Source organism: Cannabis sativa, chromosome 9 (assembly GCF_029168945.1).
Source record: "Cannabis sativa cultivar Pink pepper isolate KNU-18-1 chromosome 9, ASM2916894v1, whole genome shotgun sequence".
Lineage (NCBI taxonomy): Eukaryota > Viridiplantae > Streptophyta > Magnoliopsida > Rosales > Cannabaceae > Cannabis > Cannabis sativa.
In genome coordinates this window covers 26,095,439-26,167,527 of record NC_083609.1, presented here as the reverse complement: position 1 = coordinate 26,167,527, position 72,089 = coordinate 26,095,439, and the positions used below count along the sequence as shown (strand labels likewise).

Below are 72,089 nucleotides of genomic sequence, written 5' to 3'. Positions count from 1 at the left end.
TGGGGTTGCTCCACAAATTGTTAATCCCATCATATTGGCAGATGATCGAGCGAGGGCTATAAGGGAGTATGCAGCCCCCATGTTTAATGAGCTCAATCCAGGCATTGTGAGGCCTGAAATACAAGCACCGCAGTTTGAGCTCAAGCCAGTGATGTTTCAAATGCTCCAAACCGTGGGGCAATTCAGCGGGATGCCAACTGAAGATCCTCACCTCCATCTCCGTTCATTCTTGGAGGTGAGTGATTCTTTCAAGATCCAAGGAGTGAGTGAAGAGGTGTTAAGGTTGAAGCTATTCCCATTCTCACTACGAGACCGAGCTAGATCATGGCTCAACACTTTGCCGCCTGATTCTGTGACCAATTGGAATGACCTTGCTGAGAAGTTTCTGAGGAAATACTTTCCTCCTACTAGAAATGCAAAATTCAGAAGTGAGATCATGTCTTTTCAGCAACTTGAAGATGAGTCCACAAGTGATGCGTGGGAGAGGTTTAAGGAACTTTTGCGAAAGTGTCCACATCATGGCATTCCACATTGTATTCAGATGGAGACTTTTTATAATGGCTTGAATGCAGCTTCTCGAATGGTGTTAGATGCATCGGCCAATGGTGCTATTTTGTCGAAGTCTTACAATGAAGCATTTGAGATTTTGGAGACCATTGCAAGTAACAACTACCAATGGTCCAACACTAGAGCTCCAACAAGTAGAAAAGTGGCGGGAGTCCTTGAGGTGGATGCAATAACAGCTTTGACAGCTCAAATGGCTTCCATGACGAATGTTTTGAAGAATTTGAGTATTGGGAACGCTAAAAATATTCAACCGAAATGCTGCCATTCAAAGTGATGAAGTCTCATGTGTGTTTTGTGGAGAAGGGCATGTGTTTGAGAAGTGTCCATCTAATCCGGAGTCCGTTTGTTACATGGGAAATCAGAATTTTAACAGAAACAATGGGGCATTCTCAAACTCTTACAATCAATCTTGGAAGAATCATCCTAATTTGTCTTGGGGAGGTCAAGGAGCAAGCTCAAGTACCGCACCAGCCCAAGGAAGACAAGCATATCCACCGGGTTTTTCACAACAACCCCGACATTCACAACATGCTCAAAATGCCCAACCAAGTTCTTTGGAAAGTCTAATGCGGGATTATATGGCCAAAAATGATGCGGTGATACAAAGTCAAGCTGCCTCTCTTCGAAACTTAGAGTTGCAACTTGGACATTTGGCCAATGAATTGAAAGCTAGGCCGCAAGGTTCTTTGCCTAGTGACACGGAGAATCCAAGGAGGGATGGGAAGGAGCAATGCAAATCCATTCACTTGAGGAGTGGCAAGCATCTGAAAAATTCCGAGGAGGAAATAAAGGGTAGTGGGGAGCCCACTTCAATCCAAAACGACGAAAAATTGAGTAAAAAAACTGCCCAGAAAATTGCTGATACCAGACCAGTTGATACAGCATCGGGTCAGCAATCTGACAGTCAGCAATCCGCACCAGTATGTACTAAACCACCCCTTCCATTTCCTCAAAGATTTCGGAAACAGCAGCAAGATGGGCAATTCAAGAAGTTTTTAGATGTGTTGAAACAGCTCCATATCAATATTCCCTTGGTGGAAGCATTGGAGCAAATGCCGAACTATGTCAAGTTCTTAAAAGACATTTTGACGAAGAAAAGGAGGTTGGGGGAGTTTGAAACTGTAGCTCTTACCGAAGGATGCAGCGCCATGTTGAAAAGTAAGATTCCACCGAAGTTGAAGGATCCGGGTAGTTTTACAATCCCTTGTTCTATTGGGGGGCGGGATGTTGGAAGAGCTTTATGTGATTTGGGTGCAAGCATCAACCTCATGCCTATGTCGATCTTTAAGAAGTTGGGTATTGGTGAAGCACGTCCTACAACTGTTACATTACAACTTGCTGATAGGTCCATGGCCCATCCAGAAGGAAAAATAGAAGATGTTCTAGTACAGGTTGACAAGTTCATTTTTCCAGCTGATTTCATCATCCTAGACTATGAAGCTGATAGAGATGTGCCTATTATCTTGGGTCGACCATTCCTTGCTACCGGGAGAACTCTGATTGATGTGCAAAATGGGGAGCTCACAATGAGGGTGAATGATCAAAAAGTCACCTTTAATGTGTTCAATGCTATGAGATTTCCGGATGAGATAGAAGAGTGCTCCCGCATAAGTGTAATTGACTCGCTAGTGGCTGAAAAATTTCACAAGGAAGCTTGGAGGGATGAGAAATTTATAAGTTCTTTTGATGAGCTTGAAGACTTGAGTGAAGATGAAGACAACCAAGTTGCCTGGGTGGAGCCATTGCAACCTATTCCTAACTTCAAGAAGCCCTTTGAATCTTTGGAGTTGAAGGAAAGTAATTTTAAGCCTCCAAAACCCTCCATTCAAGAACCACCGAAGTTGGAGTTGAAACCCTTGCCAAGCCATCTGAAGTATGCCTATTTGGGGGAGAATGACACGCTACCAGTTATTATAGCATCAAACTTGGTAGTTGAAGATGAAGGTGCTTTGCTAGAGGTGTTGAAAAAGCATAAGAAAGCAATCGGGTGGACTATGGCGGACATAAGGGGTATTAGTCCAACGATTTGCACGCACAAGATACTTTTAGAAGCTGGTTGTAGTAATTCTGTTGAGCATCAGCGAAGATTGAATCCCGTCATGAAAGAAGTGGTGCGAAAAGAAGTGATCAAGTGGCTAGATTATGGTATTGTGTACCCAATTTCGGATAGCTCATGGGTTAGTCCTGTTCAATGTGTGCCCAAGAAAGGAGGAGTCACGGTGGTGGCTAATGCAAACAATGAGTTGATTCCTACTCGAACCGTGACCGGTTGGAGGGTGTGTATGGACTACCGGAAGCTAAACAATGCTACTCGGAAGGATCATTTCCCGCTGCCATTTATTGACCAAATGTTGGATCGTTTGGCGGGAAAAGAGTTTTATTGCTTTCTTGACGGATATTCGGGTTATAATCAGATTTCTATAGCACCGGAAGATCAAGAGAAAACCACCTTCACTTGTCCATATGGTACCTTTGCCTTTAGGAGGATGCCATTTGGATTGTGCAATGCTCCCGTGACTTTCCAAAGTTGTATGATGGCTATTTTCTCGGATATGGCTGAGAGTATTTTGGAGATATTCATGGATGACTTCTCTATCTACGGGGATTCATTTGGGGTGTGTTTGGAGAATTTGGAAAGAGTGTTAGCAAGATGTGAAGAAACCAACTTGGTGCTTAATTGGGAGAAATGCCACTTCATGGTTCAAGAGGGTATTGTGTTGGGTCACAAAGTGTCTAGCAAGGGGATAGAAGTTGACAAGGCAAAGCTAGAAGTGATTGAGAAGTTACCAGCCCCTACCACGGTGAAAGGTATTAGAAGCTCTCTTGGACACGCGGGTTTCTATAGGCGTTTCATTAAAGACTTTTCTAAGGTGTCCAAACCCTTGTGTAACTTGCTGGAACAAAATAGACCATTTGAGTTTACCGCTGAATGTAATGAAGCATTTTTGAAGTTGAAGACAGCTCTTGTTACGGCCCCCGTGATTGTAGCACCCGATTGGTCATTGCCCTTTGAACTCATGTGTGATGCAAGTGATTTTGCCGTTGGGGCTGTTCTTGGGCAGCGGAAGAATAAGATCTTTCATTCCATTTATTATGCAAGCAAAACTCTTGTTGATGCCCAAATTAACTACACCACTACTGAGAAAGAGTTGCTAGCGGTGGTTTTTGCCTTTGAGAAATTCAGATCGTATCTTGTGGGAACCAAGGTGGTTGTGTATACTGACCACTCGGCAATCAAGTATTTGATAACCAAGAAAGATTCTAAACCGAGGCTTATTCGTTGGGTTTTGTTGCTACAAGAGTTTGACTTGGAAATTCGAGACAGAAAAGGGACAGAAAACAAAGTGGCAGATCATCTCTCTAGGTTGGAAACTAACAATCACAGCAGCCACTTAGAGGGAGAATTACAAATTCAAGACTCATTCCCAGATGAGCAACTGCTAGTGGTAGAGCAAACACGGGTACCATGGTATGCAGACATTGTCAATTACTTAGTTGGAGGTGCCTATCCACCTGATTTTACCAAGCAGCAGCTCAAAAAGTTCCTTCATGATAGCAAGTTTTATTTTTGGGATGAGCCATACTTGTACAAGCAGTGCCCCGATCGTATTATGCGGAGATGTGTGCCAATGGGTGAAGTTAGAAGCATCTTGGAGCATTGTCATTCAGCTCCTTATGGTGGCCATTTTGGTGGACAACGCACGGCGGCCAAGGTTTTTCAATCCGGGTATTATTGGCCTTCTATTTTTAAAGATGCTCATGCTTTTGTTCAACAATGTGATCGCTGCCAGCGAGTTGGAAATATCTCCGCCAGGAATGAAATGCCTCTTAATTGTATCTTGGAGGTGGAGTTGTTTGACGTGTGGGGTATCGACTTTATGGGACCTTTCCCACAATCCTTTGGGAATCTCTACATTCTAGTGGCGGTGGATTATGTGTCAAAGTGGGTGGAGGCAATTGCTAGTCCCAAGAATGATGCTCGAGTGGTTATGAAGTTCCTTCATAAACATGTTTTTACAAGGTTTGGGACTCCTAGAGCTTTGATAAGTGATGAGGGAACACACTTTGTGAACAAAGTGTTGGCTGCCCTCTTGGCAAAATATAGTGTAAAACACAAAATTGCTACCGCCTATCACCCACAGACTAACGGGCAAGCTGAAATATCTAATCGGGAAATTAAAAGCATATTGGAGAAGGTTGTAAACCCCAACAGAAAAGATTGGTCCCAACGCCTCGATGATGCACTTTGGGCGTATAGGACAGCATATAAAACTCCTCTAGGCATGTCTCCATATCGCCTAGTTTATGGGAAAGCATGCCATCTTCCCGTGGAGTTAGAACACAAGGCGTTTTGGGCACTAAAACATCTCAATATGGATATTTCGGCGAGTGGAGAAGCAAGAAAGTTACAGCTGAACGAGTTGGATGAATTGCGTTTGTTTTCCTATGAGAATGCTAAATTGTATAAGGAGAAGACAAAGAGATGGCATGATGATAGAATCAAGGAAAGAGTTTTTGCAAAAGGACAAGAAGTGTTACTCTTTAATTCAAGGCTCAAACTCTTTCCTGGAAAATTAAAGTCCCGTTGGTCTGGCCCGTTTACTGTGCAAGAAGTGACTCCTTTTGGTGCGATTACAGTGAAAGATCAACAATCCGGGAGGGAATTTAAAGTGAACGGGCAGCGGTTGAAGCACTATTGGAGAGGCGAGGTCAACCGAGAGAAGACCTCGATTTCTTTGAAAGATGCTTGATCATTGTAATTTGGGGTGCCTAAAAAAAAAAAAAAAGAAAAGAAAAGCAAAAGAAAAAAAAAATATAAAAAAAAAAAAGAAATTATATCTATATATATTATAATTAGCTATAAATAATTGTCATGGTGAAATTGAAAATTTTCTTTTCTTTGTGCAGAGAATCAAGTGAAAAAGGCTATGGAATGAAGAAATTTTGATTTGGGCAAAAGCACTAAGTTTGGGGTGTCAGGTTGCTGTTCAGTTGCTATAGCAACAGCTTAGCAAGAAGTGTTTTGGTTTTAGGCTGATCAAATGAACTGGGGTTTGAAAAAATAAAGTGAATGGTCTGTCAGAAAAAACATGGGATTGTCATGTTGTTCATGATTCAATCATTGGATAGGTCTATTATTGTTCAGACAAATTATTTGAAGTTGTACTTTAGTGTTGAATTGAGTGAGCCCAAGTCATTTTTGGAGATACAAAGACCCCACTTCACATTATTTAAATCAGTTTTGGGCCAAATTCTTTGGTCAACTGGCCCCCAGCTAGTTTGACCAGCCCAATACCTTGGTCAGCCCACCCTCAACCCTACCTCATTCAAGATCATCTTCTTCATTTCTCTTTGACAGCCGAACCAGCCAAGATCATCTTTTTCCTTCACCCAACCCGCACCATCACTGCCCGAGCCTAGCCTCCAGTCACTCGACCCAGCCGAGCCACTTCCAAGTTCGAAACTTCGAACTGCACCACGACCTCACCATCACATCGCACCATCAGCACCACTTCGCCCACTTGACTGAGCCACAACCCACCAACCCACCAGAAACCAACCCGTGAACCCAACCTTCGAACCACCCCATCGCCCAGCTCCAAGCCTTTCGAACCACACCATCACACTGCCCGCACCTAGTTCCAGTCGCACTTTCCACCCAAATCTCGCACCAGTTTGACTTCAAGCTCGAACCAACAATACGACAACACGCCAAGCTCGCACCAGCCACTGCGCACCAAACCTCCATTCGACCCATCACCAGTGAACTTCACTTAAAGCACACGACTCGAGTCTCCTACACGCATCAGAATCACCACCACCTGCAACAACCGAACGATACATTGCACACAAACGACATCCCTGGTTTGTCAAGAGTGCTGTTTTTAACTTTTAATTTGTATTTGAACAAATTCCTGGCTGCCGAGTGAGTATTGGTGGATGTTTGTTTTGGATAAACTTGCATTTGGCTTTGCTGCAGTAGTTCAATTGGTGGTGTAGTGCTTTGATGTGAAAGTTGATATTTTGAAATGGTGTAGTTCAAAATTGAGGGTGTGGTTTGCAATCTTTCTGGAGTGACAGGATAAATTGTTGTGATTTTGAACCAGAGGTTGTTTGTTGTGATCATTTGGGTGTTATGGAGTTTGTTGTAGTGTTGGACAGATTGGTGGGTGCCATAAACTTGAATATTGATTTGGTGATTTAATTTGAAAGTTATTTTGGGTTGTAGTGCATAATTGGTAGCTGTAGTGGACTGCAAATATGTTGTGAATTGCATAATTGGAAGTTATTTTGTGATTTAAGTGTGGTAGCAGGGTAATAATTTTGGTTTGGGTGGTTTGAATGGAAATTTGGTGGAATTGTTGAAGATTCTTGGGTTGAGAAAAATTGGTGAATTTGAGAAAAAAAAAACTGTGATTGTGAACAGATTGATGCAGGGAAGAGGGTTCATTGGGTGCACAAGAGGTTAATTTGGTTACATTGATAGTTGACATTGGGGTTGTAATTTGGAACTTTTCGGTGTGACTTTGAATTTCTAATTGTCTCTGCCGTGGGTTTATGATGGTGATAATTAGTGAGATGGTGGTGAATTGGAATTTGTTGTAGTGTTGGGAATATTGCAAGTTGAACAGATTAGTGTTGGATAAGTTGGGCATTGAGTGAGTTGCACAGAGGAAGTTATCATGGCCAAGTATTACATGGAATGTGTGTAATGTGTCAAAACCTGACTTAGTGTGGTGTGATCAAAGAGAAGTGATTTTTTTGAACAAGATTGGGTTGGGGACAGTGAAGCACATTGTAAGAGTTCTTGTTGTGTTGAGGGGCAGCCGTGAGTAAGACAGCAAAGAAAAAAATTCATTGTGTTGGGATAGTGTGCAAGTGAAAAGAAAAGAAAATGCCCAAAGTTAAGAAGACCGCCAACAAGAATAAAAAGAAATCACTGCATGAAATTCCTAAGTTTCATTGCCCGGCAGCTGAGACAAAGTATCACGAGAAGGTGGACAATCGGGAATTTTATATGGAGCGTGGATTAGTAGCCGATATTGAGGATATCGATGAGTTGCCCGAATGGGTCAGTGCAACGATTCATAAGCGAGATTGGGGACTTTTTGTCCAACAAAGAGAGCAGGCGGTCATGGAAGTTGTCAAGGAATTTTACGCCAACTTCCTATCCCAAGAATGGCCCACTGTAGTGGTGGTGCGTGAAGTCCCAGTCTCATTTTCAGCTGCAGCAATCAACGACCTGTTTGGGTTAAACTCTGTCGAGTGCCAATACTCCGCGCAAAAAGGGCAGGTGAGCGACGAGACTGTGGGTGACATGATGCCGATGCTCGCTAAGCCAGGATCTGAATGGAGTTTTGATAATTATGGCAATCTTCGATTTCGGCCCACTGATTTGGAGCACGAGTTGAAATGTTGGTATACATTCGTGCAAACTGCTCTCTGCCCTACTTCACATGATTCGACCGTCAGCAGAGACCGCGCCTGGATGCTCTATTGCATTAAAATGGGCTGGGATGTTGACGTCGGGGTTGTCCTTGCCCAAGAGATTGCTTATTGTGCACACAGGGGGAAGGGGAAGTTATTCCTCCCTGCCACCATCACTGCTCTTTGCCGCAAGGCAGGTGTACCCATATGGAAGGAAGAAGGCGCCCTGAATCCTCGGGGGCCTATAAATTTTGGTCCACCTCGAGCCCCGAAAACAACGCCTACCCCAGCGACGTCCTCAGCCACGGAGCCTCCCGTAGATCGCTTCGCTCGCTTTGAGCAAGTGCAACAACAAATGTGTGGCCGATTGCACGCGATGTGGGATTATGAGCAGAAGCGTGACGCCGTCATGGAACGTGCATTCAAGAGGACTACGCCTCGTTTTGATCCCAAGTTCCCGGACTTCCCTCAGCATGTTCTAGACCCGTGGGGAGGCCCATCAGCGTCGAACACAGAGGAGCCCCACGAGGACTCCGAGTAGAGGGAGTTTTTCTCATACCTAAGCTATTTTTTTTTTTTTATGTTTTTCTGTGTTGTGTTGTTTGTTTCTTTTTAATTGTATTGTGCTAGTTGTGTGTTGTTTTTGTGCTTGGAACTTTTATTCTATGTTGTTTTTTTTGTGGTTGTTAGTTTGACATTGAGAGTTTTTCTGAGTTTTTCTGTGGCCTAGTGTTCTGCTCGATGATGATACTTTCCATCCATTCCATTATCGTTGCTGCCTAATTTTACTTGTTGCCTTATCATGCTGCATTGTTGGATATTATGGATGTTTCCCGTAGTCTCTCCTCATTAGTTTATACTTGTATTCATTCCACCATGCTTTGCCTTTCTCATACGATTATTTCACATGTAATGTTAGCATCTAGAATTGGTTAGTGCATCTCCTTAAAGCGAAATCCTAGTTAGATTTGTCCCTTAGAAATGATTTAGGCCTTCCTTGGACGTTTGAGCCTTTCTAACCCTCCCTATCAATCAATTTTTCCCTAGTCACCCAAGTTTGAGCCGTTAGCCTCGTTTTGTTGTGCAATCCGATCACACATATCACATCCATCTTATTTTGCATTTCCACATATGTCCTAACTTAATTGCTCACTTGTCAAGAGCCAAGTTTCACATTAAGTTTGGGGTGAGTGCGGTGAGTGTAACTTGTGGCGAGCTAATTCAAGATTATACTTTTAGCCACATTGGGGACAATGTTGGGTTGTAAGTTTGGGGTGGGGGAATTAGCTCACAAGGTATATTAGTATGCATTTTTAATAACTTTCTCTTGCTATACATATAAGTACAATATAGTACTAAATTCCTTTCTAGTTCAACAAAAAAAAAAACAAAAAAAAATCAGCAAAGAAAAAAAAAAGTATATATATATATTTGCAACTAAGTTTGGGGTGTTTCACCCATTTGAATTAAATAAAAAAAAAAAGAGAATAAACATAGCAAGAGAAGTTAATTTTAATATCAAGTACTTGTGAGTATTGAATTAGGGGAGTGAGTTAAAAAAAAAAATATATCATTAGGAAGAGGCTCGGTTTTTGACAAGTGAAGTGGTTAGGTGTTGAGCTAGCTAAAATACATCCTTTACCATACCCTTACCCAAGCCTAACATTACAAGCCTAATAAAGTCCTATTGATCAAGGGGATAAGTTTAGACTACATTAGTGGAGAGGAGTGCACTAATCCAACTTATGGAGCTTAAATGAAAAAAACAAAAAAAAAAAAGTTTAAGGTAATTGCAGAAAGTTCAAAGTTTAGATGGGATATACTTGTATAAATTGGTGATTAGGTAACTTTTGGGAAATATTAATGTTATCCAATGACAAAAACGTTAAAGGGGCAGCATATAAAGTTATGGCAAGCAATTTCATATTCCATTTAATTCCATTTTTTCTGAGAGCATCAATGTTCGCTAGGTCAACCGTAATTTCTATGAAATCTCTCATTTGTCTTGTATGTTGAGTTTTTGTGTAAAAATTTGTTGTTATGTTTTATTTTGTTTATTTTTTGTTGTCATTGCTCGAGGACGAGCAAGATTCTAAGTTTGGGGTGTTGATAACTCTAAGATTTAGAGTTATTTCATATCTTTAAGCTTGAATTTAATGTGAATTGTGGAGCAATTAATGTTTATATTGTGTAATTGTGTCTAGTTTGTTGTGTCTTTGTAATAAATGGAAGTGTGTGTGTGTGTTAGTAAGTGTTAAATAGACTTATGTTATTGTTTTTATGTGTATTAAGCAGAAAAAATACAAGAATAGGTATTTGAAAATGTTTGGGACAAGGAGAAAAAGGAGCAGGAAAATGATTATTGCTGACTGGCATTGCTGTAGCAATCATCGCGTAGCAATTTGTCAGCTCAGTAAGTTTATTTTGGCAGATAGTCCAGCTGGCTTTAATGAAAAGAAAAACGAGCTGAGGTGGCGGAATTTGGCTATTGACTCAACAAACATGTGGAAAATGAAGGACAAGTGGGTGATGATTGGGATTTCCAATTAGGGTAAACTTTGGTACCCTAATTGGGGGGCAAAAAGGAAAAGAAGAGAATAGAAGAGGAGGCTGGCTGCACTTGAATAAGGGTACGAAAAACTTACAGCAGAAAAAAAAAAGTTTCTAAGTAAAAAGAAGGAAGAGAGTACAAAGAAGAAGAAGATTGAGAAGAAGGAGAAGAAGGCAACATTCAAAGAAGGATTTGAGCTCAACACTCATCTCTCTTGCTCTCCACTTCGTTTTGTATCATTTTCTTCTCTTTAAGCTTTTCTTTAACTTCATGAACAATACATTTTCTGGTTTTGAGTTTCTAATTTCAGCTATGAACTAAACTTTTTGAGATTTGGGTGGTTATAAACCCTTGTATGGACTAGTGTTTTGGCTTTGCAATGATGAAGTAATCTTGTCTTTGTTCAATTAGATGTGATGAAATGTTGAATGAATGTTAATTCTTGGCCATTTTTAACATTTAGCAAGCTAGATCTTACTTGGAAAAGCAAGACCTAGTTGAACTCCTCTAATTGATGCATGATTTTTACCTTTTCTTTTAGGTATTAATTAGTAGTAAAATAGGAATATTTTGCTACCATGTATAACTAAGGATTTGATGTTTTATTGGGCTATTTGTGATCTAAACTGATGTAGGAATGCATTGTGAGATTATGAATGGTTATTCGCAAGTTTTGGAAAAAGCTTGCTGGTTTTTGTTGAAATTTGTTAACTCTGTCAGGATTGCTGATTCATTGCTGGGTCATTGCTGGGTCATTGTTGTATCAACTGGGACATACAAGTGGAAATTAATCACCCAAGTCTAATTTCCAAATCTGAAATTACCACCATTTTAATCACTTTTAGTTTCTTATTTTTAGTTTATTTAGTTTAAAAAATTAGTTCTCAAGTTTAGATTCAAGGCTATAAATTTTTCTTGTGAATTGATGTGTGATTTTATTTTATTTTTATTTGAAATTCTTGGAATTACTTTTAGTTGATTTAACATTATTTAGTAAAAAGTCCCTGTGGAGACGAACTTTGATTACTTATCATTGTATTACTTGTTTGTGATTGTGTACACTTGCGCAATTATAAAGCAATATAATTTTCACAAAAGAAATCACGCTAACGGAGCTAACAACGGGTCCATCAACATTGGAATGATGAATGTACCGCTATCTGGAGCTGGAGCGCCACCTGTGGACGTCATTAACGGTGGAGTAGGGAGAAGCAATATCAGACCTCTCAACCTATTCCCGGAAACGACTGACCCTCAAGTTGGGGACGCATCCACGCCACCAGCAACCATGCACTTTCCCCCCGTTACTCCGGCAGTTGTATCCAAGGGAATGATCCAGCTCACCACTGATCAATATGCTGCGATTCAGGATCAACTGCGGGCACTACAGGCCGAAGTAGACGGACAAAATCGAGCCCGACGCCCTCCTCGAGTTCCTGCTATTCGCACCGATAACCCTCAGGTAACAACTTCTAGACGTCATACTAACCGTGTACGCAGGGAACGAAGAATTAACCCTGAAGGTCTGGACCTGAACCATCCAATGTCAAGGGATCAATCCGCAAGGTTTCCAAACCAGAGTGCAAAAATCGATGAAGATCCTGAGCGCCGTAATCCTCGCAGCCGACCATCAAGAGACAACGACGCAGAATCAGCCTCTTCGTCGTCGCATGGTTGCACTCCAAGCAGGTACACAAGGTCCGGCTCTGTACAGACACAACAGGGAGGACGTTATCAGGTACACTGAGGTGATCTGCGTGATCATCTCAACGCAGTTTTCAGGGCACGCTCTCGCGGCGCACATGATACTGAGACACTCTGTGATCCCCATGCGGGCGATCAGGGTGCCAACACCTATAATAACCCGCCTACCGCGCCGATCGCGACCAATGGGATTAATGTCCCAGCAAATCTTGCCGCAGTAGTTGCGAGCCCCGCAGTTGCAGCGACCACGTCTCCTGCGACAGGAGGGATTGACCAAAGCATGCTTCTGCAGGCTTTGAAAATGCTCGAGCAGCAACGAAAGCCAATATATAAGTTGCATGGCACCTCGCCTTTTACTACAGAAGTGCGACAGGCTCAACTTCGAAAAGGGTTTCGTCTATCCGAGTCCCTCAAATATAAAGGTACTTCTAACCCGATAGACTATCTAGAAAAATTTAATACTATAATGGAAGTAGACCAGGTACCGCAGCTCGCAAAGTGCCGCATTCTTGCGGCAACACTCGAGGAAAATGCCCATGATTGGTTCACCCAATTACCTGAGGCATCGATATCGACGTGGGAAACCTTCGTCGACCTATTCCTCACACATTTCCATGCCACAATGACGTATAGGCCACCTTATACGACTTTGGCCAATATCAAACAAGAACCTGGTGAGTCTTTACAAGACTATTTCAAACGCTTTAACGCAGAAGTAACAAAGGTCGAGAAGGCCCCCGAGTCTTCGCTTGTTTGCATGTTGATAACAGGTATCTTGCCGAGGACCGACTTTTGGAAGGAACTACAAGCTCGAAGGCCCGAGTCCTTGGTGGAGTTTTTTGCCATGGCCGAACCTCACAAAAGAATCGAGAATTCTCTAGCGGAGTTAGAGAAAGGGAAGGACAAGCGCCGGTCACCCATACCGCGATCACGATCTCGCAGTCCACGAGGGAAAAACTCCAGGGGCCGAAGCTCGAGAAGACACAGCCCACGAAGACAGCGAAGTCCGAAGCTGGCCAAGTCTCCTCCAAAGAAGGAATCCTCGCCAAAAAGGAAAGGTGGACCTCGCTTCATCAATTATACTGAACTCGCAGTCCCTCGAAACCATATCTACGCAATTGAAGAAAGAAACGGAGTCTTTAAGAAGCCGCCCCCCATCAGGGGAAATCGCGACAGGAGGGACCCTAAAAAATTCTTTAAGTACCACAAGGACATTGGTCACACTACTTTAGAATGTTGGGTCTTGCAGGATGAAATCAAAGAGCTAATCCGGAGAGGGAAATTCGACAAGTACAAGAAGAGCGAGGAAAGTCGTCCCCAAGCGGATGACAAAGGAGAAAACCAGAATGCAAGTGGCTCCAGAACCCCTTGCAATATCCTGACTATAATTGGAGGACCTCACATCGCAGGGGACTCTCGCAAGTCACAAGAGCGATATGCCAGAGAAGCCAAGGAGAAGCCGCTCACCAATGTGAACAATCTTAGTGAGCGGCCCGAGAAGCTGTTTAAGAAGGAATGCGACGACATCACCTTTATGGAGAGTGATGCGAGATGGGTCCATCACCCGCATTCTGATGCACTGGTGATAGTCGCCAATATTGGTGGGGACAATGTCCATCGCATATTGGTTGACAATGGGAGTTCAGTGAATCTGCTGAATTTCCAAGCCTTCAAACAAATGGGGTTGCAGGAGAAGGATTTGCGACCTATGACATCGAGCGTTTATGGTTTTTCGGGAGATGTCATAGCAATTAAAGGAATGATCAAACTCCCAATCACTTTGGGAACTGCCCCAGTGACAGCCAAGTCAATGGCAGATTTCGCAGTAATCGACCAGTACTCAGCGTATAACGCCGTAATTGGTCGACCAATCCTGAAGGAGATGAAGATCATAACTTCGATCTATCATCTGACAATGAAGTTCCCTACTCCCGCTGGAGTAGGTTCGGTGCGGGGAGTCCAATCCGAATCACGAGAATGTTATAATGCAGCCGTTAAACTCGCAGAAAAAAGGACGGTAAATGTTATCTACCTTTTGGAGGCACCACCTCCTCGCCAGGAGATCCTCAGAATCGAGGAAGTGTCGCACATAGGCGAACCAGACTTGGATCCAAGAATCCTCGATCACACCGCCGCAGCCCAAGCCGCGGAAGACACAATTGAGGTACCTATAGATCTTGTAGATAATAACAAGGTTTTAAAAATTGGTTCTAAATTAAATTTACAGCTGCGAGAACAATTAACAACCTTTTTAAAGCAAAATCTTGATGTCTTTGCTTGGAAACATTCAGATATGGTCGGGATATCTCTGCAAGTCATGTGTCATCACTTAAACATTAACCCCGAAGTGCGAGGTGTCCGACAAAAGCGCCGTAAAATGGACCCCGCGAGGTACCAAGCGCTAAAAGAAGAAGTCGACCGCCTCCTTGCCTGCGGCTTTATACAGGAGTCGTTTTACCCCAACTAGTTAGCAAACCCCGTACTTGTGCCAAAGCCTAATGGCTCATGGCGCACATGTGTTGACTTTACAGATCTAAACAAAGCCTGTCCCAAAGACAGCTTTCCCCTTCCTAGCATTGACCAGCTTGTCGATGCCACTGCAGGTCATGAACTCTTGAGTTTCATGGATGCATACTCGGGATATAATCAAATCCCGATGTATGAACCAGACCAGGAGCATACCTCGTTCATTACTGATCGAGGATTACACTGTTACAAAGTAATGCCTTTTGGTTTAATAAACGCAGGTGCGACTTATCAAAGGCTAGTAAATATGATGTTCGCAGATCTCATTGGAAAGACCATGGAGGTATATGTTGACAATATGCTCGTAAAATCACAACATGCGAAGGATCATATTGCCCACTTACATGCCATGTTCGATATATTGCGACGATATAGGATGCGTTTAAATCCACTGAAATGCGTCTTTGGAGTTGGCTCTAGGAAATTCCTTGGTTTCATGGTTAATCAGCAAGGAATAGAAGCCAATCCTGCGAAGATCAGGGCATTGGTGGAAATGCCATCACCGACCAAGCCAAAGGAGGTTCAAAGCCTCACAGGTAAAGTCGCAGCTTTAAACCGCTTTATATCCAGATCTTCTGATAAGTGCAAGGAGTTTTTTCAGATTTTGAAAGGCAACAAAAAGTTCCATTGGAACAAAAAATGCGAGCAGGCCTTTCAAGCTTTAAAAACGCACTTGGGGCAGCCTATGATCTTGTCAAAGCCATTGTCCGGAGAAATCTTATCCATCTATTTGGTCGTCTCAGAATATGCGATTAGTTCGGTACTAATACGCGAGGACCAAGGACGCCAATACCCAGTGTATTACGTCAGTAAGCGATTACTGGATGCCGAGACGCGTTATCCCCAAATGGAGAAATTGGCTTTCGCCTTGGTAATATCCTCAAGAAAATTGCGACCTTATTTCCAGGCTCACAGCATTGAAGTTTTGACGAACTTCCCCTTAAGACAAGTTCTAGCGCAACCAGAAACATCGGGGAGATTGTTAAAATGGGCGATGGAGTTAAGTCAGTTCGACATCAAGTATAAACTGAGAACTGCGATCAAGAGGCAAGCCTTGGCAGATTTTATACTTGAATTCCCCAGCACCAAGGTGGCAGTCATAGAGGACAGAAGCGACATTGCTATAGCAAGCAGAGAGACATGGACATTGTACGTCGATGGAGCCTCAAATAGCGAAGGTTCTGGTAAGTGGGATCTTGTTAATCAGTCCCAATAATTTTAAGGTACACGCTGCTTTACGTTTTGAGTTTTCTGCATCTAACAATGAAGCCGAGTATGAGGCTTTAATCGCAGGATTGAAACTTGCCCTCGAGATGAAAGTCGAGTATCTTCAGGCTTTTAGCGAATCCCAAATCGTGGTATGCCAGGTGAATGGAGAATACCTAGTAAGAGGCGGGAGATTGGTTAAATACTTAGCCATTGTTCGCGAAATAATGCAGAAGTTCAAAAATATAGTCGTGTCTCGAGTACCACGTGCTCAAAATGCACACGCAGACGCATTGGCCCGTTTGGCCTCAACTAGAGAAGCCGAATTGCTCGATGTGATTCTGGTAGACATATTGGCTCACCCAATTATAAATCAAGAAGTGATCATGGAGATAGACACCGTTCAGGAGATTACCTGGATGACTCCTATCCTCGCATATCTAGAAAAGGGGCTCTTACCCGATGATAAAATAGAAGCACGAAAGTTGCGACAGCGAGCCGCCCGTTATGTAATATATGACCAAAGGTTATATCGCAGGAGTTTTAGTCAACCTCTTCTCAAATGTATCAGCGGAGAGGATTGTGGTTACATACTTCGTGAAGTACACGGGGGGATTTGTGGCAATCATACCGGAGGTAACTCCCTTGCGTTAAAAATCATGCGGCAAGGGTATTACTGGCCAACATTGCGACAAGATGCTCTCGCGTTTGCAAAGAAGTGTGACAGGTGTCAATGAATAGCCACTTATACCCACCAGCCTCCGAGTAACCTCCATTCTATCACAAGTCCATGGCCCTTTGCAATATGGGGAATTGATCTAATCGGCGAGTTACCCAAAGGAAAAGGTGGAGTCAAATATGCGGTAGTCGCAGTTGATTACTTCACGAAGTGGGCCGAAGCCAAAGCACTCGCAACCATCACAGCAACAAAATTGCGCGAGTTTGTCTATACCTCCATCATTTGTCGCTTTGGCATTCTGCATAAACTCATTTCAGACAATGGAAAACAGTTTGACTGCAAAGAGATGCGACAACTATGCGACGATTTGGGAATTAAAAAGGCTTTCTCCGCAGTTGCCTACCCGCAGAGTAATGGACAAACTGAAGCCATTAATAAAATAATCAAGCACACCATAAAAGGGAAACTAGAAGATCGCAAAGGAGCTTGGCCAGATGAGTTACTGCAAGTCCTATGGTCTTATAATACAACTCCTCGATCTACAACTGGCGAAACACCCTTCTCACTTTCTTATGGGTGCGAGGCCATGTTGCCAGTTGAGATTGGGGCAGGTTCCCTACGCAGAGATATTTTCAACATCTCGCAGAACAACAAGAAACAGCTATTCTGCCTTGATCTTTTGGAGGAAAAGCGTGACCAAGCGCACTTAAAAAATGCGGCTTACCAGCAGCGAACTGCAAGATACTTTAACTCCAAAGTGAAAGTAAAAGCCCTGCGAGCAGGAGACTTGGTCCTTAGAAGAGTAATGCCAAATACTAAAAACTCGTCGCATGGGGTCTTTGGGGATAATTGGGAAGGACCATACCTCATTGCAGAAAAAATTGGTGATGCCACATACCGACTCGCAACACTCGATGGAACTGCGATTCCACGAGCATGGAATGGCGAGAGTTTAAAATTATATTATCAATAGTACTCGCATTATTCGATTATGTTCACTCTTGTACTTATACTTAGATATTTTTCATGAAAAATCCTAAGTATAGGGGGGTATATATGCCCAAATGTACTATTGATTATATAAATGAAATTGATTCATCTAAATTTTCAAAATTTTATCAGACTTGTAAGTATTTCTACTTATTACACCAAGCTGTAATTAAAGTCGCGCATATATATATATAACGCGAGTACCCGTGTACTGCAAAAATGTTAAAGGATAATTATCCCCGCGAGGATATAAATTTGTCCAAAATAAAAGGAAATTTGTCTAAGTACAAAAGCGCGAGTACCCCTGTACCGTATATAAAGAAAAAGAGAGAAGTAAAATTAAAAAGCATAACATAGAGGAAAATTAGACATCTGGAGCAACAGGAGCAGTCTCATCCGCGACTTTGCTGATGACCTCGTTCTCGACTTCTTCAGCATCCGCACCCTCGACCTCATCAGGAAGGTTCCCTCCACCACCTTGGGTCTGAGTAGGCGACATGGCACGAAAAGCCTCGGCCATCTCAGCGGCTTCTGCTCCGAGGAGAGAGAAGTCAAAGTCTGGAACTTTGGAAAGAGTGGTGTAAATGTAATCAGACACTGCCTGATCATATTGTTTCTTCCCATTCTCTTTCTCAGCCTCCAAATCGCGAGTCATCTCCTCGATCGTCGCCCGCGAGTTCTTGACCTCGAGCTCCGCCTGCTCCTTAGCCTTGCTAAGTTCTTCAAGCTCCTTCTCCTTCCTAGCCGCTTCTTGCTTCAGCCTTTTTATGTTCTCCTGAAAGTGGGCATTTTGCCTCTTCAGCGAGTCGGCTTCCTTCGAAGGAGCGGCAGCAGCTTTTATGAACAGGGTCATCGACTGCGCGGCCAACTCAGCAGAGCGCGTAACAAGCTCCTCAGAAGGGATCTCGGCCAGGAACTTCTCCTGCATGGCTAAGAAGTCGCGAGCTCGAACAGGTGGATCGATTACGACCTTCTTCCCCTTGTCCTGTGCGGTCTTGGCCAGCTTCTTGGAAGAGTCTGTGGCAAGGGTAGCCATCGCATCGCTCTTCCTCTTTTGGGCGACAACGGGCGAGGTCGTCGTTGCTCCACCCTTCGGCTTGATCTTAAGGACAGGTGCGGACTTCAAAAAAGTCATATCTGCGAAGATAAATGAAAGATAAGTATAAATAAAACTCCATCTACTAGTTTATAACAAGAGATAAATTACCTGAGATTGGTCGAGAAGTTTGCTTGGAGAGGCGTTTGTCTATCCGCTCTTGTTGCCTCTCGGATGGTTCTTTGTATACTGGCTCCCTTTGAAGACTTGCGTTCTCAGGAATCAGCTGGTGTTCTCGCAACTTCGCAGTTGTACACAGTAATCGCCAGTCGCGATCTTGTACCGGAAGGCTCCCGAGGATTTCAGCTGTCTCTCTGCGAGTCGCGTCAAGTGCCGGTCGAACTGGTCTATCTGCGAGAGCGAGAAAGAGCGAGTAAGCAAAGGATCTCAAAAGTAATTCAGAAAATGTCTAAGTTAAAAAATCACGCGACATACTAGGTCTGCGATTAAAGTCAGTTCTAATCCCAGGGACTTTAAAGACATAAAACCACTTCGATTTCCAGTCCCCCATGTTCGATACCATTCCTTCTACTCCATTGATCTCAGAAGTCGCCCATTTGCTAAAACAGTAGAAGCCATTATGAAGACCTACGCTTTTTATGTCGTAGAAATAGCTGAACTCTTCTACTGAGGGGGCCCTATGAACATATTCCATGTACATCGCATAGAAGGCTAGGGCAGTGCGATAACTGTTTGGAGTTAGCTGAAAAGGTGATACATCGTATCGCCTGAGAATAGCTGCGATGAAGGGATGGAAGGGGACCGATACCCCACATCGGAGAATGGGTATTGAGACTACCACATCCTCTGTGGGAATAATCGCAGGGTTGGAAAACGGAAGATGCGCCCTCTGGGACGGTTTAGGTCGCTGAAACGCAAGTCGCAGTAAATTTAACCTCACAAAAGTAGTGAAATCTGATTTGGAAACCCTCGAAATCAAATCTTCACGCGCGAAGGGCTCATTCAGCTGAGTATCGTCGACCGAGTCTGTCCCGCTCCCTTCCGCCTCCTCTTCATCCTCGCCTGACTCGCGAATTGGGGTCGTCCAGTCATCATCCATCTCCTCAACCTCGACGTCAAGAGCATGCCTCGAGTGTATAAGGTAGTTGCGGGCCGACACCGTGGACTCGCTGTCTCGAATGTCGATGGTCCCAGGTTCGGCGAGTTCCTGCACCATCCTTTCGATGTCTGCAGAAGACATCGGGCCTAGCTCTATTGGTGCGGCCTCCTCTTCTGAAATCGAGGTTGGGAGAAAGCTGTCCTCCTCCTGGTCAACTTCACCATCGAATGCACGGCCTCCAGAGCCGAGCTGTTGGCTATCCGACAAGTCGCTCATCTGAAAGATAGAAGATCTTTTCAGCGTGATGGATGTGTGAAAAGCAAAATAAGTGATCTCACCCGCATTAAACTATAAAGTCGCACTTGATAGAATGATCAACATCCTTGCGAATACTGACCGCCCCATCAATATGTGAGCAGAGATAATGCTAAAAATATGAGTAAGTCACGCATCCTGGGCCAAGCGATATACCTCCAGAAACGGCTGGGAGAATCCCAGTGACTCAAGGGATATGCGTTTTCAAGCATGACCCTGAAGTTACTGGGGTACTCCCACCGTTCCGAGACTACCTATCAGCCAAGGAGTACGATCATTTGAGCATCATCACATATTGCAAATGGCTGGGTGTATCACAGTATCTCAAGGGGCATATAATCGCATATATGACCATTAGAATACTAAGACACACCCACCATTCGGAATAGCGATTGATACCCTCGCAATTCAACCCACAGCATATAAAAATCCTAAAAGATCTAGCCATCAATCAAAAGAAGGTAAATCTTGTCAATACGCGAGTATTCGAAGTGTTCATCTGAATATCCGCGAGTATTCGAGTTGTTCATCTGAATACCCGCGAGTATTCAAGACGTGAAATAGTGCCTATTCAAGTATATCGTATGCGGTTATGTCAATTTACAGGTCACATTCTATGAAATTACCCAGGTTTTTACCTAAAACACATAGCCTCATGCATATCACAAACATTCATCCTTACACAACCCTCATGCACACTAAAAACCCAGAAAATATAGTCCCCACTCAAACAGAAAACGAAGCATGGTGAAGATTCAAAAAACTAACCTTTTACTTTGATAAATCTGTTTCCACGAATTGCCCTTGACAGTAATGTAGAATCGAGAAGAATCCACGAATAAAGACGAAAATCTGAAGCAATTTACGAAGATTTTTCGTGCTGTTTTCTCTGAGAGTGAAAGAACAAGGAAGTTAAGGGAGTTGAAGGAAAGTGAGGGAAAATGGGGATTTTTGGTTCGAATCAGGGGGTTTAAATACCCAAATCCCTCATTCATTGGGATCATGACACGTGGCAGTGGAATGCCTAGAGTCGCCTAATCCAACGGCCAGGGATAACCACGCCTACACAGAAACCGAAGAGTTTTGTGACGTGGCACCATAAATGCAATAAAAATAATGATTATAGCCGTCATTTTTTGAAACCCTCGAAGGGACGACCAAAGGTCACCTCCTTGTGACAACCTTTCACCTGTCTCTCGAATATAGTTTCCCTTGTGACCGCACCTGTCACGTCGCGAAACTAGGGGCATGTGTTATAGTGAGATTTCTCTCACCTAGAAACTCGAGACCAGACTCCTATTTAAAGGACACGTGTATTCAGATTTCCAATGAAAGCTGAAATGTCCATGAGAGACTTCTCGAAGTTTAGACCTCGCCCAGGATAAAACCTGCGAGAACGACCTAAGTCGGATCGCATAACCATAATTCGCATTATGCAGGGTGGATCCAACTCGCATGTGTCAGGACATATGCGAGTATCCTCTCTATACTTCTGCGAAAGCATAGAGACCAACTCTCTACAATGCGATTTGGTCCCAACGACCCAATAGCCTTGATAAACCGATATAGACTCGCATGTCTAGGTTCTACCAGCTCGACATGCGATGTCTACAAGAGGCGATTATCTAAGGGCGCAGACGTTCCAGAAGTACTGATGACCCTGCGAGCTCAACAACGGAACATGAACAGTCAACTCGCAGATGCGGAAGACGCATACGTTGATGAACTTGATAACTGCCATTCATTTATTAATGTTAACGGTGCTTAATTTTATTATTGCAATTCAATGTGTAAATAATGGATGAACAATGAATGTAATCCTTGTGTAACCAATTGGACACCTGCTTTGTATATAAAGAGGTGATCCACCATGAAATGGCACCTACGAATCCTTTGCTACAGTGGACTAAGCAGATCACAATCTGACTGAACCACTATAATTCTCTGTCTTGTTGCTATTTTCCAGTTTTGTTGATTGTTTTCCCATTCCCAGTCGAGTACTCGCCGTTCTAGGTTGAATACTCGCACTTGTCGGTTCTCTTAAAATTCTCTTTCATATTAGTAAAACAATATAATTTGGTGTTGTGAAATTCACTCGACAACAACTTACATCTTGGGAACATGATAGTATAATTGAGTGGGAGAGCTAATCATCGATATAGAATATATAGCTTCTATAAGTATTTAGTAGTGAAACGATAATTTCCTTCGAGCTTGGCTCAATAGAGATAAATGATTAAGGCCTCATTTTAGTAATTATATTAGTTTACTGAAATATCATTTATAGGTGGTTAAGTGTTTTAAGGATAAAATACATTGAAGGGTAGAACGCTAAATTTGTCCCTATTCGATGTAGATCAACTATAAAGGATCTTTGACTATTTGGATTGTAACGATGGATAATTCACAATGTATCTATATCTTGATACATATAGAGCATTCTATATAATTCATAGTGTGATTCCGAATCTATAGTGGCACAAGGATGAATTATTAAGTTAGAGAATTTATTTTGTAAATTCTAGATCTGCTTATTGGAAGTTTGATTATATGGGCCCATGGTCCCCACATTAGTTGAGATAATACTGCTTGCACACTCAGTTTATTGGTTTTAATTAATCAATTATAATTCTAAAATTAGACTATGTCTTATTTATGACTTTTTACTAAGAAAGGGCTTTATTGTGAAGAAAAAAGCTTTTGGAGTTTATTTGTTAATTAAGAGACTTTGTTAAGTCTAATTAATAAATAAGATAAATGGCAATTTTATTTGATAATTAATTATAAGTATTAAATAAATATTTTTGACATTTATAGGATTAAAATTGAAAAATATGGTATTACTGAAAGAAGAATAAGTGGTTGAAATAAAGTTGAAAAATTGTAACTAGTGAGGCCCATTAGTATAGCCGGCCACGTAGTGTGATTTTTGCCCATTATTTTATTCTTTTTTAATCCATGTAATTAAATCTTAAACCCTAGTTGAAATACTATAAAAGGAACATGATGCTCTCATTTTACTCCAACTTACTTCAACCAAACTAAAGCTACTTTTCATTCTCTGACCACTACTAGATGAGAAACTCCTTTCTATAGTGATTTCACACCTTATTCATTGTTCTTCATCAATTCGAGTCATAGTGATAGTGTATCATGCCCACATAGCAAGTCAAGTACTCAATCATAGTGCAGAAGACAGTGGTAACCAACCCGAAGGAGAGAAAGAGATACAAGCTCATATCTTGTTATTATTATGCGAGAGAAAGGAACAAGGGCTAGATATATGAGCGGAAGGAGTCATATTATTTCGCTGCCATCAATATAAGGTTTTCTAAACTCTTATGTGTTTCATTTCATCGTATTATAAAATTTATATTTAGAGTGTTAATGAAACATACATTTTAGTAAATCTAGATCCTAGTAAAATAAATTTCAACACACATAAGGGTTTCAGTGACATCTTTGGGGTGGATATGTTATCTTGCATTCACTTTTCTTTTTTTTTCGAAGTCAATTTCTGACCTTACTTGTCACTTGAAATATGCTATGGAAAACAAGCAGAAGAAAGTCGTTGAACTTGCAAAGAAGTTGTCATCTTCTGAGCAAAAAACTTCTAATGCAGAGACCAGGTATACTGACTTGGAGAACATAGTCAATGAGCTTGAAACTAGCATCTCATATCTCCAAGGTGTATCAAATAATTCAAAGGACCGAGAAAAGAGCTTGACAAAAGAGCTTGCGGACGTGAAAAGAAAAATCTTTCAAAGTAGATAGTCCTTTTGCAAGTCCCTTGACGAAAAGACCTTGAGTGTTGTTGGACTGGAAGGTCAAGTTTGTCGCCTTGAGGGCCAAGTGGCTTCCCTAGAGGCAAAGGCATCATTTGATATCGTCCTTTACGAGGGCTACTATTTTGATGCCATGTACAAGTCTTGGTCGGCTAATGGTGGGGCTTCTGGCTTTAACTGTCAGCCTTTTCAAAGGACAAGATCGAGTACTTCTCGAGCCAATGTGAGCGGCGTGAAAATGATGAAGCTCTTCGCGATATCGATTTTGACTTGAATGGTGATGTTCCGAATGTCAGGGCTGTTACAAGGAATGAAGGCTACAACCCTGATCATTTAGACTTTGTTGTACTTGAAGATGCACCAAGAGAAAATGTAGCACAAATTGAGAAATCAGAAATCAATACATCGCAAATCAAGGAATTGATCATCTGCATTATGTGGGTAAAGTGGACCGAAAGAAATAAAGTACTCCATGACAGTAAGAGGCATGATGAGTCCTACTTATTTCATTTTGCTACATCAATGCCTACTACTGAAAGACCAATTGAAGGTATTTCTTGAAAGCCACCAGATCTTCATGGCTTTAAATTATGTATTAATGTAGTAGTGAATATGGAATCCAATGTTTTAGGTATAAGGTGTTGGATTAAAAAATCCTATGTGGGCACATATGTATAATGTATATGCTATTATAAAGTGTGATACAAAATTAAGTGACCAATTATGTTATGGGTATCAAAAGGGTATTAAATTGTCATAGAAATAATGTGTAGATACCATAAGTTAATTTATAATTTGTTGAGGGGGCAAATTATAAATACCCAAGAGTTATTCTAAGATGACTCTATAAATAGGTAGTGGTCCCCAAGAAACACAGGGTTTCTGTATTCCCTCCTTCCTCATCAGAGAAAATACTTTAGAAAATAGTGTATTCTTAGAAGATCAAAACCTTCTCTGCAATCTCCAACAATGGCTTTAGGTTAGTGCTTCCGCTAATATTTTATCATCTTCTTCTTCTTTAATTTAGCAAAGGCTTTATAGATTTATGATTTAGAGTTTTCTATATTAAAGCACTTTTAGGAATATGTTTAGATCTGTGATTTATATATTTCTTAAGTATTTTATAAACCCTAACAAGTGGTACCAGAGCCACTTTTGTTAAAATAATTGAAGATCTGGTGATTTTATTTATGAAATTTGGGAATTTTAAAAATTAAAATTTTGATCTACTTATATATATATAATTTGTGTATGGTGTGATTCTTGGTTCTGTCCATGAAATTATTGTATTAATTCGGATGATGAGATTCGTATTATTCATGAAGTTTCGGTTTCAGTATATATAATATCCCGTGTATATATATATATTGTTTTCGTTTTTCTTTTTTTTTCAAACCTCTGTTAATATACTAGGTGAATGTTACGTGGTGAGCCACGTATTGTTAGTTTTATTTAAGGTTTTAATTTTTCTTTGTTCGCCTAAAACCCCACTTCTCAAATCAAAACAATAATATCCAGAATAATCAATGTTCTCTTCTTTAAATAACACAAGAAATTTCTTAAAGCGGCTTATAGAGAGAAAGGAAAGGCATCCTTAATCCTCACACAAAACATAATTCATACACTTTCCCAATTTTCCCACAAGAGTAAAATAGTAATAGTAAAATAGTAATAAGTGATGTATATGGTTGTGAATTGAACTTTTTCACAAGCTGAACCCGTTCAAAAAACACCTGGATCAGCCCCAGTTCTTCTACTACACCACATTAATATCCCAATAACTATACACAGCAATCTAACCAAAAACTACAACCTTTGTTGTATGTAATAATAGTAATAGTATATTATACTAATGTACCCCATTGCAAAGACTATAAATAGCAGGATCTAGTTCTAGTACTACTGGTTTCCCATTCCCATTCCCATTTTAGTATATCATGGGATCACCATTATAATTATTATTATGAATTCTCTAATTACAAATGTTGTTGTTGGTCTGATCAAACTGCACCAAACTCTCTAACTCCCCACATGAGGCTGCTATAAGCCCTGAGAACAATGCTAAAGGCTTTCTTGGTCTTGACTTGAACTCCGGATGAAACTGAACTCTAACATATTATGGATGGTTCCTAAGCTCAACAATCTACCAACACAAACACACACACATATATATAGTTAATTGAAACTCATTCATTATAGTTATATCCATGATGAGATGAAACTAAGTTGTTAGTTACCTCCATTCTTCGACCTGTTATATCTTTTCCTGTAAAGCACAAGCCAGTAGCCACCCTTCTCAAGACGCCCAACCATTTCAGGATGAACCTACAAAACAAAACAAAACAAAACAATTCAATATAGCCATAAAACTTTAATTACTTACTTACTACTGTTTCTTAATTTGGTGCATACCTCATATCTGTGCAGGTGTCTCTCTCATCAATATAGATTTTATTCCTATATCTAATAATAAGGACCATAAAGCCATTAATTATTCATTATGAAGACACAACTACCTCATTTGCTATTGCTTTGAAATTATAGAAAGAAACACTTAGAGTTTAGCTGATTTGCAGTCCATAACTTGAAAATATGTTTTCTTGACCCAACACGCATTGTCCCACCCATGTGTGTTTTTGACCCCTGATATTATTCATTCAAAATCAAAAAGTGAAATGAAGAGATCAGATCAGATGATTTCAGCATTTAAGAAAAATGCTTTTAATAACTTCCATGCAGAGCATCAGAATTCTGGTTATGAATGATGAACATAATATTAGTAATAATGTAAACAAAAATACAAGTGAACATGTTTTAATTAGTCACCTTTTTAGCTGTTGCATCCTCTAAATCAGTGGTTGCAACCCAATCAACAAAAACCTTCTTCCGTAGGCCAACAGATATATTTCTTGTGTGTAAGGCAATTATTGCTAAAATGAACAAAAAAGATGATGCTAAAACATTGAAACAAACATTTGAAGGTTCAGAACTTGGAAGATGGCTTCATGAGCCTTCTGATCCTAATTTATGAGTAGAACAAAATAATACCATCATTTGAAGTTGCACAGGAAGTACATGGTACATAAGAAGAAATTAGAAAGAAAGAAAAAAAACCCACTAACCCTTAGGAGCAGAGGAATATGCCAAATGTTTGAAACGTCATACAGAAAATAGTCGCCCTTACCAAACAATATAGGTTCAAAGGCAGCCATTGTCTTGGAAGAAATTTCAGGATGATTTTGATCAGACGCTAAAACTTCCCCGGGATTCATTTGTCTCATCAATCCACAAGCTTCATAGCTTCTCATCCCAGGAGACATGATGTATTCAAGATCCTGCAAAATTGTTTTTTTTTTAAAAGCAAGTGAGATTTCATGTGGCTGATTAAAAAAATGTAGTGATAATCAATGCAGAACAGTTCATTTCAATGTCCATTTTAAACTACCATGACTGGGATGTCTGCATCAACTCCAAGTCCATGTAGAAAGGAATGCAATAACTTCCATGCTGATGGAGATCTTTGCCATCTATCGAGGAGTCAAAAGAGCTACCTTGATCCGATCGATCCAATTTTCTAGTATAATAAGAGGCGATGGAAAATAATTTTACCATCGACGATTCCAATGATAAAGCATTCGATTGATGGGGTTCAATGAATGATGGGGTTCGTTTCCATGAAGATAGTTTTGGATGGCTTGGTTGTTAGAGTTTTTTTAGGAGAGATTTTAGGGGTTTCAAAGGAAGATGGGATCTGATGGGTAATTTTGTTTATTAAATATGTTTATTTATTGTTTTATGGATAGGTAACTGACGTTAACTTTAACAGGATCAAAAAACTAAAAAATGCTAAACCAAGAATTGTCGTTAGATAGGCACTTTTAATATATAAAGATATCTATACGGTTTCAATTGTCTTGTTTAATTTTTTGGTTTCTTTTGTTTTACTCAACTATAATTGCAAAAAGATAGCATATATATACATATACGTTTGTAAGTTTATGACTCTATATAGATATGTGTTTTGAGATTGGTGATTAATCTTGAGTTTTGGCTTCAGCTTTTATCTATGATAAACATATACCAATTGCTAAATGCATTTACATACCCTAACCCATTAAAGCCCAACCCAGATATATACATATATTTTATTTTCCCTAAATTAATTATGTGTATGTCAGCATGGTATATATATGTTTTGATTAATGGGTTGATAGATTCAATGTATATATACATATATGTCTTGCTTTATTTTGCCATTATTTATTTTTTTTCTCTCTTTGTGTGATATATTTAGTTATCATATATATATGATAAATAATATGTATTTTAGTTTAAACAATTAAATTCAAATTTTGGTGTTGGTTTATGACTAATATTTTGAATAAATTAATTGAAACAATATGTCGCCAAAGTGACCTCTTTTGTGTAGATTAATTTATTTAAATATTAGGATGGTTGTGTGTTTGTAATTCATGCTTATATTGACTAGCCCAAAGGTAAGTGAATATTTTGCTAGATTTCAAACATACCTGTGGCAATAAATGTGTGACAATTATAAGGTATTTTGTGTGAGCAATACGTTAGTCCAAAGATTGACCTATTGTTTGACACAGTTTTATTGTCAATATTTGATTGCTACACCAAGAGTACCGCTTACAGTTAATATTACTGTCTAAAGACTTGATATTAATGTGTGTTTGGTATCGTGAGATGGGATTAACCAATTTTTAAATTTATTGTTTAATTATGCATATTAATGTGAGCCTGTTTTATTTGTTCTGTATTCAGCTAGTTCATCTTCTGCTGCCTCAATATCTGCTAATATTAATTCTATTCCTATGCTTAATGGGACCAATTTCAAGGATTGGAAAAGGAACCTACTTATAGTTCTGGGATGTATAGATTTAGATCATGCACTAAGGAATGAACAACCTGCACCTCTCACTAAGGAAAGTTCCCATGATGATAAAAGGGAATTTGAGAGGTGGGATCATTCAAATCGCATGAGTCTAATGATTATGAAACACAGCATTCTAGAAGCCTTTTGGGGCGTTGAATCCGAAGGGGTTGCTATGGTTAAGAATTTCCTTGAACAAATTGAGGAACGTTTTGCTAAAAACGATAAGGTTGAAATGACAACACTTCTTGGTTCTTTAATGAACATGAAGTATAAGGGTCAAGGAAATGTAAGGGAGTACAATATTATGGAAATGCATCATATTGTCTCAAGATTAAGGACACTTAAGATTGAGCTTTCGGATGATGTACTTGTACTCATGGTTTTGTTAACGCTTCCTCCACAGTTTAATCAATTTAAAATTAGTTATAACTGTCAAAAGGAGAAATGGACTCTCAACGAGCTCATGTCTCATTGTGTGCAAAAGGAAGAAAGGTTGAAAAAGGACAAAGTTGAAAGTGCTCACTTGGCCACTAACCCTAAGGTTAAGGGCAAGAAAAGAAAATTTGAGAATGAAGCTGCTAAGGGTCAAGTTCAAAAGAAACAACATCAGGATTCTAATGGTTGTTTCTTTTGTAATCAACCTGGACATGTGAAGAGAGATTGTGCCAAATATCACGCATGGCGTGTAAAGAAAGGTATTAATCTTGCTTTGGTCTGTTCTGAGGTTAATTTAGTTTCAGTACCTAAAAACACTTGGTGGATACATTCTGGTGCTACTACTCACATAAGTGTTTCTATGCAGGGTTGCCTGAGCTACCGAAAGCCAAGTGATGGTGAAAGATACATCTTTGTGGGCGATGGTCAATCGGTGGAAGTGGAAGCAATTGGGAATTTTAGATTGTTATTAGGAACTGTTTTTATTTGGATTTGAAAGCAACTTTTGTTGTGCCGTCTTTTAGACGGAATTTAGTTTCTGTTTCTTTGTTGGACAAATTTGGATATTGTTGTTCATTTGGAAACAATCAGTTTACTTTGTCTTTAAATTCAAATATTATTGGAACTGGTTATTTGAATACTTATGACAATCTTTATTTGGTAGAAACAATTGCATCCTATAATGAAACCTTGCATGTGGAATCACGAGGTAATAAACGCAAATTAAATAAAGAAAATTCAGCGTCATTATGGCATAAACGCTTAGGTCATATCTCAAGAGGTAGAATTGAGCGTCTTGTGTCTGATGACATTTAGAGTCTCTTGACTTTCACAGATTTCAATGTCTGTGTAGATTGTATCAAGGGAAAACAGACCAAAACTAAGAGATTAGGTGCCAATAGAGATTAGGTCCCTCTGGGGAGAAGCATTAAGACAGTAGCTTACATTCTGAATAGAGTACCAAGTAAAGCAGTTGCAAAAACACCTTATGAGCTTTGGACAGGTCGATAGCCTAGTCTAAAGTATTTCCAGATTTGGGGATGTCCAGCTGAGACAAGGCCTTATAGGCCACATGAAAATAAATTGGACTCCAAAACAGTTAGCAGCTACTTTATTGGTTATTCTGAGCGATCTAGGGACTATAAGTTTTATGATCCCACTGTCAGAAATATTTTTGAGACGGGAACTGCAACATTTTTTGAGGATGTTGAATTTGGGGGGAGAAATAAGGTTAGAGACATTGTTTTTTGAGGAGGAATTGAATTCAAACTCAGTTCCTACTATTATTTTAGACAATGTTCAGGCTTCCACACCTGTCATTGATCAAGAAATGAATTTGGAACCTCAACAAGACAATGTTGAACAACTCCCAAATCAAGATGAGGCTATTGTTCCAGAAGAACAAATTCAACACCCTCAAGAACAAGAGTCATTAAGGAGGTCCACAAGAGAGAGAAGAAATGCTATTTCAGATGATTATTTTGTATTTCTTCAAGAACATGATGATGAAATTGGAATGATGGAAGATGATCCAATCAGCTTGCATCAGGCCATGAAAACTTTTAACTCTCAAAAGTGGATTGATGCCATGAATGAAGAGAATAAGTCTATGCAAGACAATAAAGTTTGGGAAGTTGTCCCATTACCAGAAGGTGTAAAACCAATTGGTTGTAAGTGGATACTTAAAACCAAGAAGGATGAATATGGTAATGTGGTGAGATTTAAGGCACGTCTTATAGCAAAAGGCTATACTCAGAAACAAGGCATTGATTATACAGAGACTTTCTCTCCGGTTTCATCGAAAGACTCTTTAAGGATAATATTGGCACTTGTTGCTCATTTTGACCTTGAGTTACATCAGATGGATGTTAAAATAGCGTTTCTCAATGGTGACAATGATGAGACAATTTATATGGAGCAACCAGAAAACTTTGTGGTTGGTGACCCAAAGAATGGTTTGTAAATTAAAGAAATCCATCTATGGACTCAAGCAAGCTTCTCGTCAATGGTATCACAAGTTTCATCAAGTAGTTATCTCATTTGGTTTTGAGATGAATATTATTGATGATTGTGTATATCACAAGTTCAGTGGGAGTAAATACATATTTGTGGTTCTATATGTCGATGACATATTGCTTGCCACTAATGATATAGGCTTATTGCACGAAACCAAGAGATTTTTATCTAAGCAATTTGAGATGAAAGATCTTGGTGACGCCTCTTTTGTTTTAGGAATTAAAATACGTCGAGATCGTTCTCGGGGTATTCTTGGATTATCACAAAAGAGCTATATCGATAAAGTACTCAAAAGGTTTGGCATGCAAGATTGTAGACCAGGTGATACCCCTGTTGCTAAAGGAGACAAATCCAGTCTGTCAATGCCCTAAAAGCAGCCTTGAAATTCAGGAAATGTAAAAGATTCCCTATGCATCAGTTGTAGGGAGTCTAATGTATCTTTAGGTATGTACGCGTCCAGATATTGCGTACATTGTTGGGATGCTAGGCAGATATTTAAGCAACCCTGGTATGGACCATTGGATAGCAGCCAAGAAGGTTATGAGGTATCTTCAGAGAACAAAAGATTACATGCTCACATGCAGGAAGTTAGATCATTTGGAGGTCGTAGGGTATTCTGATTCTGATTTCGCTGGATGCCAAGACAGCAGAAGGTCTACATCAGGCTACATTTTCTTGTTAGCTGGAGGAGCTATATCCTGGAAAAATGTCAAACAGACACTTATAGCTTCTTCCACTATGGCAGCAGAATTTGTAGCGTGTTATGAGGCATCAAATCAGGAAATATGGCTGAGAAACTTTGTCACTAGGCTGCATATTTTGGAGAATGTTGAAAGACCACTTAAGATATTTGGTGACAATAAATCAACAGTGTTGTATTCCAACAACAATAGGAGCTCATCCAAGTCAAAGCATATTGACATAAAGTTCCTTGGTGTGAAAGAAAGAGTGCAGAGTGGACAGATATCCATAGAGCACATTGGGACATACTCCATGATAGCGGATCCGCTCACAAAAGGATTACCACCCAAGGTCTTGTTGGAATTAATTTTACCAGGATCTTAGATCTACTCACAAGTATGTTGATTTAACAACCTAAATATGAACTTCTAAAACCATAAACAAAACACATAAAAGTTAAGAATAACTTACAGTGATGGCAGCGGAATTAACTGTCTCCGTCCACTAAGATCTCTAACCCTTGATTCCTGTCTATAGCAGAGTATAATCAAGATCTGAGCCCGAATATCCTTCAGTTGGATGTGATCCTTCACAGTCTTCCAAACTATGATTGAGGTACTATATGCTGTGTGTGGGCACTTCTCTCTCACAAGGATTTCGAAATTCTCTCTTCTTTTCTCTCTTAATTTCGTGAGCTATGATGTATATCAAAGCATTCAAAAACTTGTTATGAGAAGAGAGAGGGGGCAGCTATATATAGGAAAAGGGAAGAGCTCAACTTTCCAAATAAGCAGTTTCCTCTTTTACTGTGTAATTGATTAACTGCCTTATTTAGTGTGATCCACCACTTTCCTATTATTGCTAGGCTTTGATTAGCAATTACATGGCAATTAAAATTGAAAATAATAATTGGGAAACATGCAAAGGGAGTGGCCGGCCATGGTGTGATATGCGCCTCACTTGGATTTTGCAGTTTCCTCAATTTTATCTCTATTTCTCCAAAAATGCCATTTTTCCGATTCTAACCATTTAAATGCCAAAACTAATTATTTAATAACTAAAATAGATTATTAAATAATATTGTCATTTAAAATAATTATTAATTAGACATACAAAGTTTCTTAATTAATAATTAAACCTAGAAACCCTTTTATTTACAATTTCATCCTTAAACAGTGAGAATTCACAAATTAGACATAGTCTAACTTTTATAATTATAATTGCTTAATCATGAATCAATTATAGAGTCTTACAAACAGTATAGTCTCAACTAGAATGGAGACCATGGATCTGTATTGCTGAGCTTCCAATAAGTTGAACCGATTTACCAAGTAAATCCCTAACTTATTAATTCCTTGTTGAATCCACTCTTAGAACTTAGAATTGCACTCTCAGACTTATATAGAGCATATTATATGTTTCACGATATCCATATGCTATCTCATTTAACCATTGTTATAATCTTAATGTGATTAAAAGATCCTCTATATAGATGATTTACATCGAGATGGGACAAATTTACCGTTTACACCCCTCAATGTATTTTGGCCCTTAAAACACTTAGCTACCTGTAAATGATGTTTAAGTGATCTAATATATAGTCACTGAAACAAGAGCTCATCAATTTACTTCTATTTAACTAAGCTCGAAGGGAATCATCACTTTACTTCTATACACCAGTAGAAGCTATAGATTCCATATTTATGTTCAGCACTCCCACTCAGTTATGCTATCATGTTCCCAAAATATACGTATCACCCTGACCCAAAAGTAGGCTTAACTAATAAATCAAAGAACATGAATAGCACTCCTGAGATTGAGCCTAAGCATATCAGGATTTAGATTCCCTTAAATCTAAGATCAACTTCTGATATTGACTTGGAAAGATACAACGGTAAGTTTATAATGTCTTATCTAAGTTCAATATCGGTCCAGTCCAATGTATACTCCATACATTCGAAACTAGTATACTTTACCAATGTCCTGGAAAGAACATAACACTTACTCCAAGTGTAAGTATACTTTATCGCTTATTATCACATCAGTGTAAATCCAAAACACTAATGAACAGGGACTAAGTCTTTTGAATCATATAATCACAATCACATTCTACTGTATTGACAATATTGTAATTGTGAATGACTATATGTTCTGGATTTAACTGATTTTGTGCTTATATTAAATATATATATTAAACCATAAACATGTAACATACATGTTAACATAAATCACTTCAAAATTCTATATTGATAACTAATCAGATTGTAATGGGTTTTATTTAGCGCACAAAACCCAACAAACTCCCACTTGCACTAACATAAAACAAGTTGTGCATTACAATCAATCTTTCGTCTCGATCCTCTGATCAAGTGTAGTATATTTGAATCCACCCATATATCTGAAACCAGGTTCATAAAACTTATGAAACCTCCTTAATTATATGCTTTACTCATCAAGGGATACTGAAATCCTTACTGCCCATTAAGTACATCTGAACAAACAGAAGACATATCTCTCAAATTTTAAAATTTGGTATTGAGATAATGCAGTGTAGAATTTTCTTCAGTAAAATAACTTTCTAGTAATTTCGAATTTACAAAGTTATATCTTCTCTGATGAAGCTTGAATTATTATAGATGGGTTTTTACACTCTTCTACAATGATTCCTCCACCCCCAGAGTAACCACCATCTCAAAATTCTTAATGAGTCGGTGTGGATATTAGGATCACTAGTGCATAGTTCCTTAATATCTAACATATAGGTCACTTTCATAAATCTTTCTTGATTGTCCCCTAATGTTCCCCATTTGATTACATCTCAGATGGCTCCCACTCAATAGTAGATGTCTGGTTAAATAACTTTTAACTTTTTACTATTATTTTGAGGGATATCTTGTTGTGACTTAATATCTTAGTCTGAAACTGTAAGCTTCTTTAAGACAACATCAACAACATAGCAGTCTAGTATTTGAAGTGTATAATACTTGCTAGAGATTAAGCAATCAAATCAAGATACCATAAAATGTTATGAGGATTAGAAATCTTGACTCAAGTCATTCGAATAGACTATGCAAGAATTCTTCTATCTTATTCTCATAATTCTGATAAGTTATTTCTATCCATGTGAATGGTTAGATTTGTTTTATCAGGGGTGTTCTTAAGTTCCTATCACAAATATCAACCAAACGAAGATGGGTAAAGAATTTTAATATTCTCCCACTCAACTAAGGTAGTGTGATACATTATCAAAGAACTTTTAATGGTATCATCAACTATTACAACAGTAAATCTAAACTGGAACATATAATTAAGATCAAGGATTTATTCTGATAATAGTTAATTTATTATATTATTTTCATGTTTAAAATTATGTGTCACAAAGGGTTTTGTGGAATAAAGTCCACCCTTAAGTATATAGAGATTATGATCCACCCCTAAAGGTCGTAAAGATCATGATTCCCTAAGTGTGATAGAGGGTCTGTGGAGTTGAATATAATCCAGAGTTCATTAGATATAAAAGATCGTTGAACTGCATATTATTCTTAACTTTTCTCCACCCCTATCAGATCAAAAGATCTTTTTATTAAATAAATTCTCAATAATTGTTTTAGAATTAACAATTATTCATAAACATAGAAATAATTTCTAGTGTTTATGTAGTAATAACTCTGTAAGGAGTTTAAGTAACCATAAAATTTGTATCAATAATAAAAACACATACACATACAAACATAATAAATATAACAATTGGTAATCGATTTAGAAGTTAAAGTACTGAAGTTCAACTCATAGATTGCAATTAAAAATAAATTTTATTATAAACCAAAAAATTGTTTGCAATATTATGAGAACCAAACAGGGAATAAAATCCCAAACTTGAAATCCAAATTGTTTGAGAAATAAAACAATTAATTCAAAAAAAAAATTAAATGAGCTTCTTCTTTATCATAGACGACCTCCATCCACCATTCAGCTTTCTAATCCAACTCGCTAAGACAGCATCCGAGTTTAAGAAGCTTGAGCTATAAGAAGAAGAATAAACAAGGTTAGTAGTCCAAAATTAAAAATCCAAATGGATAATAATTCACTAAAACACATCAGTTTATAAAGAAATACCTTGTTTCTTTACAAGAAGCTTAGGACATTGGGATTTCCAATGGCCTTTCTCATTGCAGTAGAAATATTTTCCTTTTGGTGTATCACCAGAAGCTCCAGCCTTTTTGTTCTTAGCTACTTTCGCAGCTTGAGCTCGCTTCTTGGCATTTTTCCACTTCTTCTTATTATTGGATTTGGAAGTAGAAGCAACATGTGCCTCAGGATTACTCGTCTTATTACCATTTCCAGAATTCTGAGGTTTATTCCCTCTTTTCTTGGGACCTCCAATCAAATTTTCATATGTCTGAAGGTCATTGACTAAAGTATGAAAGTCTTGTTCCTTCTTATTCATGACATAATTTGATGTATAGGGCAGAAAATCTGGAGTCAGACTATTCAAGATGAGACTCACTTGAGTAGTCTGATCCATTTCAGCACCATGATTCTGGGCTTCTTGGAAATAACTAGCCATCTGGAGAAGGTGATCACGCACATTCTGATGGGGTTCCATCCGTGCGTTGATGAATTTCTTAGTCATGTCAAAGCGAGACTGGATAGATGCCATACCGAATAGCTCAGTTAACTGCGTCATGATTTCTGCAGCCGTGACAGTGTTAGCAAACCTTGTTTTCAAGGTATCAACCATGCTGGAAAGCATGAAGTAACGAGCTTTATTGTTAGCATTCTGCCAACGCTCGAACTTCTCTTTAACAGCTTTGGTTGCATTGTCACGTGGCTGCTCAGGAGACGGCTCAGTCAACACAAACAGGGTACTTTCACCTATGAGAGCAATATTAATGTTCTCTCTCCATTTTGGGAAGTTAGCTCCATTTAGCTTATTTTCAGTCAACAGTGACAACATGGGATTCGACATTGCAATTCAGGATACTACAAGATAATAAATAGATATCAATTATGGTTTAACACAAAATCTTATTTAGAAATTATTAGCACATAGCAAGTAGGAATGACTAGAGAAAACATAAAAAAATACAATCCTAAATAATTTCCAAGGTTTTCAACAAACTGATATCACTGTCCCGTTTAGGCGAGAGTCAAAGCTATCATCCATTGAATAGAGTTGTTAGCTCATCTAAAATGACAAACATTCTAGCAACCTTTTATTCGATCGAAAAGAGAATCCGACGTTGCCCCGTTTAGGCGAGAATCAAGGTCATTCCTATTTCATGAGCTTCCACCATTGTTTCATACGTTTGTAAGTCTTATACAGTCGCCACCATTAAGGTGATCAATACTAATATAAAAAACTTACAAATATACTTATCTTCAGAGATTAAACGGCGCTAACTTGCTAATGAACGTTCCTCCATTAGGGAGGATTACTCACTAAAATAATAGCTATGTAAAACCAACAATGGAGATCGAATATCTTAATAATAAAGCTCATTATTTAAAATGTATTTTCTTCTATTATTTATTTATTTTAAATCTAGTTATATTTATTAAATTTTAAATTTAGAATAAAACTCTAAATAAAATTTAATTTAATATTTGTAAAATAAAACTTAGATGGTTAACAAAATAAAATAAATTATTTCCATCTTAGTATTAATTTTCCAACAAATATTAAGAAAATTACTTAATTTAAGTTGTATTAATTTAAATTAATTTGCAACTCAAATTATAATTTTCTACAAATATATATATTGTATTTCCAAAAATATACAATTTTCGAAATACACTAAAATAAATCAAACTTTACTAGAAAAGATACTTCAAGCAAGAATACTATCTATCTAGATTTTCTTGACTAATTAGTTCAATTTCTAATAATATATTTTAGTTCCTTTATTTTAAATTAATCATTATATGAAAAAATCATTGATTTAAGTTGATTCAAAATTAATTAGAATAATTAATTTACAACTTTAATCTATCTTTCAAGATAAATTCAAAATCATCTTGCATAATCAAATGCAATTTCTAAAAAATGATTAATAAAATAAATAAAATATATTCTGAAAATTATTCAAATTTAAGTTGTTATAAAATACCCAACTTAAAATAATTTTCTATTTAATTAAATATCATGAAAATAACAATATTTAAGTATCATTATGAAAATCAACTTAGATATTTAATTTTCAATTTAATTAAATGTATTAAATTCAGGAAATAAATAATTAAGTGTAGAGATGGCTTAATTGTTCATTTCCAGTTTAATACTAGGAAAATATTCTTAACTTGAATTGTACCAAAATTAATTATTAAATAATTAATTTTACAATCATTGATATTTTCCTATATTAAAAATAATAATTAGTATAGAAATAACTATCTAGAAAATATCTCAATTTAACTAAGTATCTTTTCAAGATTTGGAAAATATCTAATTTAAGTTATTATAGAAAGAATCTATAATTTGCAACTTAATTTTCCAAATTTAATTAAATATCAAAATTAGGTGGTAACTACCTAATTTAAAGATATTCCATTTTAAGTTTAAAACCAACATAAAAATATCCTTTAAGAATCTTCAATAACTAATTCCTAGAATTCCTCAACTTAATATTAAATTCAAAAGATATTCAAATTCAAGTTAAAAGGAAAATTAGTAATAACTAATTTATAATTTAAATAGGAATATTTAATGAAATAATAAAAGTAAGTTTCAGAAAGAATCTAGTTAGTTAAAATTCTTTATTTAATGAAATACAAGAAAAATACAAATAGTTTATCTAGAAATAAAATTCTAAAAACTATGTTTTTCTTAAATTAATTTCGAAGAAAGAAATTAATTATATTGCTATTCAATTTTATTAGGTCAAACTAATTTAATTAACCTAGCACAGTTATCCAAATCAGGCAAATGTGCCTTTACAATTGGGGTTGTTCATGTGAGGGGGGGCTGGGTTCAGTATGTCGTACCAACTTCTAAGGCTCCCAACTCTCACACAAGGCCCAAAAGAGAGGAATTTAACCTTAAAATGACCAACTGTTATTAATTGAATAGGCCCATTAACTAAATGAACCTAAATAAAATCTATCAAGTTCTGACATTTTATTTAGCAACAACAACCTATACGTGTCTACAACAGAAATTAAACATATAGGCTCACACAGGCACACAGATTTGGATGGACCCTATCATGTTACTAGGTCATACACAGATGAAAGAAGAATGTAAAATTTACCTGTTACAAATTATTTACTTGACCTATCATCAATTGAACCATGGGTTAAAATCAGATCATTGGATCTGTCAACAAGTTAACCGTGGCAATTTAGTCAAGCAATAATAGGTTTTAGAAAACTTACAAATAATTTAAAACACGTACTCCTGCAACAAGTTAGATTTGGATAGTTGGATGTAGGATTTATTTAATTTTAAAATATTAAACTTTATTTCGAAAATAAATAAAAAAAAAAATCGGTTTTAAAGAATGATAAATATATATTTAAAATTAAACCTACAATTTTGAAAAATTAGGTTTTGAGTAACCTAAATATCATTTCAAAATAAATTTGCTAACTTTCCTTTTTAAATTTCATGTTATTTAATAAATTAAATATTCAATAAAATAGAAAATGGTAAATACATACCCTTTTCTGATTTTACAATCTAATTTAAGTAAAAATGACAAAATTTAAAAGTTAACAAAAATATCTTATTTCCCTTTTTAAAATACCATGATTATAGTAATCTTATTCTAAATAAGGTCAATTTACAAAAAAAGTATTTTTAATAAAAAAAATTCCTCACCTTATATTTAAAAATAAGATAAAATAATCAAAATTTAAAAGAAATAAGAAAAGAGATAAGTAATACTTGATTTTAACCTATTTTCAAATTCAAATTACACTAATATCTAAATTTAATTTTAAAATAAAATTAATTTATTTCTGATAATTAGATTTGAAAATTGAAAAACAAAAATCAAAATACAAAACTACACAAAAAATCGGAAGTTAATTCCATGAAAAAGCATGAAAAATCGAAGAAAACAAAAAAAAAATAGCAAGTGGTGCATACTGTCCGCGCGCGTGGAAGGGGAGACACAGCCGAGAAAACTCGGCGCATGCACTCCTGCGCATGATTTCCGCGCGCGTAGGGAAGGTGCTCACCACCTCGATTTTTTTCAATTTTCAAAAATTCATAACTAATTCAAATTAAATCGAAATCGAGTTCTGTAAAAAAAATAAATTGCTTAGAATTTTCCAACTATCCAATAAAAATAATTTCAGACATAGATAATCAATTATATTTCCCAGAATTCACAAACATCAATATGAAACATCATGAAACCATCCAAATCACAAACAAATCGTTTTAAGTCCAAATTTCTTGCAAGTAAATCAATTACCATGGCTCTGGTGCCAGTTGTTGGAATTAATTTTACCAGGATCTTAGATCTACTCACAAGTATGTTGATTTAACAACCTAAATATGAACTTCTAAAACGATAAACAAAACACATAAAAGTTAAGAATAACTTACAGTGATGGCAGCGGAATTAAGTGTCTCCTTCCACTCAGATCTCTAACCCTTGATTCCTGTCTATAGCAGAGTATAATCAAGATCTGAGCCTGAATGTCCTTCAGTTGGATGTGATCCCTCATAGTCTCCCAAACTATGATTGAGGTACTGTATGCTGTGTGTGAGCACTTCTCTCTCACAAGGATTTCGAAATTCTCTCTTCTTTTCTCTCTTAATTTCGTAAGCTATGATGCATATCAAAGCATTCAAAAACTTGTTATGAGAAGAGAGAGGGGGCGGCTATATATAGGAAAAGGGAAGAGCTCAACTTTCCAAATAAGCAGTTTCCTCTTTTACTGTGTAATTGATTAACTGCCTTATTTAGTGTGATCCACCACTTTCCTATTATTGCTAGGCTTTGATTAGCAATTACATGGCAATTAAAATTAAAAATAATAATTGGGAAACATACAAAGGGAGTGGCCGGCCATGGTGTGATATGGGCCTCACTTGGATTTTGCAGTTTCCTCAATATTATCTCTATTTCTCCAAAAATGTCATTTTTCCAATTCTAACCATTTAAATGCCAAAACTAATTATTTAATAACTAAAATAGATTATTAAATAATATTGTCATTTAAAATAATTATTAATTAGACATACAAAGTTTCTTAATTAATAATTAAACCTAGAAACCCTTTTATTTACAATTTCATCCTTAAACAGTGAGAATTCACAAATTAGACATAGTCTAACTTTTAGAATTATAATTGATTAATCATGAATCAATTCTAGAGTCTTACAAACAGTATAGTCTCAACTAGAATGGGGACCATGGATCTTTATTGCTGAGCTTCCAATAAGTTGAACCGATTTACCAAGTAAATCCCTAACTTATTAATTCCTTGTTGAATCCACTCTTAGAACTTGGAATTACACTCTCAGACTTATATAGAGCATATTATATGTTTCACGATATCCATATGCTATCTCATTTAACCATTGTTATAATCTTAATGTGATTAAAAGATCCTCTATATAGATGATTTACATCGAGATGGGACAAATTTACCGTTTACACCCCTCAATGTATTTTGCCCCTTAAAACACTTAGTTACCTGTAAATGATGTTTTAGTGATCTAATATATAGTCACTGAAACAAGAGCTCATCCATTTACTTCTATCTAACTAAGCTCGAAGGGAATCATCACTTTACTTCTATACACCAGTAGAAGCTATAGATTCCATATTTATGTTCAGTACTCCCACTCAGTTATGCTATCATGTTCCCAAAATATACGTATCACCCGGACCCAAAAGTAGGCTTAACTAATAAATCAAAGAACATGAATAGCACTCCTGAGATTGAGCCTAAGCATATCAGGATTTAGATTCTCTTAAATCTAAGATCAACTTCTGATATTGACTTGGAAAGATACAACGGTAAGTTTATAATATCTTATCTAAGTTCAATATCGGTCCAGTCCAATGTATACTCCATACATTCGAAACTAGTATACTTTACCAATGTCCTGGAAAGAACATAACACTTACTCCAAGTGTAAGTATACTTTATCGCTGATTATCACATCAGTGTAAATCCAAAACACTGGTGAACAGGGACTAAGTCTTTTGAATCATATAATCACAATCACATTCTACTGTATTGACAATACTGTAATTGTGAATGACTATATGTTCTGGATTTAACTGATTTTGTGCATATATTAAATATATATATATATATTAAACCATAAACATGTAACATACATGTTAACATAAATCACTTCAAAATTCTATATTGATAACTAATCAGATTGTAATGGGTTTTATTTAGGGCACAAAACCCAACAGGTCTTTCATGAGCACACTGCTCATATGGGTGTAGTATTACTTGAGGATATCATGATTTAGTGGGAGTTTGTATTTTCTTTGCTTTATGTTTATTTAAGGCATTTATGTATTTGGTTATTTTCTAATCAGAAATAAAGTTTTCATTTTATTCACTCTGTTTTTTTATGTTTAAGTTTGACCTCACTTTGGTTTAAGGAGGACCAGTTGGAAATAGGCATGTTCGGTTCACATTGCATGTAATTTCCATGCTACACATCCATGATTGATCTATGTCATTTGGCTATATTTGTGTATGTGACCATTGATGGGTTTAGTCATGATTGATATGACGAAAATCGCTTTGATCCTATATGGGTATAGTTGATGGACGAGATTGTTGCGAATACCTTTACATAATAGCAAATTTTGAGCTCATAGGGTAATACATTTATAAGGTAACATATGTTGCCCAAGTGGGAGATTGTTGGATTAAAAAATCCTATGTGGGCACATATGTATAATGTATATGCTATTATAAAGTGTGATACAAAATTAAGTGATCAATTATGTTATGGGTATCAAAAGGATATTAAATTGTCATGGAAATAATGTGTAGATACCATAAGTTAATTTATAATTTGTTGAGGGGCCAAATTATAAATACCCAAGAGTTATTCTAGGATGACTCTATAAATAGGTAGTGGTCCCCAAGAAACACAGGGTTTCTATATTCTCTCCTTCCCCATCAGAGAAAATACTTTAGAAAATAGTGTATTCTTAGAAGATCAAAACCTTCTCTGCAATCTCCAACAATGGCTTTAGGTTAGTGCTTCCGCTAATATTTTATCATCTTCTTCTTCTTTAATTTAGCAAAGACTTTATAGATTTATGATTTAGAGTTTTCTATATTAAAGCACTTTTAGGAATATGTTTAGATCTGTGATTTATATATTTCTTAAGTGTTTTATAAACCCTAACATAAGGGCGATACTTCGAGATCACGAGGGTCATTGGCTCTAAGAGACCAATTGAAGGTATTTTTTGGAAGTCACCGGATCTTCATGACTTTAAATTAAATATTAATGTATTGGTAAATATGGAATCTAAAGTTTTAGATGTTGGGGCAATACTTCGTGATCACGAGGGTCATGTTATGGCAACTTTATCCAAGCCAGTCAAAGGCAAAGTTAGATCAGATGAAATAGAGGCGAAAACTTTATTTCACAACACTAATTGGGCGATGCAACTTCAGCCTCCACTCACCCACATTGAAATAGATGCATTATAAGTTTCCACTATTTTATCTTTTATATCTTTAAATCTGTCTAGTTTTAATGATTTAATTTCAGATATTTATTTTCTTTTATTATTTTTTGCTAGAGTTATTATTTCTCATGTCAGTAGAAATGTTAACTAAACTGTTTATGATTTAGCAAAATATGCTCCAATGTTTGATGAAAATACTTTTTGAACGGGTAAATACTTTTTGAACGGGTAAAATTCCTAGTCTATTTTTTTTTTTTTTTTGTTATTGTAAACGGTTTTTGATTATAATAACATTAATTTCTTTTAAAAATATATATATTAATAAAATAATTATAAAATAATTTTTTTGAAAAGGAAAAAAAGTAGGGTAAATACTATTGGGGAGTTCTATTTGCACCCCTTAAACTTATAAATACACCCCATTATTATAAAAAAATGTAAACTTAAATAATTTTTAAAAATTACTCTTAATATTTTATTAAAATTTTTTCTTCACATGATTTTATGTTAATTTCAATACTTATTTTGATTTCATTTTCATAATTTTTTCTAACTCATGTGTATTTTTTTTTATTTTTTTCTAAAAAAAATTCACATAATTTTTTATTTTAATTTTTTTGTCATAATATTTAAAATACACTTTATTTTTGCTTGATAGGTATATTTTTTAAGAATATGAATTGAAAGAAAAAAGTTAAAAAAAAATTAGTACAATTAAAAATATAAATTTTATATAAAATAAAAATTATCAAAATGTGGTGCCTTTAAAACTTTTTGGGGTGTAAATAAAATTTCCCTATACTATTTTAGACCTTGTGTTTTGTAAAAATTACCAATTAGACCCTTTGTTTTGTTACATGATAAAATGGACCTTATATTTTCCAAAATAGTAAAACTAGGACCTTAAGCTTAATTTTTCAAAAATTTTATTTTTTTAATATAACCAACTTTAAGATAATTTCTAACACGAACAGATACAGAAAATGTAATCAGTTTTGTTATAATATTTCTAGATCAAATTATTATTAAATTTTATTTTAACAAAAAATCAGTTCATGGTTCTATTTGTACAATTTTAAAAAATACAAGGTCTATTTTGTCATTTAACAAAATAGAAGGTTTAATAAGTAACATTTGCAAAACACAGTGTCTAAAATGGTATTTAATTTTTCAAAGTTATTAAAAGAAAAAAAAAAAAAAAGCATAAATCATATAGGGTGATTCTACACTGCACCCCCTTAAAAGGGATGTACTGATGCACCCTTAACTTGTTTCGGCATCCAGAAGAATTTTTTAGTCTAATTTTTTTTTCATATTCATATACGTTAAAGGTATTTAAGATTTCCTACAAAATTTTGAAAAATTTAGAATAATTTACAATATAGAAATAATGTTCAAACAGTCTATTTTACACGCGTATAAAATAAAATAGTCACGCGTGTAACACACTGTTTGAACATAGTTTTCGGCGTGTTAGACTTTTCTAAATTTCTTAAAATTTTGCAGGATGTCTTAAATAACTATAACGTACATGACCATGAGAAAAAATTTTACTAAAAAATTATTTTGGATGCTAAAACACATAGCGGTGCATCAATATATTTATTTCATTGTAGAATTTTCCAATCATATATAATTTTCACAAAACTTGATTGTGAAAAAATTTCTATGTGAAAAAGAAACTTCTCAGGTGACAAGAATAAAAGTAAGACCAGGCATTTTGTGCAAAACCGACATTTTATTCATTTTTTTTTTTTTACCAATATTATTACGTATGGAATGCGAAAATACTCGAAAGTCCCAGAAAATCAAAGCCGGAACAAGTCGATTTGAAGCCGAACAGGTGAGAAAGTTCTTCACCGATATTGATTCTTTGATTACTTGAAGTAGATCTCTTTCACTTCTTTCTTTTTAATGCTTAACTCTGAAGATAATCGATCATTGAATTTGAGTTTCCATTTTTGCCCAAACAAGTTTCCCCTGTAGCTTCTTCTAGATTCTCAAAGAAAGTTGCCCCTATAATTGATGTTATGCAAGACTCTTATTTCACAGAAAAGTGTTCTAAGCCTTTATATGCACTAAAGTATGAGTTTTTAAGTTATTTTAGGGGATTTAGATCGAACAGGTATTTAAATTTGACTGCTTTTGGAGGGACACTTACCTAATTATGAGTGGTCTATATCTTGATTCTAAGTGAAAAGGGCTCTTTTTTCTGTTACGGGTTTAGCGTTGTTGTGAAGATTATTGTATTGAATTTCCGTAATCGACATCAAAGAATTGTGGAGAGTCAGTAAAGATTTTGTGAAAGAAGGGTGGAATAAATGGGAAGGCCTTTGATTTATGAGATTTTGGAAAAGCCAGCTACAAGCTGTATCATAGGACTATGCAGTGCAATCTGGTTCTACATTCAGAAGAAAAACATTGGGTATTCCCATGTGGGCTTGAGTTATGAAAACGCCATTGAAGGGCACCATTGGAGGATTATAACTTCGGCCTTTTCGCATATAAGCATTCTTCATCTTGTGTTTAATATGAGTGCACTTTGGAGTCTTGGTGTGGTTGAGAAGTTGGGGCCTTTGGGACTTGGAGTTGAATATTATCTTCATTACACACTTGTCCTGGTTGTTCTATCTGGCATTCTAGTTTTGGGGATGTACCATGTCCTAATTCAAAGATTCAAGATTGAGTACTTTAGAAGAGTAACAGCTGTTGGATATTCTTGTGTTGTTTTTGGGTGGATGACAATTCTCTCTGTAAGACAGCCATCATCGAAATTGGATCTTTTTGGGTTTCTTTCACTCCCTATCAGTTTTGCACCATTTGAATCACTTATTTTTACTTCTATTATTGTTCCACAAGCAAGTTTTCTAGGACATTTGTCAGGAATCATTGTCGGGTATGCCATTGCGTGGGGTTTGATTCACGGGATGAATAACTTTTGGGCAATTTCCATGTTGGGATGGATTTTGCTTGTTTTTGTCTTCAGTTTGAAGCGCTCTGGTGCTTATGATTTCAATTTTCTTGAGATTGAATCCGTCAACGATCCTTCTTTGCCTACTGTTCGGTTTCTTTCAACTGGAAATGGTAGAACACTGCAGATGAGTGCATTGCCAATTTCTGGCCCTGAGATTGTGTAGCATAATTTCCTCTGGTCTTTGCCTGGGAATGAAATGGAAGTCCAATACAGTTTTAGTTTTGGTTTGGCAAATTTATCAGGTTATTATTTATGCTGCTGTTTGTTTCGTTAGAATCTAGATCATGCCCGATTTTGCTGCTTGTTCTGTGTTCCTAATTAAAGTTGAGGTGCTATCCCTAACCCATCACAATGGCAGGTGCATTTTATTTGCTGCAAATGTGACATCTAAGGTTGATGCCATTGATTTTATATCCTTTATTGTTTGAAGAGACCATAACTCTTTGTACCTATATTTTGGTATATGAATTCATGATTGTTTCTCAAAGAATTCTAAGAATGTTGAATTTCGGTAGGATAGATTTTGACAGTATATCAGTGATTCAGCTAAATGAAGAATAGTCAGTTTTGAAGGAACAGACATACGGTTTTTTTGTTGTTGTTGTTATTATTATTATTATTATTTTCTTTTTCTGTTTAAATGGTGGTTATTTTTTCCATTGCTCTCTCTCCTCCTTCAGGTTTGACGTTTTATCTTGTATGTAATAGTACCTCATTTGTTAATTTGTTGTATTCAAGAATCAAGTTTGCTAAACTTGCTTGCATCTACTATGGGCATTTTGGTTGGCAATAGATGTTTTATGTATTGCATCATTGCATGTATGACTTTGTTGAAGTTGTAGAGGATACTTATTTATTAGATTTACACTATACACCATAATTTGTTTTCCAGAGTTTGAGGTTCTGCATTATTTTGGGTGATTATTGGTAATAGGATAATGAAGAAGAGGTTTGTTGAACTTAGAAGCAGAGACAAGTACATTGTAACACATCTTGGTTAGGCATGTAGTTTGCTCCGACAAAGTTCGAAAATTTAAGTAACTATTGGTTACCTATATGGCGAATATTGTAAGATTATGAAAGGAACTCACAAGAAACGTCAAAAGAATAGGGTGGAATCACCCGTGACAACTTCTACAAATTACTGAACACTATAATGAATCATGAAAATAGATGTAATGAAAATCTTTTAGGGGTTGTTTGGTACGCCCGTATTGTATTAAATAATAAATAACAATATGTTTGGATAAAGCAATGTATTATATTAATTATTACGACTAAAATTTTTAATACAATATATGTTGTATTATTTAATACATAACAAATGGTTTGTATTAGCTTGTATTATAATATTTACAAAGGATTTGGGGTCAACACCAATCTCTAATTCGGACCTGGGACCTAGACTTGGACCCCCCCGAACTTCGACCTGGACCTCGGACTCGGACTCGGACTTCGGACCCGAACTCGGGACTTGGACCCCGACTTGGATCCCAAACCCAGACCCTGACCCGAACCGGGACCCAAACCCAGACCTAGGACTCGGACCCGGATTAAATAATACTAATACAATACAATATAATATATTAATACAAGTCAATACCAAACATAATATTGTATTTAATAATACTAATACAATATAACATTGTTTCAAAAAAAAATACAATATAACATAATCCAACACAATACAATACGGTGTACCAAATGAGCCCTTAAAGGATTCATTAATCAAACTAACGAAAGAGCACAACAAACAACAACACTACACAACCGGCAACCTCACCCCACCCCAAAGTTACATCTTACAAACAAATTCAAAACTAGCTTTGTCAAGATATTCATCCTATCAAGCTTTAAGAGAATGTTAATTTTCTTATCTAACTAAGAAATCATAAACACTTTCTGTTCATTCCACCAAATACAATATACCATCCTTTAAAAAGAAAAATACAATATACCACAGCTGCCATGGTCGCTACCGTAATGTAATGATATTTTTGGTTTTCATTTTATTTGTAGGTAATTGTGGCGAAATATTTTTATATTTTAATTTCTATGCACTATTTTTTCTTGTGATTTAACTTCACATTCTTTAAATTTCAAGTACTAGTTAAATTTTATTATTAAACGCTAATTGAGATTACACAAATACCTCAAATTTAACAATAAAATTTAAAATATTTCAAATTTGTAAAGAAAATTGAAGGTAAAGGGTAATGCCAAACAAAAAAAAAACAACCAAAAAAAAACAAAATAAAAAAAAAAATCAATGATTAAGTGTACAAAATCAAAAATTAAAAGGGTTTTACCGCCAGTTACTTTTTATTTAAATATTATACTTTATATAAAAATGTTTATTAGTGTTCACTGTATTAGTATAAATTTTTTTTTTAATTTTTAACATAATATTGTTATTATTTGGCGTAATATTATCACTTATAATGTTTTTACTTTTAAAATTAATATTTTTTTAAAATAATTAATTTTGATTAATATTCATTTTATTTATTATATATATTTTTTATTTTGTATTACAAATATGTAGTGACGTACCAGATATTAAAGAGAAATTTTATTTTTTATACTTCATAAAAATTTAATTTACAAAAAATACCATATTAATTTTTTTATACAATACTATCCTAATAATTCCTCATTTTACCCAAAATACTCTTACCATTTAATTTTTTTTTCAAAACCTAAAAACCCTTCAAGTAATCCAATCTCTCTCTCTCTCTCTCTCTCTCTCTCTCTCTCTCTCTCTCTCTCTCTCTCTCTCTCTCTCTCTCTCTCTCTCTCTCTCTCTCTCTCTCTCTCTCTCTCTCTCTCTCTCTCTCTCTTACCACTTTGCAAAAAAAACCTACAAATGCCCAAACTGTCGTTGGGATACTCGGCCAACCGTCGTGAAGGACGTCCGCCCAACCTTTTCTAGTCAACCCAACCGCCGCCTCTCGCCGTGAAGGACGTCTGCCCAACCTCCCTCTCATTGTGGATTAATGGATAAGTGTTTTGTAAAAGATTTTGTAAACTTTCTTGCCCCATATATAGTATATTTTCGTTAGATCTATGTAGTTGTGAATTTTTGTTTTTTTTTTTTTTTGTTTTGATATAAATTTTGTTGAAATCGCAAGATCTAATTGTTTGGAGTATTTAGTGTGTTCATATTTTTCTCGATGGATTCTCGATACGTTCTCGATAGGTTCTTAACAAGGATGTCCCAAGGTCAGGATAGACGTTTCTCGATGAGTTATCGATACGTTCTCGAAAGTTTCTTGATGCGAATATCCCAAGGTTAGGGGAGACCTTTCTCGATGGCTTTTTGATAGGTTCTCAATTATTTGTCAAAAATGGCGAATGATTTTGTATTTCTAACTATTCTTGACATGTTATCTGTGTTCTTAATTGTTTATCAATAGTTTTTTGATGGTGTGTATAGTTGTGCTTTTAAGCTTCCTACGTGTTCTCGACTATTTCTCAATGGTTGACTGATTATTATTTTCAACGATTATTAATTACTTTTCTGCAGGTTCTCGATTGGTTCTGTATTATTTTTTTTCTTTACATCTTGTACATCCCACTTGTAAATAATGAACCAAATATAGCACAATCCTTTTTTGTGCCAAATTTTAAATCTTTCATAAATGATGGTCTTGGAAAGCTAATTTTAAGAAAATTGTTAAAATATAACTCTACACTATTTTAGCAACTCCACATGTTAATGATATGGACTTATCGTGGCTTGGACATTGGACTCTTTTATAATATGGACTCTCTTATTCAGGTACAGTTTATTATTGATTTCCCCTTGGTACTCTTTCTTTACTGCGGAAGGTTTTAATTAACGTGACAAAGATTTATTTATTTATTTTTTTCTTAGAAAAAAGAAAAGCAACACAACCTATGCAACCTTTCTTATATGAACTCTCGTACCAGTTGGAACTGACTATACCCTAATTTCAACGGATACAAGCAGCTTTTTAGAAAAACACACATGAATGAAGATTATATTAGTATAAATATAGATATAATATGAATATACAAGAAAACAATTAAATTGAATTGATTCCATTTCAAAAAAGAAGAAGAATTGATTCCAAAGTTCTGTATCTAGTGCTTCGTTATATTTACTCGAAAGGTGACATATATAATATAGTATATTCTTAAGCCAATAAATGGAATGTACATCAATTAGTATGAATGCTAAGTATAGCCATAAATTTGACCCAAGTGGTGGTAGTTCAAGACAAGCAGAGTAGCAGACAGCACAGCACACAAAATAGATGATATCTTTGAGAGAGGCAGTCAGACACTCTGCAATTAACATCAACAAACAAATTATGAAGTTTGAGGCTTTGAGCCACGATAGACGCCTCCTTTTATACACGTATGCATTATATTCCTTTGTCATTTCTGTACCATATTGAAACAAACGTCAGAAACGAAAACAAGATATCAACGTATGTCTATATATATATATATATATATATATATTTGTATGTACCAATTTCAAGATTACCAAAGAATAAAATATGAGTATGTAACAATTTGATATTCATAATATAATTCGTGTGAAAAGCAAAAACCGCCAAGTGACATTATAATGAGAATGTATGAGATAGAGATACATCTGCACTGCAGGCTATGCTATGCCATGCTATACTATGCGCTGAATCTGAACTGACAGTTATAATCCTAAGACAAATCTCCTTATTAAAGTCAGAAATAGGTAAGTGAAGTGAGACAACCATATTTGACAAAGTAACGGGGAAATTTAGGCAAATAAAGTCAAGAATTAAGCATGGATAATTATGTCTGCATTAGTATCTATATGCTTTAACATCATACGTGAAATTCACAGCATTGTTATCAGCATCTTGCATAGCAATAAACATAAGTCTTAAACGAGATAGGCAGTTCTTGGCAAATGTAAATGCGATCATAGTTCAAAAGTCGTACCATTTATTAGTGTGTTCACTAGCATCTTCATGAGTGACAGTCCCATTAGTGTGAGTTGACCCAGAGGAAGAGCCACTTTCTTGGACACCTTGATGAAGAATGTGAGAAAAACCCTGCCCAATTGACTTCCATAGTCGAGTAGGCAGAGATGACGGCATAGTACCACTAATTGTATCAGAGGATGGTTCAAGTGACCTAGCTGAAGCAGGATTCAACTCAGAGAATCTTACAGCACCCAACAGTCGCTCTGGAAGCTCGGATTCAATTTGGCTCTCAATGAGGAATGCAATGTCAACAGTTAATGTTGTTATGTAACCAAATGCCAGATGAACTATTGCACTTGCAACCATGGAAGATCCAATATCCAAGTCTACTTCTATAAAATTATCTGTCACACAATACTTACAGGTGAGGGCACGCCCAATTATGCAAATAGCTTGCTCCCCAACTGCTTTCCTAACAATCCAAGGGCCCTTGACAATGTTGGCAATTAATTTTAGCCTAGAATTCCTAAATCCATCATCACCTTTCAAGAACTGGTCCATCAAAGAACCTTCAGGAATAGGATCTGTGCTTGCAAAGTAAGCTACCGCACTATAATTATCCTTGCTTGGGACTTGTAAATTGAAAGCCCAAATGAAAGGCTTGACACCTGTTGAAAACTCATCTTCTATGATCCTTCTGACACGGCTGTTTGGATTGTTTAAGACATCTCCAATCTTTGAAGGACTTTTGATCCAATCAAATCCAAGAGGCTTTAGAAGATATTCGCCAGCAGGAATTTTAACCTTGGTTTTAAAGTACTCTGGACCTCTAACCATGAACTTGTCCCCAGGTGGAGTGGCCCAACCATTAGTACATTTTTCTGGATCAAGAAATGGAACAGCTCCACCTGACTTCACACTTTCTATCCATCTAATCTCCTCTTTGGAACCAGTACCAGCCATATAATATCTGCTTTTAATTGAAATGTGTCAAAAGATACAGTAAATAAGCAATGAAAACGACAAGGATTATAATTGTGTGATATAACCGAACCAGACCCATTTGAAACTAATTAGTGAAAAGTGAATCGCAAATTAAAACTAGATTTCCTTGGCTGTCAAAAAGTTGGATTTAGGAAGAAATGGATTGTAATTGGATCTTTGACAATATCTTCCGTCCACCAATTCATTCTACATATATAAAGTATTTTAAACCTTAAAAAAGAAAAATTTTAAAAAAAACTAAGCACTTTTTTTTTGTGTAATTGGTTCTCAAACTTTTTTAATCATGCACTTTCTTAACACATCTATTTGAAATTAAAAAAAAAAACCCACAGTTCCTACTACTAACAGTAACACATTCTATTATTTTACTTCTTTCTTGAATTTTAGAAGAATAACAAAATGAATTCCAAAATATCTTTTTACTCAAGTTTGGATTGAGACAAAATGAATCTGCAGTGAACATTTTAAAAGATTGACAATTGGTTATAAAATACAAATGCAGTTTTTAAGGTCAGAAACATATTTGGTGGAATGCTTCACAGTCCAATTAGGAAAGCGTCTATTGCAATCCAGAAAAGGAAAGAAAATATGTTGATCAGTTACGATAAATTAATCATGTCAGCAAGTGAACACAAGAACCTTGTTCTGGTTGGATTAGTCCCCTTCAAATATCTAACCTAGCGTAAATCATGTTCACAAAGAAAAATCACCAATTTATGCTTTTCAATTCCTTTTTCTAACCCTGACTTGATGAAGTCTAATCCCGAATACCAAAAGAAATATATATACATACATATATATATATATATGGACGCACCTTGAGGTGCCGCCGGAGCTCGGCTGGTCGGGTGTGCCGGCAGTGAGGAATCCGCAAGCGAAGGCCGAAACCGAAGGGTGTTGGGGCTGGGTCCTTGGGACCCTAATGGAAGGCCGGAGAACGCAAGGGCAAGCGAGGAGCGATGGCAATGGTTTCAGAATTGGGCTTTGGAGAGTAGGGAAGGGTGTGAGCTACCAAAGCGGAACCGATGAGGTGTGGGTTGGGTTGGGTAGGGTTTCAACTATGAAAGAAGGTAAATGAGCTAAACAACTTAACTTGCAGAAATCTTAACAAAATATATTGTCTAATTTTTATTTTTATTTTTTGAAAGAGAAATTATTGTCTAATTAGTCGTTTTTTTAGAGTCTAATTAGTCGTTTTCAGCATAAAATAAAATAATAATAAAAAATCCCTCAAAACCAATAAAATTTTTATAAAATATTATTAATAAATGTCTAAATTACTAAATTAATTATCATAAGTACTAATAAGTATTTAATTATCAATGTTTGATTCTTATTTTGATCGAATAAAAAGTTGTTAGAATGGTGTTATTTTAGATGAGTTGACTACTATCTTTAATGAATGATATCTTTGACTCTTGTCTACCGGGACACTGTATCAGTTTGTTTGAAACCTTAAAAATTATTTAAGATGTGCTTGTTTTGTATTTTCACATGTCTTTGTTACTTGCTAAATATATAATAATTTCTGAATGTGTATAAATTTATATTGAACCATGTTGTTTTCTGTTATTAATGTTGTTGTATAATTACGAATCTTTATTATTGGTCTAACTTAACTTATTTTTTTTAAGGGTAAATACCATTTTGGATCTTTGCAAAAGTTACCAATTGGACCCTGTGTTTTGTTAAATGACAAAATGGACCCTGTATTTTCTAAAATAGTACAAATAGGACCCTGAATTGATTTTTAAAGTTTAATTATAATTCGATCTAAAAGTACTATGACAAAACTGTTTACATTTTTTGTATCTGTTCGTATTAGGAATTATCTTCAAGTTGGTTGTATTAAAAAAAAAAAGTTGTCTAAAATTAAGCTCAGGGTCCTATTTTTACCATTTTAAAAAATATAGGGTCCATTTTGTCATTTAACAAAACACAGGGTCCAATCTGTAACTTTTGCAAAACACAGGGTCCAAAATGGTATTTACCCTTTTTTTAATGGGACAAATCCCAAAGGATTGTCATCCGTTAGACAAACATAATAGTATTAGAGCTCGACAGATAAGTATTTGTAAATGCAGTATCTAGTTGTACATCCAAAGATGACAACTTAAACTAGTATTGACAATATGAAATACTCTCGCCTACCGGGACATCGTTGGATTCTTATTTTATTCGAAATTATCCTTTAATATTTCCTCTTAGCTTTTTCATTTCGAATTCGCTATGATAATATATCATTAGATGAATGGCTTATAAATCATCTGATTATGATGTCATTCTATTTTCTCTTATGAAATTAAATGGCACAGATTACTATATTCCCGAGATTCTATCCCGAAATGATATAAATCTTCGATCTTAGAAATCTCCTACTTATATATGCTTACTATAGGCAACTTAAACTTAGAGTTAGATTAGTAGTGGTGGTCCAAGCTAGAATAATAACTCATTGTATATTTAGTATACATTAAAGTCTTTGCCTTGAAATTTTAGATTCCAAATAGAAATTTTATTTTCAGTTTCCTCGAATACATTGGACAATACAGTATGACTTTCACAAGTTATTAATATTTATTTTCTGTCAATGGATCCAAACTGTATGTTTATGTATGGAATATGAGTTTTAGTATTCTGTGACCAGGATCTACTTGGACTATTCTAAGAAATCTTTATTGTAACTAGACCTAAGTCATCAAAAGACAACAACCACATAATTTATATATCTATAGCATTTGTATCTTGTTCGTAGTGGTTTTGACAAGATCATTCTCTGAGAAGAGAAAATATGCCTATATCCACTTGAAAGTAGGATCATCTATATTCGAATATATGGATGTACATTCAGGGGTGGATATGAGTTTTCGTTATGTTCTTAAAACGATCACTCTAGATTTTACCTTTTGTAAAGAAATTTGAAATATTTGAGAATTTCATGAATTTCTAGCAATGTTGAAAAACATTAAGTTAAGTGGTTAACGATCTTGCGAACTAATAGGGTGGAGAAATATTTAAATATGCAGTTCAAAGATCATTAAGTTGAACTTCGAATTGTATTCAAACTTACCTCCCCAGAAATTTAATTTGCATATTGATGATAGTGAAAGGTTATGATTAGTTACTAGCAGTTGCCTAAGTCCTTCTAGGGAATACCCTAGTGATAGGAAAATTTCAGAATGATGGAATGGTTGTGTACTTAGTGTAAACCATTACTAGATTCAAAAATGTCTTGATCGTGAACTTAAGAAAAGATAGAACTGTTAACTAAGATTTGCATGTTTGATAGCTATTCTAAGTGATTACGGGTGGACCATCCTATGGTCATTAAGATAAGAAAGTATTTATTTCAACAAATACTACTTTTCTAAGACAATGACTAGGTCTGGAAACAAAGTAGCAAAGTAGAGGAGATATTTTTTGATTTCAAAGTGTTCTTGTTGGAATTTATTTTACCAGCATCTTAGATCTACTCACAAGTATGTTGATTTAACAACCTAAATATGAACTTCTAAAACGATAATAAATAAAACACATATAAAGTTAAGAAACCTTACAGTGGGTGCAGCGGAATAATATGTCGCCTTCCACTCGGATCTCTAACCCTTGATTCCTTTCTGTTGCAGAGTATAATCAAGATCTGAGCCCGAATGTCCTTCTGTTGGATGTGATCCTTCACAGTCTTCCAATCTATGATTGAGGTACTGTTTGCTGTGTGTGGGCACTACTCTCTCACTAGGGATTTCGAAATTCTCTCTCTTTTGCACTGTGTATTTCATGTATGGTAGTATGCAAGAGGAAGAGAGGCGGGCTGCTATATATAGTGAAAAGGAGAGCTGAACTTTCCAAATAAACAGTTTCCTTAATTACAGAGTAATTGATTAACTGCCTTATTTGGTGTGATCCACCACTTTCCATTTATAGATAACTGCTAGGTTTAGGTTAGTAATTATTTTATTTTTTTGCATTAAAAAAATGAAAATAATAATTGGGAAACACACAACCAAGTGGCCGGCCATGGTGTGACTGGGCCTCACTTGGTTTTTGCAGTTTCCACAATATTATTTCTATTTTCACAAAAATGCCATTTTTCCAATTCTAACCATTTAAATGCCAAAACTAATTATTTAATAACTAAAATAGAATATTAAATAATATTGTCATTTAATATAATTATTAATTAGACATATAGAGTCTCTTAATTAATAAATAAACCTAGAATCCCTTTTCTTTACAATTTCATCCCTAAAGAGTGAGAATTCAAAAATTAGACATAGTCTAACTTTTATAATTATAATTGATCAATCATAAATCAATTATTGAGTCTTACAAACAGTATGGTCTCAACTAGAATGGGGACCATGGATCTATATTGCTGAGCTTCCAATAAGTTGAACCGAATTTACCAAGTAAATCCCTAACTTATTAATTCCTTGTTGAATCCACTCTTAGAACTTAGAATTGCACTCTCAGACTTATATAGAGCATTCTATATGTTCCACGATATAGATATGCTATCTCATTTAACCATTGTTATAATCTTAATGTGATCAAAGATCCTCTATATAGATGATTTACATCGAGATGGGACAAATTTACCGTTTCCACTTCTCAATGTATTTGGCCCCTTAAAACACTTAGCTACCTGTAAATGATGTTTTAGTGATCTAATATATAGTCACTGAAACAAGAGCTTATCCATTTACTTCTATTTAACTAAGCTCGAGGGGAATCATCACTTGACTTCTATACACCAGTAGAAGCTATAGATTCCATATTTATGTTCAGCGCTCCCACTCAGTTATGCTATCATGTTCCCAAAATATACGTATCACCCTGACCCAAAAAGTAGGCTTAACTAATAAATCAAAGAACATGAATAGCACTCCTGAGATTGAGCCTAAGCATATCAGGATTTAGATTCTTTTAATCTAAGATCAACTACTGACATTGACTTGGAAAGATACAACGGTAAGTTTATAATATCTTTGACCAAGTTCAATATCGGTCCAGTCCAATGTATACTCCATACATTCGAAACTAGTATACTTTACCAATGTCCTGGAAAGAACATAACACTTACTCCAAGTGTAAGTATACTTCATCGCTGATTATCACATCAGTGTAAATCCAAAACACTGATGAACAGGGACTTAGTCTTTTGAATCATATAATCACAATCACATTCCACTGTGTTGACAATACTGTAATTGTGAATAAATATATGTTCTGGATTTAACTGATTTTGTGGATATATATTAAACCATAAGCATGTAAAATACATGTAAACATAATCACTTCAAAAATTCTTAAATTGATAAATATCAAATTGTAATGAGTTTTATTTAGGGCACAAAACCCTACAAACTCCCACTTGCACTAACATAAAACAAGTTGTGCATTACAATCAATCCTTTGTCTTGATCTTCAGATCAAATGTAGTATATTTGAATCTACCCAAATTTCTGGAACCAGGTTCATAAAACATTATGAACCATCCTTAACTATATGCTTTACTCATCAAGGGATACTGAAATCTTTACTGCTTAATAAGTACATCTGAACAAACAGATGACATATCTCTCAAATTTTAAAAATTTGGAATTGAGATAATGCAGTGTAGTATTTTCTTCAGTAGAATAACTTTCTGGTAATTTCGAATTTACAAAGTTATGTATATCTTCTCTGATGGAGCTTGAATTATTATAGATGGGTTTTTACACTCTTCTAGAATAACTCCTCCACCCCCAGAGTAACCACCATCTCTAAATCTTAAAGAGTTGGTGTGGATATTAGGATTACTAATGTATAGTTCCTTAATATTTAACATATAGGTCACTTTCATAAATCTTTCTTGATTGTCCCCTAATGTTCCTTATTTGATTGCATCTCAGATGGCTCCCACTCAATAGCAGATGTCTGGTTAAAAAAAAACTTTTAACCTCTTATTATTGTTTTGAGAGGTATCTAGTTGTGACTTATTGTCTTAGTCTGAAATTATAAGTTTCTTTAAGACTAGGTCAACAACATAACAGTCTAGTATTTGAAGTGTAAAATACTTGCTAGAGATTAAGCAATCAAATTAAGATACCATAAAATGTTATGAGGATTAGAAATCTTGACTCAAGTCATTCGAATAGACTATGCAAGAATTCTTCTATCTTATTCTCATAATTCTGATAAGTTATTTCTATCCACGTGAATGGTTAGATTTGTTTTATCAGTGGTGTTCTTAAGTTCCTATCACAAGTGTCAACCAAATGAGAATGGGTAAAGAATTTTAATATTCTTCCACTCAATTAAGGTAGTGTGATACATTATCAAATAACTTTATTGGTATCATTATTTATTACAACAGTAAATCTAAACTGGAACATATAATCAAGATCAAGGATTTATTCTGATAATAGCTAATTTATTATATTACTTCTATGTTTAAAATTATGTGTCACAAAGATTACTGTAGAATAAAGTCCACCCTTAAGTATATAGAGATTATGATCCACCCTTAAAGGTTGTATAGATCATGATTCTTTAAGTGTTATAGAGATTATGTGGAGTTGAATATAATCCAGAGTTCATTAGATATAAAAGATCGTTGAACTGCATATTATTCTTAACTTTTTCTCCACCCCTATCAGATCAAATGATCTTTTATTAAACAAATTCTTAATAATTGTTTTAGAATTAACAATTATTCATAAACATAGAAATAATTTCTAGTGTTTATGTAGTAATAACTTTGTAAAGAGTTTAAATAACTATAGAATTTGTATCAATAATAAAAACACATAAACATACAAACATAATAAATAATAATTGGCAATTGATTTATAAGATAAAGTAATGAAGCTCAACTCATAGATTACAATTTATTTGTAAAAAAAACTTAATTATAAATTAAAAAAAAATTATTTGCAACATTATGAGAACAGGGAATAAAATCCCAAACTTGAAATCCAAATTGTTTTAAAATTGAAACAATTAATTCAAAATAAATAAATAAATGAGCTTCTTCTTTATCTTTGACGAACTCCATCCCTTTATCCAGCTTTTAGATCCAACTCGCTAAGACAGCACCTAAGTTTAAAAAGCTTGAGCTATAAGAAGAAAAATAAACAAGGTTAGTAGTCCAGAATTAATAATCCAAATGGATAATAATTCACTAAAACACATCAGTTTATAGAAATAAATACCTTGTTTCTTTGCAAGAAGCTTAGGACATTGAGGTTTCCAATGGCCTTTCTTATTGCAGTAGAAACATTTTCCTTTTGGTGTATCACCAGAAGCTGCAGCCTTTTTGTTCTTAGCTGTTTTCACAGCTTGAGCTCGCTTCTTGGCATTTTTCCACTTCTTCTTATTCTTGGATTTGGAAGTAGAGGCAACATATGCCTCAGCATTATTCGTCCTATTACTATTTCTAGAATTCTGAGGTTTACTCCCTTTCTTCTTGGGTCCTCCAATCAAATTTTCATATGTCTGAAGGTCATTGACTAACGTGTGAAAGTCTTGTTCCTTCTTGTTCATGACATAATTTGATGTATAGGGCAGAAAATCTGAAGTCAGACTATTCAAGATGAGACTCACTTGAGTAGTCTGATCCATTTCAGCACCATGATCCTGAGCTTCTTAGAAATAACCTGCCATTTGGAGAAGGTGATCACGCACATTCTGATGGGGTTCCATCCGTGCATTGATAAATTTCTTAGTCGCGTCAAAGCGAGACTGGATAGATGCCATACCGAATAGCTCGGTTAACTGCGTCATGATTTCTGCAGCCGTGACAGCGTTAGCAAACCTTTTTTTCAAGGTGTCAACCATGCTGGAAAGCATGAAGTATCGAGCTTTGTTGTTAGCATTCTGCCAACGCTCGAACTTCTCTTTAACAGCTTTGGTTGCATTGTCACCTGGCTGTTCAGGAGGCGGCTCAGTCAACACAAACAGGGCACTTCACCTACGAGAGCAATATTAATGTTCTCTCTCCATTTAGGGAAGTTAGATCCATTTAGCTTATTTTCAGTCAATAGTGACAACATGGGATTTGACATGGCAATTTAGGATACTACAAAATAATAAATAGGAATCAATTATGGTTTAACACAAAATCTTATTCAGAAATTATTAGCACATAGCAAGTAGGAATGACTAGAGAAAATACTAAAAAATACAATCCTAAATAATTTCTAAGGTTTTCAACAAACTAATATCAGTGTCCTGTTTAGGTGAGAGTCAAAACTATCATCCATTGAATAGAGTTGTCAGCTCATCTAAAATAATAAATATTAGCAACCTTTTATTCGATCGAAAAGAGAATCTGACGTTGTCCCGTTTAGGCGAGAGTCAAGGTCATTCCTATTTCATGAGCTTCCACCATTGTTTCATACGTTTGTAAGTCTTATACAGTCGCCACCATTAGGGTGATCAATACTAATATAAAAAACTTACAAATATATTTATCTTTCGAGATTAAACGGTGCTAACTTGCTAATGAACGTTCTTCCATTAGGGAGGATTACTCACTAAAACAATAGCTATGTAAAACCAACAATGGAGATCCAATATTTTAATAATAATAAAGCTCATTATTTGAAATGTATTTTCTTCTAAACTTTATTTATTTTAAATATATATTTATTTAATTAAATTTTTAATTAGAAAAAAAATTCTAAATAAAATTTAGTTTAATATTTATAACATTAAACTTAGATGGTTAAGAAAATAAAATGAATTATTTTCATCTTAGTATTAATTTTCAAATAAATATTAAGAAAATTACTTAATTTAAGTTGTATTAATTTAAATTAATTTGCAACTCAAATTAAAATTTTCTATAAATATATATATGTATATATTGTATTTCAAAAAAAAAATTAAAGTATAAAATTATACAATTTTCGAAATACATTAAAATAAATTAATCTTTACTAGAAAAAATACTTCAAGCAAGAATACTATCTATCTAGATTTTCTTTGACTAATTAATTCAATTTCTAATAATAATATATTTTAGTTCCTTTATTAATCATTAAATGAAAAAATCATTGATTTAAGTTGATTCAAAAATTAATTAAATAAATAATTAATTTACAACTTTAATCTATTTTTCAAGATAAATTCAAAATCATCTTGCATAATCAAATGCAATTTCGAAAAATATTGATTAATAAAATAAAATATATTTTGAAAATTATTCAAATTTAAGTTGTTATAAGAATAACCAACTTAAAATAATTTCTATTTAATTAAATATCATGAAAATAACAATATTTAAGTATCATTATGAAAATCAACTTAGATATTTAATTTTCAATTTAATTAAATGTATTAAATTCAAGAAATAAATAATTAAGTATAGAGAAGACTTAATTATTAATTTCTAGTTTAATACTAGAAAAAATATCCTTAACTTGAATTGTACCAAAAATTAATTATTAAACAATTAATTTCACAATCAATGATATTTTCCTATTTTAATATTAAAAATAATACCTAGTATAGAAATAACTATCTAGAAAATATCTTAATTTAACTAAGTATCTTTTCAAGATTTGGAAAATATTTGATTTAAATTGTTATAGAGAGAATCTAAAATAAGCAACTTAAAATTTTCCAAATAAAATTTAATTAAATATCAAAATTAGGTGGTAACTACCTAATTTAAGAATATTTCATTTTAAGTTTAAAATCAACTTAAAAAAATATCTTAAGAATCTTCAATAACCAATTCCTAAAATTCCTCAACTTAATATTAAATTCAAAAGATATTCAAATTTAAGTTAATAAGGAAAATTAGTAATTACTAATTTATAACTTAAATAGGAATATTTAATGAAATAATAAAAGTAAGTTTCAGAAAGAATCTAGTTAGTTAAAATTATTTATTTAATTAAAATACAAATAGTTTATCTAGAAATAATATCTTAAACTAAGAGTGTTTTTCTTAAAATTAACTTTAAAATATTAAAATGAAAATAAATTTCATATATTTTAAAATTTAATTATGTTGCTAATTAATTTTATTAGGTTAAACTAATTTAATTAACCTAGTACAGTTATTCAAATCAGGCAAATGGGCCTTCACAATTGGGGTAGTTCATGTGAGGGGGAGCTGGGTTCAGTATGTCGTACCCACTTCTATTGGCCCCCATCTCTCACACAAGGCCCAAAAGAGAGGAATTTAACCTTAAAATGAATAACTGTTATTAATTGAATAGGTCCAAAAACTAAATGGACCTAAATAAAATCTATCAGGGTGTGACCTTTTATTTAGCAACAACCTATATGCATCTATAATAAAATAAACATATAGGCTCACACAGGCACACAGATTTAGATGGACCCTATCATGTTACTAGGTCATACACAGATGAAAGAAGAATGAAAAAATTACCTGTTACAAATTATTTACTTGACCTATTGACAATTGAACCATGGGTTAAAATCAGATCATTGGATCTGTCAACAAGTTAACCATGGCAATTTAGATCAAGCAATAATAGGTTTTAGAAAAATTTACAAACAATATAAAACACATACTCCTGCAACAAGTTAGATTTGGATAGTTGGATGTAGGATTTATTTAATTTAAAATATTAAATATATTTTGAAAAATAATTAAATAAAAAAAAAATATTTTCAGATTTTAAAAAAAAAAATTAATATTTAAAATTAAACCTACAATTTTGAAAAAGAAATAGGTTTCAAGTAACCTAAATATCATTTCAAAAAAAAAAAAAAATTTGCTAGCGTACCTTTTAAAATTCATGTTATTTAATAAATTAAATAAAATAGAAAATGATAAATACATACCCTTTTCTCATTTTATAATTTAATTATAAAAAAATTAACAAAATTTAAAAGTTAACAAAATTATCTTATTTCCCTTTTTAAAATGCCATGATTATACTAATCTTATTTTAAATAAGGTCAAATTACTTAAAAAAGAAATATTTTAAAAAATTTAATATCTGACCTAAGAAAAAAAAAATAAGATAAAATAATCAAATTTTAAAGAAAATAAGAAAAAGAGGTAAGCAAAATTGATTTTTACCTATTTTCAAATTCAAATTACACCAATATCTAAAATTAATTTTGAAAATCAAATTAATTTATTTCTGATAATTAGATTTGAAATATGAAAAATAAAAATCAAAATACAAAACTACACAAATATCGGAAGTTAATTCTATGAAATAGCATAAAATAAAAATCGAAGAAAACGAAAAAAAATGGCAGGTGGTACGGACAGTATGCTACGCGCGTAATGAGGGGAAACAGCTGAGAAAACTCGGCGCAAGGACCCCTGTGCAGGATTTCCGCGCGCGTGGAAAGGGTGATCACCACCCTAATTTTTTCTGATTTTCAAAAATTCATAACTAATTCAAATAAAATCGAAATCGAGTTCTGTAAAAAAGTAAATTGTTTAAATTTTTCCAAACTATCCAATAAAAATAATTTCAGAAACAGAAAATCAATTATTTTTTCCAGAATTCACAAACATCAACCAAACATCAATATGACACACCATGATACCATCCAAATCACAAACAAATCGTTTTAAGTCCAAATTTCTTGCAAGCAAATCAATTACCATGGCTCTGATACCAGTTGTTGGAATTTATTTAACCAGGATCTTAGATCTACTCACAAGTATGTTGATTTAACAACCTAAATATGAACTTTTAAAACGATAATAAATAAAACACATATAAAGTTAAGAAACCTTACAGTGGGTGCAGCGGAATAATATGTCTCCTTCCACTCAGATCTCTAACCCTTGATTCCTTTCTGTTGCAGAGTATAATCAAGATCTGAGCCCTAATGTCCTTCTGTTGGATGTGATCCTTCACAGTCTTCCAATCTATGATTGAGGTACTATTTGCTGTGTGTGGGCACTACTCTCTCACTAGGGATTTCGAAATTCTCTCTCTTTTGCACTGTGTATTTCGTGTATGGTAGTATGCAAGAGGAAGAGAGGTGGGCTGCTACATATAGTGAAAAGGAGAGCTGAACTTTCCAAATACACAGTTTCCTTAATTACAGAGTAATTGATTAACTGCCTTATTTGGTGTGATCTACCACTTTCCATTTATAGATAACTGCTAGGTTTAGGTTAGTAATTATTTTTTTTTTGCATTAAAAAATTGAAAATAATAATTGGGAAACACACAACCAAGTGGCCGGCCATGGTGTGACTGGGCCTCACTTGGTTTTTGTCGTTTTCACAATATTATTTCTATTTTTCCAAAAATGCCATTTTTCCAATTCTAACCATTTAAATGCCAAAACTAATTATTTAATAACTAAAATAGATCATTAAATAATATTATCATTTAATATAATCATTAATTAGACATATAGAGTCTCTTAATTAATAAATAAACTTAGAATCTCTTTTCTTTACAATTTCATCCCTAAAGAGTGAGAATTCACAAATTAGACATAGTCTAACTTTTAGAATTATAATTGATCAATCATAAATCAATTATTGAGTCTTACAAACAGTATGGTCTCAACTAGAATGGGGACCATGGATCTATATTGCTGAGCTTCCAATAAGTTGAAGTGAATTTACTAAGTAAATCCCTAACTTATTCATTCCTTGTTGAATCCACTCTTAGAACTTGGAATTGCACTCTTAGACTTATATAGAGCATTCTATATGTTCCACGATATAGATATGCTATCTCATTTAACCATTATTATAATCTTAATGTGATCAAAGATCCTCAATATAGATGATTTACATCGAGATGGGACAAATTTACCGTTTCCACCCCTCAATGTATTTGGCCCCTTAAAACACTTAACTACCTGTAAATGATGTTTTAGTGATATAATATATAGTCACTGAAACAAGAGCTCATCCATTTACTTCTATTTAACTAAGCTCGAAGGGAATCATCACTTGACTTCTATACACCAGTAGAAGCTATAGATTCCATATTTATGTTCAGGGCTCCCACTCAGTTATGCTATGATGTTTCCAAAATATACGTATCACCCTGACCTAAAAGTAGGCTTAACTAATAAATCAAAGAACATGAATAGCACTCCTGAGATTGAGCCTAAGCATATCAGGATTTAGATTCTTTTAATCTAAGATCAACTACTGACATTGACTTGGAAAGATACAACGGTAAGTTTATAATATCTTTGACCAAGTTCAATATCGGTCCAGTCCAATGTATACTCCATACATTCGAAACTAGTATACTTTACCAATGTCCTGGAAAGAACATAACACTTACTCCAAGTGTAAGTATACTTCATCGCTGATTATCACATCAGTGTAAATCCAAAACACTGATGAACAGGGACTTAGTCTTTTGAATCATATAATCACAATCACATTCCACTGTGTTGACAATACTGTAATTGTGAATAAATATATGTTCTGGACTTAACTGATTTTGTGCATATATATATTAAACCATAAGCATGTAAAATACATGTAAACATAATCACTTCAAAAATTCTTAAATTGATAACTATCAGATTGTAATGGGTTTTATTTAGGGCACAAAACCCAACAGTTCTATCATCTTATTCGATATAAGATGGCCCCACTGCCTCTGTTGTCTTGACACAACCGATGAGGTTAATACCATTAGTGTTCTTAAACAGAAAGTCACAGTACCTTGTCGTAGTGGGAGGGTTTCAAGGAACTCACCCTTTTATGACTTGGGAGACACTTGTGATTAAAAATCCATTGTTTGTTTAAACAAGAAATGGATAGTCAAAATAAGTAACTAAAAAGCAAAGCCAAGAGAACTATTGTTTAAACCATTCATATGGAGTAACCAAAAAGTTTTCTATTATAAGGACAAGAAATGAAATTTTGAAAATAAGTCTATTCAATGGACTTAACAAAACTTCTTGATCCTAGTGTTATAGGTTTGAGATTATCTAAACCTATGGCTTGTGGTATGCCTGGTTATTTAATTACTCTAATGCAAACGACTTACTTTAGTAAGTTGCTGGAGCATTTTTTTTCTAATGGCAATCTATAGAAGCTTCTCGACTTTTAGATATAGATTTTATTTATTTAAGGAAAAGTATCAACTATTCCAGAAAAGATAAAAGTCATGAAGGAATTTCTTAGGATCAACAGTGAGAGATCTCAGATTTGCTTTACTATGCATTAGACCATACACCTGCTGTTGAGTGGGAGTAATGAGTAGGTATCGAATTAATCCATGAAAGGAACATTGGAAGACAATCAAGTAAATCTTAAGATCAAGAAGATGAACTATATGTTAGTCGATAAGGGTGGTATTTAATACTCTTAGACTATACCAAATCAGGTTTCTAGACTTGCGTTAGTGAAAGAAAGTCTACTGATGAGATGTTGATTACTCTCGAGGTGGAGGAGTGATTTTGGAGAAGTGTAAAAACCGATCTGGAGTCTCTAACTCTACCAGTGAGCTAAATGTTAAAGTTGCAAGAAAGATACTTATTCAGCCTATGGAAAGTTCTATACAGTTTTTGGCATTGTACCAATAATGAATTAACTATTAGTGTTACTTCCTGACTAACACAGAAGTAGTTGCCAAAAATTAAAGAATCTAGTATCCCTAGAGGAGTAGACATATAGAAAAGAATTTCACAATATCAGGGATTTTGTGATTAAGGAAATGCAATGGTGGAGAAATATTGTATTGTATACAACCTGTTAGATCTTATTACAGAGAGAATACTACATTCTACACTTGATCTAGATAAGGTATACTTACACCTTGGATAAGTGTTATGTCATTTCCAGGGCATTGGTAAAGTTTACCAGTATCAGATGTATGGAGTACACATTGGAAGGGACCGATATTGATCTTGGATAAGATATCATAAACTTACCGTTATATCTTTCTAAGTCAATATCAATGGTTAATCTTAGGTCTGTGGATCTTAATCCCGATATGGTTAAGTTCAACTTAGTTATATTATTTATGTTCTTAGAGTTGTTCGTGGAAGCTAACTAATGGTTCTGGTGGATATTTACATCTTGGGAACATGTTAGTTCAATTGAGTGGGAGCGTTGATCATAGATATAGAATCTATAGCTTCTATAAGTATTTGGAAGTGAAACGATGATTTCCTTTGAGCTTGGCTTGATAGAGTTAAATGATTGAGATCTCATTTCAATAATTATACTAGTTTACTGAAATATCATTTATAGGTAGCTAAGTGTTTTAAGGATAAAATACATTGAAGGGTAGAACGGTAAATTTGTCCCTATTCAGTGTAAATCATCTATAGAAGATATTTGACTATTAGGATTGTAACAATGGATAATCATAACGTATCTATATTGTGGTACATATAGAGCATTCTATATAATCGAGAGTGCTATTCAATTCCAAATCTATAGTGGCGCAAGGCAGAATAAATAAGTTAGAGAATTTACTTGGTGAATTCTAGATCTACTTATTGAAAGCTCGGTTATATAGGCCCATGATCCCCTCACTAGTTGAGATAATACTGCTGGCAGACTCAGTTAATTGATTTTAATTAATTAATTATAATTCTAAATTTAGACTATGTCTTATTTATGAATTTTTACTAAGCAAGGGCTTAATTGTGAAGAAAAGAAGTTTTGGGGTCAATTTGTTAATTAAGAGACTTTGTATGGTCTAATTAATAAATTACATAAATGGCAATTTTATTTGATAATTAATTATAATTATTAAATAAATAGTTTTGGCATTTATAAGATTGAATCGGAAAATATGGTATTATTGAAAGAAGAATAAGTGGTTGAAATAAAGTGGCAAAATTGTAACTAGAGAATGGTCTTATTATAGTGTACGACCATGAAGTGTATTTTCCTAATATTTTATTCTTTTTTAATTCATATAATTCAGCCCTAAGCCCTAGTTGAAACACTATAAAAGGAACATGATGCTCTCATCTCATCCTCTTGTCAACTTGACTATTCAACCAACCTAGATGAGAGAGTTCCTTCCATAGTAATTTCAAACCTCCTTCATTGTTCTTCCATATTCGAAACCCATAGTGAAAGAGTGACATGCCCACACATACTCAATCATAGTGAGTAAGACGGTGTTAACCAAACCCGAAGGAGAGAAAGAGATATAGGTTCAGATTTTGATAATGCTCTGCGATAGAAAGGAATCAAGGGCTAGAGATCTTGAACGAAAAGAGTCATCATATTCTGCTACAATCAATGTAAGGTTTTCTTAACCCTTATGTGTTTAATTTTATTATTTTGGAAATATTCATATTTAGGATGTTAATCAACATACTTGTTAGTAAATCTAGATCCTGGTAAAATATTTCCAACAAAAAGATCCCCGTCCTTGCCCCATTCCCCATTTAGATAGGGAATTCCCATCCCATTAGGGGCAGGTCCATGCGGAGCCCCATCCCCATGGAGAAAATATGCATACCTACATAAAACCCCAACAAGGTCAAACACTAGGTCTAGGGCCCTATGGTGGCGATCGCGTCTACGCCAAGTTGGGTGTCGGTCGCCGAGGTTCGGGGCTGAGCCAAGGTTTGAGTTCAGGCAAAGGTCTGTTTCGGGGTTCGAGTTCGTGCTTCGAAGTTAGGGTTTGAGTTCGGTAAGGGTCGAGGTTTTGGATGGGGTGGGGTTCGTGTTCGGGTCGAGGTCAGAGCCATGCCTTAGGTCAAGGTCTGGGTCAGGGGTCAGGGTCAGCGTTTAAAGAGGCAGGGTCCAATTGTAGGATCGGGGTCCAAAATATTTATGTAGGACCATCTCTAGTGGGAGATGTAAAAAGTGTGTTATATTCGATACAAAAATGACTTTGTGATAGATTTCCATCAACTTTTAGCATTGTACTCCAATGTACAATTGCTAAACATGATGCAAGAAATAATATTTAGTTAATATTTTTTATTAAAAATACAAAAAAACTTTATCATTAATATTATTATATGAAATAATATGTGTGATTACTCAATAGTTACATTTTTATTGTAACCATGATATTTATATTTTTTTTGGACCTATAATAAGAGGTTACCAATAGGTAAAAGTTTATTTTTTAAAATTGAATTAATCATAATTAATAATTTTTTTAAAATAATTAATTTTAATTTAAATATTTAATAAAACCCTTTTAGCAATTAATATTTATAAATAATTTTATTTTTATATTTAAGTCCCTATTATAATATTTTTAACATTTAAACCATTTAACTATGATATTTATAATAAAATTCTATTATTTTACAAAATTTGGACATCCACCCCTTCTAAAATAAATTTTTGAATACTTAATTAATTTTTAAAAATTACATCTAATTATTACTTTACAACAACGGCTTGACCCATCTTCCTCCTTTATAAAAATTTGTTTAAAAATTAAGATTTCAGTTTGTCCCAACCTTGAATTATGTGAATTTTTCACTTCGATACAATCTCCTACATCTCTGCCACAAACCCATTTCTCTATTAAACCAGCTACAATTAGATTTCTCCTTGATTTTTAATAATTTGCTTGCTATTTTCCTACTATTATGCTTATTTGTGAAAAAAAAAGCAATAATTTCAATTAATTGGTAATCTACTTTGTTAATTTTTTTTCTTACAATCTTTAGATTGATGAAGATGATTTCAACAAGGAGTCAAAATAATTAACAATCATAAATTTATAGTTGTTATTACATGTTAAACTATTTTTTTACTTATTTTTTAAAAGAAAAAAAAAATAAATAACTTGAACCAATCTTGGACTGACACACTAATTTGGCACTTAAAGGTGTTAAAAAATAAGATTGAGCGTAAAATTACCTCTAATTAGAGGTCATTCATATTATTTTTTATTAATTAAGCTTATGTGTGTAATAATTTTAAATTACAAGAACTTTTGTTGTAATTATTTCAATTATTTAAGTTAAAAAAAAATAATTGCTACTTAAATTGCATAAAATTAATTAATAATTATTAGCAATTTAATTTTAATTAAATTTTTATAAGAAAATAAAATATCAAGTTATCAGTTATTTATTATTTATTTTTCTTTTAATTTTTAAATTAATCACAACCATTCAACAGTAATCAAATGGTTAAAAATAAATGTAACCATGATAGTTATATATTTAATTTAACTATTGAAACCTCTTCCAACAATATATATATAAATACTTTATAGTTTAATGCTATAATTAAATATATTGATACAATAACATAAATGTAAATAAAAAAATTGTGTATTTATTGTGGTACAAATTATCCATCATAATAAATAGTGTCAACTATTTGTTACGTGCCAAATTTACATCAAATTTTGGCATGCCATTGAAGCATATTTTTATGATAAGTGAGTTATATTTTAACTTTCCATTACTTATTTAGATTAGAGATGCTCTAAGAAAATACAAATAGACACTAAGTACAAAAAAAAAATTGTTTAAATAAATTTTGGAAGTAATTTTTTTTCAAAATGTTGAATGAAAACAGGTTTAGGAAAGATACTGTTTTGAAAATATGTTCACTAGTCTTAAAAGAAAAAGAATTGGTTAAATAATTATTACAAAACACACCCTTTGAATTTTAAATTTTGAAATGGTTACTCTATTTGACTATGACGAATTGCATTGAAAATTTTCAAAGTGATACCATTCTCTTTTGTTACATTATTCCCAATTTGATGCAATACAGAAGGAAAATTAGATTTTGATATTGATACTATGTTTGTGAAAATATGTGTTTTGAGCATTTACTTTATTTAAAGCTTGAGAAACATTTATTTATTTTTATTTTTTTTTGAAAGAAGCTTGAGAAACATTTATTACTATTAGTGTGATGGGATAATTAGAGAAACATGAGAATTTGCTTATCAATTTATTCTACATGACAGAGTAGCCCGGGCCACCACCTCCTTCAGGCACTGTCCACTCAATGTTTTGCTTTGGGTCTTTTATATCACACGCCTGAGACAAACATATTATAACAATGTCAGACCAAAACATATATTACTCACTGCAAACAATAGTACATAATGAATCACATAGTATCATTTCTAGGTGAACTAATTTTATCATCCCATTACTAAATGACAGTAGTTTTGCATATCTAATGTTAGCATACAACGTATTTGAAAGATTTATCCTTACTCTCTAACTCACCTTGCAGTGCAGGCAATTTTGAGCGTTGATCTGTAACTTTACTTGACCATTTTCATCTGGGTTGTACCTGCATTTGGAATGACAACAAAGAAGAGGCAATTAAACAACAAGACAATTACCCAATAGGCAGGGCTCTTCAAGTAGGACATTACTCGTATACACGGGCAGGACAATAACGTGACTCGGGTCCAGCATATTCTGGCAGATTTACAAGTTCAGGAATCTTTGGGTCCCTTAAGCGAAGGTGAGCCGGTTGGTCATGCTCATGATTTGTGTTGCTCCTAAACAAGAAATAGAGATAAAAATTTATCCATTGATAAACACATAGAGAAAGGGAGAGCAAATATAACTTGCCATCTCTAGTAACTTAACTTTAGGCTTCTTAAAAATGTTCTCATTTTCAAAATTAAAAAAAAAAAAAAATGTGGGGGAAATAAGTTGTGATTATTTTACTTTGAAGAAACATGAATTGACTAATAAAAATGTCA

The 72,089-nt window shown here is 34.9% G+C and overlaps 5 protein-coding genes, 1 long non-coding RNA gene and 1 other non-coding gene across 11 annotated transcripts in view; 3 read left to right on the top strand and 4 right to left on the bottom strand.

The window, feature by feature from the left end:
- Window positions 1-418: 418 nt before the first annotated feature.
- On the bottom strand, window positions 419-525 carry LOC115724299 (small nucleolar RNA R71). Its single transcript, XR_004013097.2, has one exon. It is a non-coding gene; the product is annotated as a small nucleolar RNA R71 (small nucleolar RNA).
- Window positions 526-27,661: 27,136 nt separating this feature from the next.
- LOC133031322 (uncharacterized) lies at window positions 27,662-30,151 on the top strand. Its single transcript, XM_061104804.1, has 3 exons — window positions 27,662-27,665; window positions 28,696-29,427; window positions 30,078-30,151. Exons 1-3 carry the CDS (start codon window positions 27,662-27,664, stop codon window positions 30,149-30,151), a joined length of 810 nt encoding a protein of 269 aa, XP_060960787.1.
- Window positions 30,152-44,974: 14,823 nt separating this feature from the next.
- On the top strand, window positions 44,975-47,882 carry LOC115723227 (uncharacterized). The gene is made up of 2 exons (XR_004012923.2): window positions 44,975-45,415; window positions 47,481-47,882. It is a non-coding gene; the product is annotated as an uncharacterized LOC115723227 (long non-coding RNA).
- Window positions 45,414-47,300, top strand: LOC115723226 (RHOMBOID-like protein 13). Its single transcript, XM_030652659.2, has one exon. It carries the CDS (start codon window positions 45,894-45,896, stop codon window positions 46,707-46,709), a length of 816 nt encoding a protein of 271 aa, XP_030508519.1. The 5' UTR covers window positions 45,414-45,893; the 3' UTR covers window positions 46,710-47,300.
- Window positions 47,883-50,595: 2,713 nt separating the features above from the next.
- On the bottom strand, window positions 50,596-53,629 carry LOC115723172 (protein ENHANCED DISEASE RESISTANCE 2-like). 2 transcript variants are annotated; one of them, XM_030652604.2, is made up of 3 exons: window positions 53,309-53,629; window positions 51,503-52,456; window positions 50,596-50,956 (listed from the first exon to the last, which is right to left on the bottom strand). In XM_030652604.2, coding segments are annotated over exons 2-3 (948 nt in total). In that variant the 5' UTR covers window positions 52,450-52,456; window positions 53,309-53,629; the 3' UTR covers window positions 50,596-50,955. The 2 variants fall into 2 exon arrangements, with proteins under 2 accessions (XP_030508464.2, XP_030508465.2); XM_030652605.2 differs by having other exon boundaries at window positions 50,596-50,857; window positions 53,309-53,626.
- A 5,673-nt stretch (window positions 53,630-59,302) lies between these two features.
- On the bottom strand, window positions 59,303-61,085 carry LOC133031030 (uncharacterized). Its single transcript, XM_061104248.1, has 2 exons — window positions 59,688-61,085; window positions 59,303-59,591 (listed from the first exon to the last, which is right to left on the bottom strand). The coding sequence occupies exons 1-2, from the start codon at window positions 60,094-60,096 to the stop codon at window positions 59,578-59,580; spliced, it is 423 nt and encodes a 140-aa protein (XP_060960231.1). The 5' UTR covers window positions 60,097-61,085; the 3' UTR covers window positions 59,303-59,577.
- Window positions 61,086-71,133: 10,048 nt separating this feature from the next.
- LOC115722915 (electron transfer flavoprotein-ubiquinone oxidoreductase, mitochondrial) overlaps window positions 71,134-72,089 on the bottom strand; it is an 8,604-nt gene continuing 7,648 nt past the window's right edge. For 3 of the 4 annotated variants that reach the window (XM_030652286.2, XM_030652287.2, XM_030652288.2), the window contains 3 exons: window positions 71,754-71,882; window positions 71,602-71,668; window positions 71,134-71,406 (listed from right to left, as the gene is read on the bottom strand). In XM_030652286.2, the coding sequence (XP_030508146.2) occupies window positions 71,323-71,406; window positions 71,602-71,668; window positions 71,754-71,882 (280 nt within the window). In that variant the 3' untranslated portion in view covers window positions 71,134-71,322. The remainder of the gene's footprint in view (window positions 71,407-71,601; window positions 71,669-71,753; window positions 71,883-72,089) is intronic. The other variant, XR_009684269.1, reaches the window with a different exon arrangement.

Bases quoted from the DNA above. Each gene is read 5' to 3' on its own strand.
- LOC133031322 (XM_061104804.1), top strand. The intron at 29,428-30,077 runs GTTGTTTCTTTT...TGACTTTCACAG, and splicing joins ACAACATCAGGATTCTAATG to ATTTCAATGTCTGTGTAGAT.
- LOC115723226 (XM_030652659.2), top strand. From the start codon at position 45,894: ATGGGAAGGCCTTTGATTTATGAGATTTTGGAAAAGCCAGCTACAAGC.
- LOC115723172 (XM_030652604.2), bottom strand. From the start codon at position 52,449: ATGGCTGGTACTGGTTCCAAAGAGGAGATTAGATGGATAGAAAGTGTG.
- LOC133031030 (XM_061104248.1), bottom strand. From the start codon at position 60,096: ATGGATCAGACTACTCAAGTGAGTCTCATCTTGAATAGTCTGACTTCA.